Source organism: Cryptomeria japonica, chromosome 10 (assembly GCF_030272615.1).
Source record: "Cryptomeria japonica chromosome 10, Sugi_1.0, whole genome shotgun sequence".
Taxonomy (NCBI): domain Eukaryota; kingdom Viridiplantae; phylum Streptophyta; class Pinopsida; order Cupressales; family Cupressaceae; genus Cryptomeria; species Cryptomeria japonica.
Window position 1 is genome coordinate 774,641,173 of NC_081414.1, and position 72,089 is coordinate 774,713,261.

The 72,089-nt window shown below is 35.1% G+C and overlaps 2 protein-coding genes across 2 annotated transcripts; both read right to left on the bottom strand.

The window, feature by feature from the left end:
• Positions 1-15,801: 15,801 nt before the first annotated feature.
• Positions 15,802-17,226, bottom strand: LOC131859226 (G-type lectin S-receptor-like serine/threonine-protein kinase At1g34300). Its single transcript, XM_059212800.1, has 2 exons — positions 17,176-17,226; positions 15,802-17,034 (listed from the first exon to the last, which is right to left on the bottom strand). Exons 1-2 carry the CDS (start codon positions 17,224-17,226, stop codon positions 15,802-15,804), a joined length of 1,284 nt encoding a protein of 427 aa, XP_059068783.1.
• Positions 17,227-31,307: 14,081 nt separating this feature from the next.
• On the bottom strand, positions 31,308-32,756 carry LOC131058140 (NDR1/HIN1-like protein 6). Its single transcript, XM_057992129.2, has 3 exons — positions 32,123-32,756; positions 31,779-31,853; positions 31,308-31,677 (listed from the first exon to the last, which is right to left on the bottom strand). Exons 1-3 carry the CDS (start codon positions 32,705-32,707, stop codon positions 31,615-31,617), a joined length of 723 nt encoding a protein of 240 aa, XP_057848112.2. The 5' UTR covers positions 32,708-32,756; the 3' UTR covers positions 31,308-31,614.
• Positions 32,757-72,089: the final 39,333 nt, after the last annotated feature.

The window sequence follows — 72,089 nt, forward strand, 5'->3', positions numbered from 1 at the left end:
TCTTCATTGTTAAATGCCTCTTTTACTATTCTCGGTTCAAATTCTGCTATCAAACATGTGTTCTGTCTTAGTTTATTTCTTGTCATCACTAGATCATCCTTATCTCCTATAATCTAACTTGATGCATGATGTCTTCTAACATATTTGGCTAATATACACTTGGTAGGTTTTGTATGATCTTCTTCATCACTCGGTAACTGGACATTATCTTCATTTTCTTCAATAGCTTTCTCGGTAGGACTTCTCGGTTGAACATAAACAAATTCTTCATAATCTTCTAGTTCTTTGGAATTTCCTTCATCATTTCTTTCTGCAATTTCATCAATTTTCACATTTGCACTTTCCACTATTTTGTTAGATGATTTGATCAGACATTTAAATGCTTTACTTCTAGAAGAATAACCAAGAAATGTTCCTTCTTCACTTTTCTGATCAAACTTTCCATTTCTGTCTTCTTTGTGAACATAGCATCTAATTCCAAAGATTTTAAAGTAACTTACATTAGGTTTCTTGTCATACCAGATCTCATATGGTTTCTTCATAGTTCCTTTCTTCAGTTGAACTCGGTTCAGGGTGTAAACTGCAGTGCTGATTGCTTCTCTCCAAAATGTTTGAGGTACCCTCTTTTCTATCATCAGGGTTCTTACACAATCCATAATTGATCTATTTCTTCTCTCGGCTATCCCATTTTACTGAGGTGTACTCGGTGCAGATACTTGCCTCTTTATACCATGATCATTGCAGAATAACTTAAATTCATTAGAAGTGAACTCTCCTCCTCTATCAGATCTAAGACATTTCAACTATCTTCCTGTTTCATTTTCAACTCTTGCCTTGTACCATTTAAACATTTGAAAAGCTTCTGATTTTTCTTTTAAAAACATAACTGACATCATCCTTGAGTAATCATCCACAAATAATATGAAATATTTATCACCATAATAACTTTGAACTTTCATGGGACCACATTCATCAGTGTGTACTAGATCTAAAATTCCTTTAGAAGTGTAGGACTTACTTGTAAAGCTTGATTTTGTCATCTTACCCATCTGACATCCTCGGTACATAGCATTCTTAGGTTTTTCCAGACTCGGTAGACCTCTCACTCGGTGCTTCTTACTTATTTTGATCAGATTATCAAAATTTACATGACAAAACCTTTTATGCCATAACCAAGCATCATCTATCTTTGCATAAAGACACTTGTTCCGAGTTGAGTCAAGAAGAAATTTATTACCTTTTGTTTGTGTCCCAGTAGCAGCTAACTTTCCATGCTTGTCATGAACTTTGACAATTCCTTTCTGAAATTCTATTCGATATCTTGTATTGTTTAACTATGCTACACTCAACAAATTATATTTTAATCCTTCAACCCAATATACATCATCACATTTAGCATTGTTAAGAAGTGTTATAGATCCTTTACCTTTTATCGGACATGGTGCATCATTACCAAATCTTACATAGCCTCCATCATAGTCTTCTAATTTAACAAACTTGTGTTTATCACCTGTCATGTGATGTGAGCATCCACTGTCTATGATCCAAGAGTCATTATTATTTATGTGAGATATTAGGGCTTTTTCTTCATACCTTTCTTCATCAGATCCATCTTTAATAGCCACATAAACAACATCCTCTGTATCAGTTTCATCAAATTTATCATCGTTGGATTCCTCATCTACTACTAGACATTCTTTCTATCTCTCCTTCTGAAGTCTTGGTGTCCTCTGTATTGGTTATCTTTCTGTCTGTTATCTCGGTATTCTCTCTTTTCACTAGATTCTTTGTCAGGACAGTTAGAAGCCATATGTCCTATTTTATCACAATTGAAACATTTTAAAGGTAGCTTTCCTTTATACTTACCTTTTCCTCTCGGTAACCTTCTAGCTAATAATGCTTCAAACTCTTCTTGCTTCTTGATTTCTTCATACAGTTTGTGCACTTCTTCCATGTTCTTACGAAATCTTTCACTTGCTCCACTATGATTCCCTTCAGAGTACTTACTCATTCTATCATTCTAATCATCAGATTTTCCAATATGAAAAGAACTGAATGCAGATTCTACTTTATTTACCGAAGACCCGCTGCTATCAAAATTACTTAACTCAAATGCATGTAGCTTACCAATAGTAGCATCCAAAGAAACTGGCATGTTAGGTACAGAGCTCAATTCATTGATTGCAGAGACTCGAATAGCATAAGCTGGTAGAAGGGTTCTCAACAACTTACTTGTTATGTCCTTTTCTTCATTAGTTCCACCCACTCCTTTAATTTGATTGACAATCTCCTTTAGTCTTGTACTATATTGGTTTATGTTCTCACCTTCATTCATTCTCATGGATTCACGTTGTCCTCTTAGACTATCTACTTTATCTCTTTGAACATGTTCATCACCTCCATACACAGATATGAGCTTAGTCCACATTGCTTTTGCATCATTACAACCTTCTAGATCATTAAACTCTGAGTCAGTTAATGCTGATGTTATTTCAATCATAGCTTGAATATGTTCTTGCTTTGCCTTTATCTCTTCCAAGGTCATAGGGTTGGTGCTCGATGCAATGTAATCATTCTCTAGATAATATGTTGCATATTCTCCAATTCTTGATAAATGCAGCTTCATCCTTTTCTGCCATGTGGAGAAACTTGACTTGTTCAGCTTCGGTGCATCCCTTTTATACATCTTCGGATCTTTGCCTCAAGTACCTTTAAACTTTTTATTCCGGAGTCCAAGGCTCTAATACCAATTGATAGTTCTGATACTAAAGGTAAAGTACGGATGCCAATAGCTAACAAGATGAGAGAGGGGGGTGAGTGAATCATACAAACTTAAACTTCCATAAAATCAATAGATTCAACCTCAGTAACTTATGCTTCAACAACTTAACCAAAAACTGCTAAACATGCAAACTCATGAAAACATAATCATCATAACACTCATAACACCAGATTTAACTTGGAAACCCAAATAGGGAAAAACCACTATGGGATTTCGGACCCACTAAGAAATATACTCTTCTAGAGTATGCTAGGTTAAAAGAAAATCCTGTTAAAGATTACAAACACATTGCTAGATGTGACCCGGTTAAGGGATTTCCCTCAGATCTGTTAGGATCTTCACTTTGTTAGAAGTGACCTTGTCAAAGGATTTCAAACACTCATTTAGAATGTTACCTTGCTAGAGGGTTTACAAATAAGACTGTTAAGTTCACTCGGTTAAGAGATTTTCTGTCACTTACAAAATAACAGTAATAAAATATATCTTCAACTTCACATCTAAAATGCTAAAGCAGATTCTTATTTGCTTAGAACAATCTAGTCATAGGACTTATCTTGTCCCTCTGTTGGGCTCTCTACTCTGTTATTCAAACAGGTCTTCAAGCTTTTGTGCTCGGTAATCACTATGTAGCATTCTTGTGCTTACACTTGCCCGCATTCATTGTTTATTAACAATTCCTTATTTATAAACAATTGCTAACCGCTAAATCTCCTTGACCACATTTCTCATGGTCAATCTTAGCCATCAGATCTTCAAACTTGACCAGGTTCAATGTATCCTTCCAATCTGAAAATGTTTTACCTTGCCTAGGGACTTGCATTCCCTTCTTGGAACTTGCACAAAGTTATTGTGGTTCAATTTATGCTGTAGATCTTCCTGCCGATTTTCCTTTACCATAGATCCTTAAAAAACTTCATGCATGGCATACCAATCATTTATACATCTCCAGCTAATCATTGTCCTTCATTAAATAATGCTTTTATCCATCCAATGTGCACTGTCACAACTCAGTTGTAACTCGGTAAATACTAAACCTTACTTAGTAGACATTTCGCCTTCATTAACTGATATCGATAACCTTAGGGTTTACCGACTAGGTTCTTTACTCGGTGACATAGTATAGTATTAACCTTACAATCAACAACATATGTAGGATATCAAAAGAATCTAAACATCATGATCTCATCATTGTCTAACTCGGTAATAGTTTCCCATTGAATAACTTATTCCTCCTCTTATTCATCACATTCTTTCTGTGTCTTTTATCGACATCTTAATTCTCTTCTAATCAATCTTCTCAAGATATGGCAATATCATACTGAATCAGATAATCGATTTCTTGACATCAATGACAAAATAATTTTATAAAGATAGTTATCATCCTTCTTGAGTTATATCAATAATCTTCAACAACCTTGTCAATATCCTTATTGAATATCAACAATCTTTCTTTCTACTGAAATGCCAACACAATCCACCGGCCATATGAAAAGATATTACATAATATGGGGGCTTGCACATGAAAGAAGGCTTACAACCTAGAGCACACTAATCAACACAAAAGAGTCTCACTGACTACAGTCACTTTGAATAAGAAAACATAAAACTGAACTCATTTAATGCATATGCTATGCCTGATTGAGTTCTGGTTCAAGCTCTAAGTGTTCTGGTTCTGAAAGCCTAAACCCTTACTGGAATAACCTTTGCATTAGAACATCCTCAATTAAATATGTTTCCATCATATCCTATCATATCTCTCAACACATTCTTACATATCACAAAATGATCTAATCAACTGACCTATATACCCTTACAATCCTTCATGACTCATGTTGGCTTACATAGATAATTACAAAATGATTATACATGTCGGCTCATTACATATATACATAAATATCAAAATCAATTGCCAATTGCTAGATCTCCCAATGATGTCGGGTTCCTATGACGATACCCTATTTGTAAGTCATGTCGGCCTTCAATGTAAGTACCCATAGAATCCTTCCTATCGGTGAAGATACCTCTTGGTGTCGGTGAAGTGTCTGTCGGTGAACAACCAAACCAAAGAATGAAGTCGTAACATGTTGTCATCAATGACAACATATGAAACCAATCAAATGAGTGTCAATTACCAACAATCTCCCCCTTTGGCATTGATGGCAACACTCATGTGAAAAATGATAATGGTTTCTATCTGTCGGTTTCACCCTGAGACTGCTACCCCTGAGCTGAATATCCATCTATGATCATGATCTGTAGAAAATACTCCATTTCTTCTGATGTCAAGAATATATTTTTCACCTATACCTCCCCCTTTGACATCAATGCCAAAAAAGAAGTACCAAAAACTGGGACGAAGAATGAAAGTATGTACAAAGAACGTGTCCTAAAACACCTTACTAGAGCTGAATATACTTGAAAATTTCTGGATAGGATTTCTCCAAAAGTTCTAGATAAGTATCCCAACTGGATTTGAATGTGTTGGATATTGATACAATTTCATTAAGCATGTGAGCATAGGACTCTTTCTCTTTAATCTTTGTCGGTGTGAGCCTACCAACCATATCAATGCATTCCTTCTTATGTACACTCAAAGAGTCCAACTGGGGACTCACCAATCCTCTAAGCCCTTTAGCTCTCCTTATGATTTTATCTTTATCCCTTTCAAGAGCTGAAATTTGAGATTCTAATACCAAAATTTGTCCATCAATAGATGTAGTCAAAGAATTGGAACCATCAAAAGAATTGAATATACCGACAATTTTCTCCTGAGAATCCTTAATCCCTTTATCTATATCTGCAGTAAGTAATCCTGTGTTACAACATACTCTATATATATTCTAGTACATTGCCTTAAAACATTATCATTTAACTTCAATTTATTAGTAATCTCTTTCTTCTCTGATTCAATTATCTAATAAAAAGTAGCTCTCTTAGCTTGTGTGAATCTCTCCAATGCATGTCGGTTAAATATCTGTTGTAGTGATTGAAAATATTTAGAAATGTGCTCAATAATTATTTTGAGCTTGCCGGATGGGCTTGCTCCTTTGTCAAAATGGCACTCCGGGAAAAGTCTATGCAAAATTGGGATTGATTGATCAATAATTCCTTTGTCCATTGATCCTTCCTTCATCATCTTTTGTCCAGCCATCATCATGAGCTCAGTAGAACTCATCTTAGTTATGCTCTTTTGCTCTACTTGTGAGGTGTCAATTGACAACAATGATGTGCTCGCTATCGGTTCCCTGCCAGATTCCTCTTTCTTCTCCTCTGATGGTTGATTTACTTTAATAACTTCCTCTTTTGCACCGGTGGCTTCGCCACTTGGTGTAGTATCAGTTATTGCTAGTTCCACATGAACTGTATCCTTAACCTGTACATTCTGATCCAGAGGACTATTGTCCTCAACATTTGTAACCTATACACTAAGAATTTGCTGGTATATCTACATTTGCTGGTATCACCTATGAGTCCTATACATTAGATTCTACCAGGGGCTCTACATCCAATGCCTTATTATCTTTCAAAATTGTAGGTGGGGTACCTACTATACCTTTGCTTTTCCCTTCAACCGGGATGTTAGTAGTGTCTATTTTAGATTTTCGTGAAGTGTAGAAACCAAGGATTTCAACAAAGAATTGAACCCATACCTTGTGAGTCTCACCGATTATTTCATTAACCCTACCTAACATAAGACTAACTATCCTATGCTTACTTCAAAAAATTATTTTATCTACAACTTCAAGTCTCATATCCAACTGATTTGGAGTAATTGATCCACAAGTAGTTAATAATTCTTGAATTTTAAGGCGCTTGTCTTCCTCCATAGCTGATAATCTCCTAGCATCTAGATTGCCATATAGTTGTGCCATTATTTTCTTCTCAATTTCAAACAAATATTTCTTAAATATATCCAAATATAACAAAATTGCTTCCTCAATTTGTCTCTGCTCATCATCATCTAAGTTCTCATAATAGAATTGTACATTTTTCTACATACCATCCTTAGTGATTTCATCTACCAATTCTGCACAAGTCTTGGGTGGGATAATAGTTACATTACTAGATACAATAGAAAGGTCTATGTCATCCATCTTCTTTCTTTTGCCAGTACCAGATGGAGTAGAAGGTGTTTCCTTTAGAGCTCTTTTCTTTGTCGATACCTTGATTGTGACCTTCCTTACCGGTTGCTTCCTTCCTTCCTCCTTAGATTCCTCACCTGTCTTCCTCAATACCCTCTTTAATGCTAAATGTGTGTCATCTTCAGTTATAGAGTCTGATGGAATAGGCTCAATGAAGATTTGAGGCTCTTTCCTCTTCCTTCCTTTTGCCGAAATAGCATCCATTAAGGCCTTGATGTCCCGGGATACTTGTTCAACAAATTTGTTGTCATTTCCTTGCTGTTTCTCCCTCTTCTTACGAATGAAGTCAGTTTGAACCTCTTGGTTCTTCTATTTTTCTGTACCAAAGGATTTTTCAGTCTCATCAATAGGAGCATCAATCAACATCTTGGCATAAGCATCCAGAATCTAATCATCAACCTCATATCCCATTTCCTCTATCCATATCTTTTGGGGTTTAACTGCTTCCATTAAGGTTTCATCCTTTTTAACCATAAAGTATATCTTGATTGAGTATTTCTCAACAATTTGTTTAGGAACCCTCTCTCTAGATTTCACTACCTTTTGATAGCCCCAAACCTTATCATCTTGCTAACTACCCAGAGTAGCAATAGATTGTTTCAGTTATTTGCCTACCGAGATATTAAATGCCCACTGTCTCTTCCCAAAACTGGGAGTTTCATTAATGAAAAATATCATCAAGAAGATAATAAGATTCCCATACTATAATGTCCCCTTTTTCTCTCCTTTGATCTTCCCTAGGTTAATTAACACCTCATCTAACATCCATCCACATAGATCTATCTTTTCATTTTCCCTCATAATCTTATGTGTGACATATATGTAGGAGCTAGAAATAGAGTTGAGACAATTGGATTGAGTTACCTTATACCCAATGATCATGCTACCAAATCTAATGTCTCTATCAGTGATGGTGCTGACCCTCATCGATCGTCAGTCCGAAGTTGCGTCGGTGTGTTTGTTAACTTGATCATTTGAAATCTTTTCTCCAGACGCTGACCAATCTATGGCAAACCGGTGATGGCCCAAATGGTCTCCTTTGTGATCTTATAAGGTATGTCCAATCAAAAGAACTCTCCATGAACTCTTCTCAATACATATCTAATGATCTCATCTTCAAATTCAAGGATATCAAGAATGCCAGTAAACCCTAGACCCTCAATGTACTTATACTCGGGCTTGATATTTTTGGAGTCTCCCATAAACTCACTCATATAAATGTTGTTGATGTTATTGGTACCCAGATCCTCAATGTGGCAGTGAATGTATGCTCTGGCATCTTCCACATAAATAACTCATTCCAAAACATGGGAAAATGTGCCAACCGAATCATCCAAGGTGGCAATATGCGGACATTGCTTGAAAATTGGTCTGGGACAATCCTTAACCTCAATTACAGTTGGATTTTCAATAAAATTAGGTGCAGAAGATGATCTCACTTCCATGATGAAATAATATTTTGATAAGTACTTGAGAAATGGTTGCTAGTGAAACCGTAAATAACTCTTCTAATCATTGGTGGAATTGTTGAAGAAGATATCTGATCGCACTGAATCGTCTTAGAGTCTCTCTTTATATCTCTTAATCCCTCTAAATGAAAGGTGATAAAAAATGAAGTGGATTCAACCTCTTAACCTTTAAGAAACCCTAATCTATCATTGATATGAATGACTTCAGGTGGAACATACCGGATAAACTTTTCCAATGTCTAGAGCATCTTCTAGAGCCTCTTCCAGGGGCTTAACCAATATTTTCATGAAGTTTGCCTACCCCTAAGGCATCTCCCTTAGTTACCAGATGAGATTCATGTCGGTGCTAGAGCAACCTCCTTTGTCGATTGAGTAACTGAAGCATTCCCATCTGTTGATTGATCATCTGACTTCCTAACCCATTTCTTGATATGATCTTGTCGGATTTCATTGACCTTCTCTTTCCCTTTATCATTTGATCCATCATTGCTAACCGATGGATATTTGCTTCTAAAGAACTTAGCTATGTGTCCAATCTTGTTGCATGCATAGCATGGAACATTGTTCTTTTTAATTTCTTTTCTATAACTGGTATAATTGCTTGACCTGCACTGATTAGCCATATGTCCAAATTTTCCACATGCATGAAATTTTACATTCATTCTGCAATCTTTTGTCTTATGACCATACTTATTGCATTTAGAACATTGACCGGGAGTAGAATTATAGTTTTGATTTGCTCTATTTCTACAATGCCTAGCCATATGACCAAATTTATTACAAACAAAGAATCTACCATTAAATTTGTAAGCATTAAGTTGCCTTACCAGTGTCTTTTGGTTTTGATCTTCATTTGCAGTATCAGAGCTTTGACCTTGTTCAAATCCAAGTCCACTGGAATCTCCATTTTGTCTTTGGCTTTTCAATAATTCATCAAGCTGTGCTAAACTAACCTTGAATTTATCCTTGTACTCACTTGCAATAGTCAGATCATCTTTTAGAATTATCATTTGTCTTTCAAGTTCTTGTTCATTTCTTTGGGATTGCACTAATTATGTTATCAACATATCATTTTCATGAGCCAATCGGATGCATTCTTCAGATTTGTCTTTTAGAGATCTCCCAAGGTTTTCTTCATTCATCTTTTGGTCTTCAATCTCCTTTGGCATCCTCATAGTTAGGGCTTTCATTTCATTCCTCATGACCATATTCTCTTGACTCAACTTCTGACATTTTTCATTAAGGGCATCTTTCTCTTCATTATCCTGATTTTGCAGAAGTTCCTTCCTCCTAGCTTGAACAAATGACAACCTCTCCTATAGGAAAAGAATGAATTCCTTGGCATAATTCAATTCATCTTGTAACTTTAAGGTCTTCATCCTTTCAGCATCATAATCTTCAAGTGCTACCTCAATTTGCTTCTCCATACTCATATCCATGGATTCCGGATTTAGGATCTCCCTCAATTTGTTAGACTTCCTCTGAGGTACAAGGCTCTAATACCAATTGTTGGAATCCAAGAACACTGAGAGGGGGGGTGAGTTAGTGTTCTACCAGAATATTCAATTTTAACCTTATCATAACATGCATTCACCAACCGATAAACTAGTACATGTATAATTGAAAGAAGTAAAGAAATCAATAAGCCAATCACACAAATGAATACCATAACATAGAGAATTATACATGGAAAACCTCAAAGAGGAAAAACCACAGCGGGATTTGTGACCCATGATATCAATCCACTGGCCATATGAAAAGATATTACATAATATGGGGGCCCGCACATGCAAGAAGGCTTATAGCCTAGAGCACACTACTCAACACAAAAGAGTTGCACTGACTACAGTCACTTTGAATAAGAAAACATAAAACTGAACTCATTTAATGCATTTGCTATGTTTGATTGAGTTTCGGTTCAAGCTTTGACTGTTCCGGTTCTAAAACCCTAAACCCTTACCAGAATAACCTTCGTATTACAATATCCTCAATTACAAATATTTCCATCATATCATATCATATCTCTCAACACATTCTTACATATCACAAAATGATCTAATCAATTGACCTATATACCCTTACAATCCTTCATGACTCATGTAGGCTTACATAGATAATTATGAAATGATTATACATATCATCTCATTACATATATACATAAATATCAAAATCAATTGCCGATTGTCGGATCTCCCAATGATGTCGGTACCCTTTTTGTAAGTCATGTCAGCCTTCAATGCCGGTACCCATAGAATCCTTCCTACTGGTGAAGATACCTATCGGTGTCGGTGAAGTGTATGTTGGTGAACAACTAAACCAAAGAATCAAGCCGGAACATGTTGCCATCAATGAAAACATATGAAACCAATCAAATGAGTGTCAATTTCTAACAGTTGGTTCCCCAGGATGTGCATCTTGACTTGGGAGATGGTGTCATCATAGAATAAGAAAATAAAATCTCTTTGAGCAATGCTCTTTTTAGTGATAAGGTTGGCCCTGTCCTACCTGAAATAAAGTGGTTGTGTATGTTTATAAGAGAATGAAGATCTTTCAAAAGTTGACTCATTTTTAAAGAAATGGTCCCCACTTATTTAGTTGATAAACTTATTAACATAAATACTTGGTCATTCAATAGCTCTACCTCTTCTTCATATAAAGCCCCTAAAGATGGTATTCAGATCTCTCTTCCTAATACTTTCATGGACAACACAAATATTTTTCCATACATGTTTTCTCCAATAAGTAATATTTTTTCATAGAGGCAAATAAAAATGACATAGTGACTATCAAAGAAGAAAAAATTAGGAAACACAAGGAATGACATATGTGAATCCCTTATGTGCAAATTATATCTCTCAAGAAAATGGTGGTATCTCCCCTATTTTGGTGGAGACAAACATGAAGGCTTTGAACCAATATTTGACAAAATGGCTTAAATCACACACACTAAGCTTTGACTTATAGGCTTAAAAGTGTTAAAGATTCAAATTTAACTGACATTCTCTAGGATTAATATGTTTATTTGTTTGGGTTGTTTAAGGTTGACCGGATATGATAGCTCTAGTATCTCCCCACTCTTATTGTCTTTCTCTCTAAATCCCCTTAGCAACCCATGATTTGAACAATAATTATTCTCACACATAGTCGAAAGAAAGAATTAAAAAAAATAGATAGCATACATGCTAAGAATGTTGATCCTTCCTGTACAATGTTGAGGACTAAATAGATAGACTCTCAAACTCCCAACGAGGAAAATGACACTATTGAAGTTTTTCTTGATTTTAGTAGCCCTCCTAAATCCCCTCTCCCTCCAACATGGATACCAATTGGATGGTTAACAATAGAAACTAGAGAAAACTCGTGGTAAGAAAATTGACACAAGATTAGGATTGAGGTAAGGAATACTTTCTAATATGTAGAGTAGGCAAATAGAAGCAATAAAAGATATTGTATTGAGAAAACAAGGTACCAGTTGGACAATGAAGATCTTGGTTATCTCTAATTTAGTAATGTGTAATTATTTATTAAGTTTAATTACTAAATTACATGTATATATATGGTGAAATTTATGTGCACATATGCAAATTCCTATCTTCTTTATAGCTTTATTTTTAGACAATATTTTAATAATTTTATATTGAAAACTGTTGTGTGTTAAATTTGACACATTTTTGTAGCTTTCACCTATTTCCATTACAAACATTTTATAATACTTTGACCTTTTATTATCTATATCTATAAAAAATTATAAATATTTTATCATTTATTGCACTTGTCATTTACTCATTTTTAAATATCCATTGTCTTTCTAGATCTTCCCACTCAAAATTATCATTTATAAATTTGATCCTTGAAATTTAAACTCAATTTTTTATTAAATTACAGCCATTTTAGTAACCTTTATGAGCTAACTAAACACATAGTAGCGCGATTTATTGACATGTCTTTATATTTGAAGCATTCAATTGCATTTATATTTATCATGTCCAATAAATACCAATATGTATAATTGAAATATAACTTACATTTTAGGAAGGAGAGTGCAAAGATCACTTCCATTGGTTCACTAAAGCAATTTTAGATATGCATGTTTATCATAAAGTGTTTAAAGGACTAGATATTGTTGTTCATTATTATTCATTAGTATACCTGGTCTAAATAGTAGAGAAATTATCTAGAGAAATATATAATGAATAAAGGAATATAAGAATATGAGTGTGCATTGTACTAGATCAAGTTTGTAGGTAAAGATCATATTTATATGCTTTTAGTGTATTTTTTCACTTGTATATTGGAAAATCTCAAAATTATATATTTTTGAAATTTTTAGATAATAGAATATAAAATATCGAATTTTAGAAGTAGTCTTGATAACTCTTTGAATCTCTTTATTTCTTCTATATCACTCTGGTTTTTCATTACTCCACTCAAACCTTTATCCACCACCATCTCAAGAGTGCACTCAAAAGAATATAGCTATTGCCTTGCTTAGTTGAATTGGGGACAATGAAATGCCTTTTCCAATTAACTAGCTTGGAAAACATCATTCAAAAGTTAAACATATATATCTTGATGGTGACAAGATTAATTTCAAATAAATATGGAACAAAGTTCTTATAAGTCCCCTTAATCTTATACATCTTTCTACCAACTTGATTGATCTAAAATGAAAACCTCGAGATATCTAGTGGAGCAAGATGTTCTCTAAGTTTCCTTATTTGTGCATCTCTTTCACATCCTAAAAATAAAAGTGTTAATTTAAATTTAAACTTATATCAATAGATCATTTTAATTTTTAATAAAATAAATTAAAATTTGATATAAAATTTATTTATCATTCATTTTGATTTTCCAAACTTTTCTTTGTATATTTAAAATAAATAATTTTCCAATAAAATAAAAAATCTAAATAAACATTATTAACTAATTACTATAATCAATACATTCATATTGAATAACTTATTTATAATATTTTATTCAAACATGAGAAGCAGGAGTGGGAGAGCTGCAAGGGCTCGGGTTTTTGCAACAGGGGAGGAAGGCGAGAGTGAAGGGGAAGTGGATGCGGATGAAGATGAAGTGTCCTTTGCTTTGAGAGGATTTGTTCTCCTTCTTTGGCCTCCGGTCGGGTGTTATGAGCCTTGTGGCTCTGTTTGTTTCACCTCAGCTCAAGTCCCTCGTTGGTGGAGTCAGTGGTCTTCGATAACCTTCTATGTCTTTTTTCTTGACCGACGGTCTGGGAGGAGGGTTCGTGGTGGGGTCTGCATCTAGGTTTGTGTGGAGAGTGATGCTGACAATTTTGGCATTTGGTTTGGGGTTTTTGAGATGGGCTACGTTGAAGATGGTATTGGTATGGCGGCTGACCTGTTCTTATTTGGCGTGTTGGTGGTTTCTTTGGGGTCCTTTCTTGTGGCCCTATTGGTGGGTGTGGACTGGTTGCTTCTAGTGCCCCTCACTTCCATCCTCTTGTTGGATCTGAAGGTCTATGCTTCGATAGATGCAGATGTTTTTTTTCTACCCCCTAGGTCAGAGCTTTCTTGGTTATCTCTTGGGGTGTCATGAAGGGGTTTCTGTTTCTTATGGAGGCTCTATTGATGGAAAGGTCGGGTATATTTATTCGAAGGCCATTTGTGGTCTTAGACAGAGCCTTTTGTGTCCTTTGGTCTTTATTGTTGATCTCATGAAGGGTTACCATCTCTGCTCCAGTTGTGATTTTGCAAGTATTATTTTTTGGATGGCCCTCTCCCTGTAGCCTTTCTTTACTCTAGTTGGCCTTACAGAGGTGGCTCTATCTTTTTTCGAGGTGGATATGGATGATACTAGAGATAACCTTTCTCCTATTCAGGTGGAGTTTGGTTCTATGGTGGACGCTGGGAGTTGCTGGTGGGTGACTGATGATGAGTTGTTTCTTAGCTATTTAGAAACAGAGGGTGGTCTTTTATTTGGATTTTCTCATTTTTCACCTATTGAGGTGGTGATCTTGGAGGGCAAAATTTGTTCTGCTCTATTTTCTCTCAAGACCAAGGTTATGAGAGCCTTTCAAAAACCCATTGCTACTGGTTGTGGGAACCTTGTAAAACCCACCCTTAAGGTTGAGGGAGCCTTAAAAAACCTTGTTTTTTCTGTTTCTTCTAGGGGCGGGTTGGATGCTAGCAGTTGTCTTGCTATTAGTTATGCCTGAATTTATTGTTGGGGGGTTGTTGATGTCCTGTTATTTAGCTGTAAGGGAGCTAGTGATGATATTTCTGCTATGTGTATGCTACTTTCTATTGGGATCAATCTCAAGGATAAGGTTATGGGAGACTGGATAAAACCCATGATTATGGTTGAGGGATCCTTGTTCCCTATGTTCATGTTTATGTAAAATATTTTGTGGTGGTTTTGGCCTTCTGTTTTGCCACAAGTTATGTAACATTTGATCCATCTTGTTTGTTTGTGGCTAGACTACTATTTGTCATTGATGAATCTTTTTGCAGTGTTCCTTTGTTGGTTCCAGATCCGTGAAAAATCCGAGTGTTTTAGGTCCCTTCAAAATTTGTTGTAAGAGGTTTCGGGTCCCCTAAAAACCTATTTTCCCCCTTAATCAAAACTTATTTATAATATTTTAATAAAAAATAAAATAAAATATCATTAAAGATAACTTATTTATAGTATTCTAATAAAAAATTAAAATAAAATATGATGAAAGATAGATATGACATAAGGAGATTCTTATGAAAACACAAGAGATACCATATGTCCTCAAAACCTTTTAAATTGGGTATTCAAAATAATTTGGTATCAAAAGTTTCTTGCTGCAAGTGACCGATTTAATGAGTCCTACATGTTAAGAATTGATAGTTTTTGAAGGATAGCACAATGAATATAATGAAAGTTCTTAATCTAGAAAATGAAGGAAGGAGTTTTGGTAGCATTCAAATTCTCTTTAATTGTTTTATATATATATATGAATTGAAAATAAAACATAATAAAATTCATGAGACGTTAAATAAATTTTTGAATTTAAATTATATTATAAATTTGACAAAGACCATCTATTTTAGAATAATATTACAAAATCTAGCAGCACCCTTTGAAATATTTTAGAACCAAAAATTACTTAGATTTAACAACATAATTGTAGATTTAATATTTCTTCTTGCTGAAATAATAATCATAAGACCGCCAATTTCTTGAAATTTTGGATTAAAAAATTTCAAGCTTGTCCGTTATTAAAAATCTATAAGATCCCATACTGATCCCATACTTAAAAAGCTTTAAAACATTTTCCCCAACACGCAATAAAAAAACATTTTAAGAAGGCTCCTCCACAAGACTGCAGTCTTACAGTGTGTTATTCGAATGCTTATATATTGTATTACAGTACAGCTTTTTCAATTAGAAAAACTCACTCTCAAATAACACAAAACTAATTTGAAATAAAACTATTACAAAACTTTATTACAAAACTATTAATGATAATTAATATCAGGATCCCTGTGGTAGGGACCTTGGACTCATTCACAATACTTACTGGAGGAAGAGCTTGAATTAGAGGCTGCCCTCGACCGCATACCTTTACAAAAGAAGTGGCTGGAATGCTTACTGATTGATAAGCACTGGTAAAGTTGCTGTACTTCTCCCTGCAAGTGCCTGTACCATCAGCCATGATTGTAGATACGGTGCAGTTCGGATCCTTGAGGCAGTTCTGCCAACAATCTGCATATCCGAAATAATATATCTCAGAATTTGATGATTCTGACTCTGGGGGATAAGATAAGAATTTTGTATGATCCAGTTGAAGCATGCTATGGTTATTAGGGCACTGTGCTATATCCTGCTGCCTCCTGCATCCCTTACTGGCATCATTGGGATCTATCTGATCAAACTCTGCAGATGGGCATTTGCAATAAGGACCTGTATCATTGTAAACGCACACGCCGAAATTTCCACACCATCCATAGACTTGGCACTGGTCTTCCACAGCACTCCATCCCAGCTCCCATATCCCTAGACTAGTGATCCATCCATAGGACCTTAAATTCCCATTTGATTCCAGCTTCATTCTTCGCACCGTGATAGAATTGTCCGTATAATCTACACTCCGAGACACCCATATCTCATCATTTGAAGAATTGGAGAGCTTGAAAATTCCTTGTCCGGTGAGAGATGCTGTGGTAGCTAGTGGAGTACCCACATTCAAGTACGTGATATAGTTGTTCCATTTCAGTGTGAAATTTCCGCTGGGCTGCAAGGTGAATGTATACGGACCCGATCGCAGGCTTTGATTCACAGTGAAGTTTTGATTGACCACCAGAGTATCAGTAGGATTCGCAAAGGTGTCCCAAACTGTGAATGAACCACTGTTTTGCAGGACAAAGTTCCCATCATCTTGCATATCTGCAGATGCCACGCCTAGACTTGATATGTTTGTCTGCCAAAGTATTTGTGTCCCATTGCTTAAAACTAGTTTGCCATCACTCTGTAAAGCGAAGGAACCTCCTTCTCCCACTTCAATTCCGCCATTGAAGCCCGCAGTCCATACCAGAGTTGAATCATTGATGTTAGCAAAGCTGATTCCCACAACAGAGTCCCTTCTTTTCACTGGGGTGAAATCCAAAACTGAAATTCTTGCCCTGGGATTGCCATGATTGTTCTGGGCCTGAAACAGAGGGCTTAAGGCTTGCCCCTAGCTTCACTGTTCCTTCTGCAAACATAGCCTGAATAAATATAGCAACAATACATAATATTGGGATTGCCATAAGTTGGTGCTTACTGGTGGCTAACAGAGTATTGAGTGTACAGTTCCAAGCATCCAATACTTGTTTGATCCACCTCTTTTTATATCTGGCATTGACTATACATGTTTGATCCTCCTCTTTTTATTTCTGACATTAACCGTACATGTTTGATCACCCTCATTTTATCTTTTGGATTAACTTTGACTGAAGATTTGTTCCATTATCAAACAAAACACGAGTCAAGGACACATCCCTGCTGTTGTGACTTGTAAGAAAGCAATAGAAATTCAATCCTCTTCCTATCATGGGATTGACTTGACTGAAGATTTTTGCCACAGTCAAAGCAAAACATATAGTTTATATGAGTTTTTGAATTTAAAACACTAATAAATTAATAATTGTATGTCTTTATTAGTTGAAAAATTGTGACATTCACTCTGCTTAAAATATTTAATAATTATCTCTATACAATAATTCTCCCTTAAATCACTAGAATAATGGACAGAATCCCGATCGGATCTACGACTGTTAGTTGATGATGTGGATGATTAATAAAAATATATTAAAGTTGGTCAAATACAAATATATTAAAGTCAGTCAAATTAAACATAAGACAAATTATATATTATCGTTAACCTATAGAATTTTAAATTGACTTGCCCTCTATCTACATTAATATATAAATTGTGTTATTTTATTTTAATATTATTTATAATTTTTTTTTTCAAGATTTTAAAATATATATAATATTGTAATTATTTAGATTATCTATTATTTCAAACAAGCATCTTTTATTGGGCTATAATCAAAATGTTTCATATTAAACAAAGGTTTTTTAGCTATATTCTCTTTAAATGTTGGACTATCGAACAAAATATCTCATATACAATCAAAATTCTTCTTATTTACATTATAGCTTAAATCTAGCTATACCAATATAAAAACACTATTCATTTTCCTCCTCAAAACTATTGAACATCCATTTAACCATAGGTTCCCCACAAAAACCCATTACTTATTTCAATATTTCTGCGAACTTTTTGTCCTTGAAATTCATTTGGTTCTTCACGGTGGGGATATCAATAAGTATAGATGGTTTCTAAACAACAATATAAAAACCTTTAGTCAAGTGGGCTCTTCATCCATTAGAAAGTTAAGAATAGGTAGCAACAAACAACAATGATCATTTAAGCCTTCTAAAACATTTTTTTTGACTAGTGGTTTAATCTTTAAATGAATAATTTCCTTCTCTTCTAGGTCCAACAACACCACCACAAATATGAGAGAGATGTTGGAACTCAACTAATACCTATGCTATAAATAAGATATTCCTCACCCAATATCCATTAAATGGTGTAGATATCATCAACTTGGAGTGGGGTTTAAATGGGAATGGCTATCCAACCCCTAGAATACACCAAACATCTATTATAATGTATTTATAATGTAGAAAGGATAATGATATCTTGATGCATTCTAGAGACTAGACAGCCGTTTTGATTTAAACACTTTCTTTGAAGCAACGTTACAACCTAGGCGTGCGATGTTAATAAAGTTTCCAAAAAGTTTCTTCAAAATTTCTAAAACCTTTTCAACAAAATGTTAGGTAGGTGAAGCCCAATGGTCACATGACTCTTCACATTCCCATATCTACATTTCATACCTAAATAAATGTATAAATAGATGCACGCATAGTCATGTACTGGATATCGATTAATAGAGAGAGTTCCCTGCTTTCCGATGGATGTAGCCAGTTATGGTGAACCACGTAATTCGTTGTGTATTGTGTATTGTGTATTGTGTTTATACTTTCTTTGTTTTTCATTTTAGTTCGGTTGTTGAATTTTTTTCTTTGCTCATTTATAATTAACAATTGGTATCAGAGTCATGGTTGGTTTGAGCAAAGATGGATGAAGCTAATTCTATCATCAACAAATTTCTTTGCAATTTAGATACCATAGAGAGTGGCGCTGTGTATGTGGAAGTTAAAAAGAGACCTTGTGTACATTGGTGGGATGGATGGAAAAGAGAGGAGGATTCAGTTGAATAAGGGGAGCATACTCGACTTGTTTATTTCCCTACTCTTGATGCAACCATGGCATATATTGGTCAAATATTTGATGACCAAAAAATTGATGTCATCCTTGTTCTTGGAAAAAAGAGACAACCTGGGAAGATAGTTTGCAGGCTTATTCCCTCGCATAAAAGGCTCATGAGGTTAATCAAGTGAACAGGCAGGTGAAGAGTTGCAAGGTGTAGGAGACCTATGAGTTTGAGTCTCTACGATGGCGACCTGGATTTCATGCCCCTTCACAAGGGAAGCCATGAAGATGAGGAAACCTTGAGTCAAGTAGAGGAAAGTGAGAAGGAAGATAATTTCTTTGAGGAAGATGACAAAGGAGAGAGATTAGAGATCGAATCTAAATTTGAAGCTGAAGAGGCAGAATTACTCAAAACCTTCAGTCATGGCTTTAGTACAAGTCGTGAAGATTATAGGACTCCTGTGACATATGGAAGAGGTCCAGTGCCAGTGGACCAATAATATTACAAACCCTCTCCTTTGGATGGTAGGGACTTGATGCTTGGTGACTAGCAATATGTTCGACGCCAAATTCCAGGAGAACAAAAATATTATGAAAAGGGCTAGTGTTTGGTGACTGGCAAGATTATAGACCACCTCTGGTAGGAGAGTTGCTAGTTGCACTAGGCGGTGACTCTTCATCTTCTACGGATGACATCAAAGGAATCCTCAGATCAATTGGACTTGATTGTACTGACGAGAGTATAGAGCTTCTGTTGGGTCAATTTCAAGAGAGACTATCGATTATATTTCCCAAGGAAGATGACAAGTTTTTAGATGTTTTATCAAGGGGGACCACAGATGAAGCAGTCACCGGTGAGGAGGGACCTCAAGGAGATTAGTCTAGACCGGTCAACAAGAGTAAACACAATGGAAACACATAGATATGATGGAGGCAATGTAGAACAGATAGTTTTATTGCCTAAAATTTGATTACATGCAACCGGTAACAACCAAGTTACAAGATACTGGCACACAAGCCTAGTAGAATAGATCACAACTGGGACCTTGAATCAAAATATCTATCTTATAGGCATAGTATATCTATCTGATACTCTGATTGTATTCTAAAGCATGATTATATATATATATATATATATATATATATATATATATATATATATATATATATATATATATATATATATATATATATATATATATATATATATATATATATATATATCGATCCAAAGAATATAGTCAGCCCAAAAGGGATGAAAACCCAAAGAACAAGACCTAACATGCAAAATGAAAAAGGTTGACCTCTGCCAAGAGATTCCTCCAGAAAATCCAAAGGATAAAATGTAGAAGGTCGGCCACATGCCAAGGAACATCAAAATCAATGCACAAGGCTCTGCAAGCTTCGGAATGGGTTCTGGTAGATCACTGGAATAGGTCTCAGGCAATTGGTAATAAAGGAACAATCGGTAACAAGAAACTGTCATGGAAATCAGTGGTGATATCTTGCCAGAAAGTGATCCAAATGAGATGTGGTTTGAAAGAAAGAAAGATGATCAAGTCTTCAAGTATAATTCAACTCCACAAGACCCGGTGAACCAAAATTAGGACACACAAAAAGGAAAACTGAAAATGCAAATAGAAAACAAAACAAAAAGGAAAATGTTTTTGGTAGAAGCAAGATTGTTGTGAACTAGGGATGCTCCTGTATCAAACATTCGGGGTTAATAAAAAAGTGAGCCTCTCACTTTACTAGGGTTAGAGGGAAACCAAGGCGGTCTACCTCTTCCTGAGAAATCCAAGATGAATCTTCAACTAGTCTGCTCTTCCACTTCACAAGATATTCTTTGTAGTGATTGTTTTGGGTACTATGCTCAATCCTACTGTCCAAAATCTCTTCAATCTAATCTGGTTCCTTCCAGGGAAATTGTTTCTCAAGGTCTGCAACACTGTCCTCATTGAATTTGAGTTCACAGTATTCATTAAGATCTGCAATGTTGAATATAGGTGATATACTTAGATTATCTGGTAGCTCCACTTCATATGCATTTCCAGAACTGAACTTTCTCAAAATCTTACTGGGTCCAAACTTCTTCATCTGCAACTTGTTATAAGTTCCACCTAGGAATCTCTCTTTTCTCAAGTATGCCATCACTTCATCACCAACTTCAAATTCCTTATGTCTCCTCTTCTCATCTTCCTTCTCCTTATATTTGTTGTTCATGTCTTCCAAATGTTGTTTAACCTAAATATGCAATGCTTCCATGTGATCTGCAAAATCTTCTTCTTTTGAACTCTTTTGGTCTTCACTGCTAATGTCTCTCAATTCTTCTATTCCTCTAGGCTACACTCCGATAACAATCTCAAAATGTGTTTTCCATTACTTCTATTCATTGAATTGTTATAGGCAAACTCTTCTTGTGCAAGGATCAAATCCCAACTTCTGGTTTTATCTCCCACTAAACATCTTAACAAGTTTCCCAAAATCCAGTTAACTACTTCAGTTTGTCCATCGGTCTGTGGATGAAAAATAGAACTGAACTTAAAATCTATCTTCATCTTCTTCCAAAGTGTTCTCCAAAAATAGCCAACAAACTTAGTGTCTCTGTCTAAAATTGTGCTCTTAGGTAATCCATGTAATCTCACCACTTTCTTGATAAATATGTGTGCTACATGCAATGCATCTAATGTCTTCTTACAAGGTATGAAATGAGCCATCTTTGAAAATCCATCCACTACCACAAATATAGAATCATTCTCTCTCGGTGTCTTAGGCAATCCAAGCACAAAATCCATGCTTATATCCTCCCAAGGTCTTATCAGTACTGTCAAAGGTTTATACAATCCCACATTCTAACTACTACCTTTTGCAACTTGACAAACTCTACAACTCTGCACATATCTCTTAACATCCTTATGAATCTGGGGCCAAAAGTACTGCTCACTCTCCAATGCAACTATTTTATCAATGCCAAAATGTCTAGCTAAATCTCCACTATGTTTATCTTTTAATAGGTTCTCTCTCATGGAACTCTTAGGTATGCATAACTGAACTCCCCTGAATAACATCCCATCTTGAATGAAATAATCCAACCATTTGTTCCTATCAACCATAACCAGCTCTCTACATGCTTTCCAAGGTTCTGCAAAATCCAGGTCTTCATCATACAAGGTCTTCAATTCTTCAAAACCGAATACTGTCACTCTCATCTCTGTCAGAAAATTCCTTCTCCTACTCAATGCATCACCAACTTTGTTAGATTTCCCAATTCTATGCTTCAACACAAAGGTGTAACTCTATAAAAATTCTACCCATCTCATATGTCTCTAATTCAGCTTACTCTGACTATTAAATACTATAAAGCTTGATGATCTGTATGCAACACAAACTCCTTAGGCAACAAGTAGTGTCTCCATTTCTTCAAGGCTTGAACTATGGCATAAAATTAGTGATCATACACTGAATATCTCTTCTAGGCATCATTCAATTTCTCATTGAAATATGATATTGCTCTCCCTTCTTGACTCAAAACTGCTCCTATTGTTGTTCCACTTTCATCACAATCCACTTGAAATTGCATTGAAATCTGGTAAAGCTAACATAGGTTGCTCAATCACTTTCTGCTTCAACAATTCAAAACTTTTGTTTTGCTCCGGTGGTCCACTTGAATTCCTTTCGATCTCATCTCATGGTCTCAGTCATAGGGATACAAAGTGAACTAAATTTTTTGATAAACTTCTACTAAAAACAAGCCAATCCATGAAATGATCTTACCTCTCCAATGCTTTTCGATGTAGGCCACTCAACAATGGCTTTCACTTTCTCAAGGTCCATCTTTAAACCATCCTCAGATATCACAAATCCTAAACAGACTAACTTGTCCTTCATGAAAGTACACTTCTTGATATTGATCAACAACTTTTCTTCTCTCAACCTCTGTAAAACTTGTCTTAACTACAACAAATGCTCCTCTTTTGTTCTACTAAAAATCAAAATGTCATCCAAATACACAATAACAAGCTTACCCAAGAATTTATTTAATACCTCATTCATCAGCCTCATGAAAGTGCTCAGTGGATTAGTCAATCCAAAAGGCATCACCAACCATTCAGATAGTCCTTCATTTGTCATAAATGTTGTCACTCATCACCTTCTTTCATCCTGATTTGATGGTATCCACTCTTCAAATCTATCTTTGTAAAGTATTTTTCTCCACTCAAACAATTTATTATGTCATCCATCCTTGGCAAAGGAAATCGATATTTTACTGTGATCTTGTTTATTGTTGTTGAATCAATACACGTCCTTCATTCTCCATTCTTCTTAGGTGTTAATACTATTTGTACTACACAAGGGCTCAAACTCTCTCTGATCAAACCTTTCTTCAATAGCTCCTGCACTTGTCTATTCAGTTCTTCACTTGCTATCGGTGTCAACCGGTGTGCATCTTTGTTGCGCAAACTAGCTCTAGGAACCAAGTCCATGCAATGACTAACACTTCTAACAGGTGGTGATCCATCAAGTACATTATCTGAAATGGTGTCCTCATTAACTATCAGTAAATATCTTATTCTGTTGGGTGTTCTCCTTCTGGTTCTGGTCTCTCAGTCTTCTTAGGAATTAAGGCAAAAGACACATTTCCATGTCTTAGTCCATCCATGAATTTCCTTCCATCTACTAAATAGATTCTAGCATTTGTACAAACTTCACTCTTCAAAGGTTCCTCCAAAGGTAACAAGGTTTGCTTCATCGCATTGGCCACAATAGTGTATGTATTCTTCCTCCCATCATGTATTGCTTGTCTATCAAACTACCAAGGTCTTCCCAATAAAAGATGACGAATATCCATAAACATAATATCACACAAAACTTCATCATAATAATTTCCAATGTTTAATTTTACCAAACACTGTTCATATTGGAGTTCAAGAAAAATCAACTCTACAACTCCCAAAGATCACCTGCATGCAAACTTGTCATAGAAGGAGAGAAGAAAAAACGCTATGGAGGCCAAAATTTAGAGATCCAAAAAAAAGGAGTCATATTGATTGTGCAACAAGAATGCGATTCAATAATTACAGTTGTTATGAAAATACAAAGAGAGAATCCTTATAAAAGGATACTCGAAACCCTAAAGGAGAAAACCCTAAAGAATTATAATATTCCTAAGCTTAGCTTAAGCATAAAGTATAATAGACTAATAATTAAATAAATAATTATTAGCTAATAAAAGATAACTCTAACACCCCCCTTAAGATGAACTTAGGAAGTAGCTAGAAAACAACTAAGGACTAAAAAAGCATGTAAAAAATGCATGAAAGCAACAATGGGTCCCGACAACTAGGTTTGATGAGGTATCTAGGTACAATAAAATCTCTGTAAAGTGGAGAAAAAGGAGAAACACCCTATGGGAATAAAACTCTTCTCCAAGAAGAGATGAAAGCTCAAGTGAAGGACTAAGAAGTCTCCAAACAAGAGTGTTCTAGAAGATTGTAACAAAAAGAAGAGAATGAAGAACACCACTGAAGCATGAAATAGTGGCAAACACTGTCGAAGAGTAACTGCTGATTTGAAGAACCTCCAGTACAATAGAACATGACCAAGTAGAGAAGACTGTAATCTGCATGAGTGCCCTCAAATGACACTACTCAAATCAGATGACAAACAAAGGCAAACAACTGAACTCAACGATACAGATGAAATGAAACACCAAATCCTAAAGAGCTGATCAATCAAACTGAGGAAGCATTAGAACCAATAGGACAAACCTCTCCATAATGCTCAAAAAGGGAGAGGGAAAGGTACACTGAAAATAATGGCCAACAAGAACCGCATGACGAAGAACTAGGAACATTGAAGGTGCAGAGAAAATACATAGTGTCGTGGAAGGAACACTCACTTGACACATATCATGAGGCTAATATCATGGAAGGAACACTCACTTGACAAAGGTAGATGGAAAACATAAGGTAAACATCAACCCCCCCATGGCACTTTATAAGTAGTGCATGTACAATAAGGCACAAGATGTGCAAGATCCCAAGTATACAATGCATGGTGGTACTTTATCTTAGTGAGTTTGCATAAATAAAATGCTAAAATGATAAGAAGAGTCAGAAGAATGGAAATAGAAAGAACAGTCAAAGATGAGACATCCTACTCAAAGAAAGAGATCCCAGGACCTGAAACATCTAAGATATTCACCAAAGTGCTGAAAAGAAAAAAATGAATAAAATATACCTGAAGCAGAATCTAGAAAAAAAAACTCATATGAATGAAAATAACACAAAACAATCTTTCCAAAGATATAATTTTTTTGAAAAATGGAGTTCGGATGCTCAAGTTATGTCTCCCGGAGTGCAAAAATGAACCTTTGACTTTGATAGAAAAAAATGCCATGAAAAAAGAAAAATCAAAATCTCAAACCTCTAGATATGGATAGAGCTCGGAAAGAGCTTTCCGACGATATAATATTTGTCAAAAAATACCTCCGTATAACGAAGTTACGGCCAGAAAAAGAAAAAAAACCCCTCTTTTAGGGCATAAAAAGAGGAAAAAAAATCCATTTTTTTGGACCAAAATTTTCTGACACATTTGTAGGTACAGTTGTACGGATTTTTGTTCTTCAAAAAATGTGCCAATAATAAATCATGCCCCAGATGCCCCTATCACCAAAAATAAGCAAATTATATATCAAAATTCATGGAATCAGCCTTCTGAATCCAACTATGAGGTCCTTTTGGCACCAAAATGTACAAAAATCAGCTACCCCCAAAAATTTAAAAAAAACTGCACAAACCCCCGAATACACAGATCTGAAGAAAAAGACCCAAAATCTCTCATGAAGAGAACAGGGGCATGCAGATCAGGAGCTCTAATATCATATTGGAGTTGAGGAAAAATAAACTCTATAACTCCCAAAGATCACCTGCATGCAAACCTGTCACAGAAGGAGAGAAGCAAAAAAGCTATGGAGGCCAGAATTCAGAGATCCAAAAAGCGAACTCATATTGATTGTGCAACAAGAATGCAATTCAATAATGACAGTTGTTATGAAAATACAAAGAGAGGATCCTTATAAGAGGATACTCGAAACCCTAAAGGAGAAAACCCTAAAGAATTATAAGATTCCTAAGTTTAGCTTAAGCATAGAGTATAATATACTAATAATTAAATAAATAATTATTAGCTATTTTAAAGATAACTCTAACAGTTCACTTACTAAAAACTTATGCTCATCCTGAATCCATGCTATCTAATAAGGCTTGGGGTGTTTCAATGTCTCCAATTTTAACTTATTCACCATCTCTTATAAAACAAGATTATTTGAACTATCACTATCAATAACAACTTTACAACACTTACCGGATACCTTACATCTGGTCTTGAACAAGTTCTTCCTCTGCAAGGGTTCTTCATCTCCTCTTGTATGACAAAAATCTCTCCTCATCATCAACAGTTCTCCATCTTCCGGTTTATTGTCTGATCTTGTGGATTTTTCTTCCACTACTCCTATTCTTCCAGTAGCCTCTATCTTCTTACATTCAAATGCATGGTGTCCTTCTCCTCCACACTTAAAGCAAGTTCATCTAATGTCCTCTTATCTTGTCTTCAAAAGTTCTCATTCCGATAACCATCCGGTTCTCTCCTCTGGTAGAAATTTCTATCATCATTCTGGTATGAATTACCTTCTTTGCTCACTTCCTTGTCCTTGTTTTGATATGTACCGGTTCCTCTTCCTTCGGTATATCCTCTTCCTCTGGTAAACCTTCCACCTCTACCTCTTTGTCTCTTCTCATGTCTTTTGTTCAATTTCTCTTCAGCCTTTAGTGTATACTGGTAAGCCTTTTCAACACTCTCCAATTTAATCATACTGAGTTCATCTTAGATAGACATCCGCAATCCATTCAAATATCTTGCAATTTGTTCAACTTCATCATCAACATGTTTGGATTTGATGTTCAATTTGTAAAATGCTTCGGTGTACTCCTTCACACTAGATTCCTTTTGTCTTAGGTTCTATAATTTCTAGAACAAATCCACTTGATAATTCATCGAAACAAACTTTGATTTTAACTTAGCAATCATCTGATCCCATGTCTTAATCTTTTCTTTACCTCTTCTTTATCTATCAACTTGCAAATGCTCCCACCAAAGAGATGCATGACCTTTCAATCGGGTACAAGCATATCTCACCTTCCTCTCTTCTGCAGTGTTTTCAAAATCAAAATACTTCTCCATCTCCAAGATCGAATCCATCAATTCATCTGAATCTAACTTCCCATCATATTCCAGTGGGGTAAATTGAAGTTTAGTGTTCGCCCTACTCAAAACTCTTCAATATGTTGACCTCTTCTCTGGGTTGTCTCCACTACTTCTAACTGGGCTGCTATTCCTCGCAACATCTCCATCAAAGCAGGGTCTGCATTCCCACACACTCCAGCATTCCTAGTTCCTCTGTGCGCCATTGATTCATGCTAGTCCTCTGCAATTTTAGATCGGGTCCATAATCCACCACCCTACAACAAAATTCAGGACATGTAACCTTCGGAATGAAACTTCGCTCTGATACCACTTGAAGCAGTCACCGGTGAGGAGGGACCTCAAGGAGATCAGTCCAGACCAGTCAACAAGAGTAAACACAATGGAAACACACATATATGATGGAGGTAATGCAAAATAGATAGTTTTATTGCATGATATTTGATTACATCCAACCGGTAACAACTGGGTTCCAACATACCGACACACAGGCCTAGTAGAATAGGTCACAACCGAAACCTTGAATCGAAAGATCTATCTTCTAGGCACAGTCTATCTATCTGATACTCTAATTGATTCTAATTGATTGCATTATAAAGCATGATTATATATATATATATATATATATATCCAAAGGATCCAGTCAACCCAAAAGGGATCAAACCTAAAGAACAAGACCTAACATGCAAAATGAACAAGGTCAGCCTCCACCAAAATATTCCTCCGGAAAATCCAAAGGATGAAATGTAGAAGGTCAGCCACACGCCAAGGAACATCGAAATCAATGCTCAAGGCTCCACAAGCTTCAGAATGGGTTCTAGTAGATCACCAGAATACGTCTCAGGCAACCGGTAACAAAGGAACAACCAGTAACAAGAAACTGTCATGGAAACCGGTGGTGATATCTTGCCAGAAAGTAATCCAAAGGAGATGTGGTTTGAAAGAAAGAAAGATGATCAATTCTTCAAGTAGAATCCAACTCCACATGATCCAATGAGCCAAAACCGAGACACACAGAAAGGAAAACTGAAACTGCAAACAGAAAACAAAACAAAAAGGAAAATGTTTTTGGTAGATGCAAGATTGCTGTGAACTGGGGATGCTCCTGCATCAACAGGTGATCATGATAGAGGAATGTATTTTAAGTAGGAATAAAGTGTTGTTCTTGATTATCACTTAATGAGTGAAGTGTTAGGAGAAGATGTTTTTTACTCTAATTTGGTTTGGAGAAGACTCATTCAAAGTGTTTTGGAATAGAGTTTGGTGATGCTCAAATCTTCGATGGGTTTAGTTGTAATGTGAATTTTGAATTGGTAACGTGGGGGCTTCATAGTACACGGCTGTGCCAGTTGGACTTCAAGGGGAGATTGTTGGGATTGTGAAACGGTCACATGACTATTCACATTCCCCATCTCTTCATTTCATTTCTGAATAAATGTATAAATAGATGTGCATAGTCATGTATTGGATATCGATAAATGGAGAGAATTCCCTGCTTTCTGGTAGATGTAGCCAGTTATGATGGAAAACGTAGTGTATTATGTTTATATTCTATTTGTTTTTCATTTTAGTTTAGTTATTGAATGTTTCTCTGCTTGTTTATAATAAACACAAGTCCATTTTGTACATTACCTATGATCATTGAAAATTTGCATGTCATGAGGCTGTTAACTTCATTGAGTTTATTTCAAACAGGTCATTCACCTCGCCTATGCTTCCAAATCTTGTGTGCATGTCTGCTCGGCGGAGCAAATTTTCATTCCTTTACGCTTTGATGGCTCTCCATACATGGCTTCAAAGCTCCCACTTCAATACAGATTTGAAGATGCTGGTAGGGGTCGTGGAATCTTTTCACATCTTCCCCTTCCATTTCCTTGTCTGTGCTTCCACATTTTGCACGCTTGTCCTCTAGGACAGTAGCATCTATACATTTCATAAAATTCCTTTATACCTCGTGCTTTGATGGAAGTCCATCGCCTGTTCCAAAGCTCCCATTTCAGTGCAGGCAGGAAAGATGTGAGAAAGGCCGATTTCAAAACCCCTTGTTATAACCGTTTAATTATTTTTATAGCGTTTGAGATAAAGTAGTTGATGAACAGTTTTTCCTGCATGTTTGGAGCTAGATGGCTACTTATGAACTTCAAGATCACCGTGGGGATGTGAGTTGGTAAGTAAAGGTTTAATGTCGATAACATTTTCTTTCCTTCCTTTCGGCTGCTTGCTAACTTTTGAACCGTCATAAAGGAAAGGGCTACCGAAGTAAACAACGAAACTCCTTTTATTCTTTTTGGGTCGGTGTTTGAGAATACGTTAACACTTTCATTTCGGCGTAGCCTGGAAGGTAACCAAGTTCCATAAAGTATCCAATACGAAGCTTAAATGGGCCTGTGGAAGAAAGTTGTCAACAACACAAGGCAACGTCTATTCAGTGATCGAATTGTATCACTGACCGTATTTTTTTAATTAATTAAATTAAAAATTAAAAAACAATTATATTTTAATTTTAGTTTAATTAATCGATTGTTGGATAGACAATTTGCAAGATCATCAGTTAATATAATTAAATTTCTTTTGTTCACCGTTTAACAATTGATTCATAATATGGATCGGTCATTCGGAAGGAATTATGAACTTAAATTTAATGATCCAAAAGAGACAACTAGTTGTGAGAAATAAGTACACAATTTATTAGTTTAGCCTCTTTCAACACTATCTTTCGCTCGGTTTTTGACAAAGAGAATTTCCAACTTCTATGAAAATATCAAAAGAACTAAGGTCCCCTTAGAAATCCTTCTTTAATAGTGAATTGCCAATATGAATTAGTGCTCGGAGATCTTGAGGAGAGTTTGCCAATGTGAACAAGATTTCTGACAACACTTTTAATCACTTTTGAATTTACAAGACATTGTCAGTGAGCTCCATAGTATCAAAATGTTAATAGGAGTCACAAGCTGGTTTCTAATGTTTTCATTGACATTTAGAGAAAAATATACAATTTTTTAATTTTCCAATGTCAATTATATGCAATGTCGAATTCTAATATGAGGTTTGAAAATTTGAAGTGTTTAATAAGAAATCTGAAAATCTTATGAATTTTCATCATAAGCCCATCAATTTAAATAATGAAGATTAATGCACAACTTTTCAATTGGATCATTATTTTCTTGTGAAAGCTTGTAATAATTGTTGATAATACCATTGTGACAAAAAACCTTAAATTTAGTTTCATTTAGATTAAATAAATCTTTTGTTTTAGTCAATTTCATGAATCAATCAATGAAAATTTGAAGTTTTAAAATCTCTCAAACCAAAAGTATTCTTCACCTAAAAACTTGTTACAACACTTGAAGTGCAAGTAAAAATTATTGCATAAAAATATTTTACATCATTTTTTTATATATTTTCAAATTTAATCTTGACCATCATAGTCAAAATTACCATCAACATGGTGCTTGTAAATGATTTGATGAAACTTACATGCCTTCTATTAGCTCACTACCCTATCTTAGAAGTAATTCTATATTACCAAATATTGAGAAAATTCCTCTCTTAAACCTGATTACTTCTTGCATAAAGAATAATTAATCTCCTTGAAATGAAGATGCCATCATTACAAGTTAAAAAATAATTCCTACAAATCAAAACCTCTCAAATGATTGAGACAAGCTTAAAGAACATGATCCATCACAACCACCTACCTAGTTTTATAACTCTTGCGACATAATTATCCATTTATCTATTTGAAGATGTCTTATTTAGATTGCAAAGTATAATTCCATTCTACCTTTTTTATATAGTAATATAATAAACACTTATATAGAGTTTATATAACAGATGAATCAACTCGTCTAAACAAAATCAGTCATAATCATGAAATTATGAGCCCATTATAAGCATGCTTTTACATTAAAAATAATTGATTTACATCTTTCCTTCTGACTGTAACTCTTCAAAAAAATTCGTATACAGACATTCACATTTGTTTACATTCCTAACTGGTTAGTTTAACTGCTTTCGGCTTTTATGTTAGCTGTCCTCTCTATCAAAACCATTGGCCAATACATCTTTGGCGCAATATTTCATGTATATTACATCGTTCTCAATATTTGTACAATCTAAATTGCAGTCTTACATCTGCAACTTCACTGAAATCATGCTTACACCATTTACTGCGATGTATACCAGTAATTTTACATGTCATACGTACACAAGTATTGAGCACATTTGGTTAACCGTCACCGGAGAAGAGAAAATGTCTACCTGTAAAACAATTCAAAAGAATCAAATAGTTTATTAAAAATTCTCAATTTAACTATATTCTCTGTACACTAAATATATATATATAATAATAATATGTTTACCTCATCCGCGCCTCTGGTTTTGTCCCTCACAAGATTTTGCTGAGACCTCACTTTAAGCTCGCAATCCACCAACACCTGCAAAAATTTCACACACCCCACATGAATTATTCAAAATTCCCACGAAGATATTTGATATCTATACATTCCACTCACATTGAATAACATATCTGTAGATAAATTTGGAAGGAATGAATTCACATTAGATTAGTTAAGGCTCAAGCTTGCTATCATAATATAATGATTAAATAGAAATTTAAATCTTATTATCATAACAACAACACCACTTAACAAACATACTATGAAAAAACCTTAATAAATTTAAATAATTGAAATTTGAAGCATACCTTAATTTTTGGTAAATTTATTCCTATGAATGTTAATCCAGCTTCAACATCCCCAATTATACGCATCTCAAGCCTACGATTTACAGTGATATCTCTCATAAGCTCCACAGTGGGATTCTCCTGAATATTAATTCTTTTCACCACAAACTGGGCCTGAAGAGTTGTATTGCAATGTGAAGGTTGATAGAAAGCTGGGATGGTAGCGAAGCCCAAGGGTATTCCCCCGTACATTACAAAAAAATTTGCAGGCTTGTATTTGAGTCCCACCTTGTTGGGATTCATGGCGGTGAAAATCATGGTGATGTTCATGGTGAGATAGATTGCCATGTCTGAAAGGGTCGGAGGTTCGATGTTCAGGGACTCCATTTGAGCATACTGTAAGGCAAATTCAGGCTTCTTGGGCTTCAGGACAAAGAAGGCTAGAATGGCAATGACTGATATAATGATCAAGATTTCAAGGAGTACTGTTAGAACGCAGCAGGTGCATCGCTTACAAGAAATGCGAGCGACATAGTTGTTATTTGACTCTTGTTCGCTAAATGACCCTGCATAAGAACGATTGTATGGAGAAGATTTTGAATCCATTGATTGTGCCTCTTGTTTCTTTTTAGGGTTTTTTTTTCCTCTTTCTGAACTTTGCATAGCATTCATTAGAAAGTTATTATATTCTCGGATATTTATGGGCAGATTTTGTTTGATATGCAAGTCTTAAAATGCTTTACTTGGAAAAATAAGCAACTGGTTCTCCTCTAGGTTTTCTTTTCGTTTCCGACCAAAAAAAATCATGGTTTGCAACGTTGGCAAAGCGTTTGAGTGATCTACCAGTATTTCGTTTAAGGCTTTATTCCTTTCGTATAACGATTGGCAAAGGCAATGTTTGAGTCAAAATCACACAGATTGGAATTTGGTGGAAAGGCAATTCTGCATTTGTTTATCTAAAAGTAATTTACTTTTCAAATTGAAGTTGGATTATCAGATACGTTGAGGAATTCCTTTACGTTGCCCAATTTGTTCTTTAAGAACTAATGCTAAAATTATTAGTGCTGAAAAAGGATTTCGTAAGGTATGGATTAAGTGCAAGGAAATTCTAGCATTGTAGTTTAATTGATTGAATATGATGATATGTTTTTTTTTTTGAAGTATTATGTCGAATTTGATTTTTAGATGATTTTGATGGATTGAACTCTTTATTCATAACAATTTAGTCAAAATTGACATTAAGTTTTGATATATGCTTATTCATCATATTGTAAGGTGCTTTTAAAAAGTGCAAATATGTTCATAACTATGCAATCTAGTCGTTTTCATTAAAAAAACTTAAAATAAATACCTTTGTAAGAGAAAATAACTTTTTATTAAAGTGTGTTATTGAAATTAATTTTATCTGCAGTCATTCTACAATAGTATCTAGGAGTTTGTCCTTGGACATGTAGTGGTGCGGTTTAAATACTTTGTTGGTGAAGTGACCACCAAGGTTCAAATCCTTGTTGGGCCATTTAGCTCACATGCCTTGTTCTTGGTATAGTGTAAATGCAAATAAAACCTATGATTGACATTTACATATCAATAATAAATATAGCATTAAAAATATTGTGTTTATTATTAAATATTATTATTTATGTTCAATGGAAGATAATAACTTTACATTGAATTTGATTTTATCTTAGACTAAAAAATGATCTTCCTTATCTATATTCTACTTTAAATTGAGAATATTATGTCAACTTGGTGGTTGTTTGAGTCTATGGGTCTAAGATACTCTAATTCTTAGCATCTCAAAATGTTTGTTGTTTTTGTAGTATATTTTCTCCCATGAAGGGAATCTATAAGAAACACAATACTTTTAGAGTCCATGATAGTTCTTAAAATTTGTATATTAAATTTCTCCATAGTTTTAGAGTTAATGTTTTAGATCACCTTTTGTGAATTTTTAGTTGGATAATAAAAAAAATTATTGGTAATCTCCAACTATTGATTTAAATCTAGTATAGTGTACAATCATATTTTATATCACTTCATTTATTGTTGGCTACTCTACTATAAAGACCAATAATATTTCAAAATAATTTTAGAGGGTCCAAGGGGTTGAGCTTAGTTGGTTAAAGCATTGAGTTCTCAATGTGGAGACCCAAGTTCAACTCCCATGAGGGACATCTTTGTGGAATTCTAAGTTGTGACTGTTGGTCTTCCATTGGTTGTATTTGTCACATTGTTTAAAAGTGGATTTCTAAGTTGTGACCCTTGGTCTTCCAATTGTTGTTTCTAGTTTGGTGCTCAAAAGGAGCTAAGTTTATTGGTTCACTAGATACATGTTCTCCTAAGCCAAACCCTAGAAAAGGTTGTCTTTCATAATCATGTGAATAATTGAGAACAAAAATAATCAAATATATAGATTCTTTAATATGATTATATAATTTCTATTTATTTTAGACTACTAATTTAAGTACTATGCTTATTTCATCAATGAAAATGATATTCAAATGATTACTAGATTTTTGGATATGATACAATAGCATAGCATGTGAAATCAGTAAAATTGAATACCTTAAAATATGATGGCATAGCAATAAATCACATAAAATTGTGTTTAACTTTCAATGAAATTGAATACCTTAAAATATGATGGCATAACAATAAATCACACAAAAAAGTGTTTAGTTAACTCTCGAAAAGAAATAAATAGGTAATAGTTGGCCAGAACTGAACTTTAAAGTTTGAAACCTTAAATATCAAATCCATAGCTAAAAAATAAACCTAGGAAAAAAAGGATACTAGAGTCAATGTGATAATGTAACATCTAAAAATATGTATCTAGACATATAGATGAGTAATTTTGGTGATTGTATAAAAATATGTGTGAAAGTGGGTATAAATATATAAGGATGAATGTAATGGGAATACATACTAACATGAGGAAAGCATCTTAACTTGGAATAAGAGCTCACTATTTTTTAATGTGTAATATCATTAAGGTATTAGTTTAAAATGGTAGCAAAACTAAATGGGATTTGGATAGGTATATAAAATTTATAATTATATTTTCTCCCACTTTGACTCATGCATTTGAATCCTAATTTGATTATATATCTTAAAGTGTGCATCCAAATATAAAATGATATTTAAGACCATATAAACTAATGAGCCTCATTAAATGTCATTGTATAAGTCCATCATTCAGAATCAGTCATCCGTATTAACTTGGACAATAGAGAAAAATGTGCAGTGAGTAGCTTCTACACACAAGTAAAAGAAGGAAAATAGAAGTTCAAATTTACTATCATTGTCATGACCACCATTTTTATTTTTTATGAATTTTATTTAAATTATTTATCCAATTTTATGTCTAAATAAACATTATGAGTAAGCTAATATTGGATTGATTCCTTTATCTTCAAAGTGAAAACAAACTTCCTACTTGATTTATTATTCATTGACAAACTAGGAAGAAAAATAGCCCCCAAGAATATGACATTGCTAATTTGATTCATGTTCTTAAACCTTGTATATTATTGATTAAGTCATGATGAGTATTGTCTCTTCTACTTGTCATGTTTATGTAGTTTGTTATAATGATTATATCTTTTAAGTAATGTGATTTTTTGTGTATATATGTTAGCAAGAAATCTAGGGGGCATAGATCAAAGAATAAAGCCCTAATGAATTTCTTAGTATTGTAGTCTTGTGTCTTGTACCTTGTATTTAGTCTTGTTAAGGGAATAGAGAATTAGATTTGGACAAGGGATTTACTACTTAGGATATTATAAAGAATACATTATACACATCATAATGTTACCCAAAAGTATTTGTATTATTATTATTATTTCAGTACATCACATTCATCCTTATAACTCCTCATATCCTTCTATGTGTTCATGTGATACATATTCATATCTATCTCTTATAAATTATTCTTTATATTCTATCTCTCTCCTACTAGTGATTATATCTTATGTACATGTTTATATCTAGGTTATGGGACATGACCCATACATAGTGTCCCTAGTCTACATGCTATCTTACAAATGCTAGACTCTATAGGCTTGATTTGGAGAGATGTAGTATCTTCTCTGGAACTATTTTTTCCCTACCAACATCATCCCCCATTTCAAAACAATATCTTGTCCTCGAGTCAACCCTATTTAGCTAGAATAATATCCTATATATCTCCTTAAGGCTCTCAAAATTATTGTCTAGTTGATTCTTTACAAATTCGAGTTATTGGATGTGTACTTGAATTTTCAATAGGATTTTTTTTCTTCTTGGATTGTTGCAAGTATTTGGATTTTTTGAGCCAAGTATTGTGCCCCCTAAAGAATATCAATAATATAGGCCAACTGGAGATTGACAATTTCTCTCAACTAATGAAAATGGTGCCAAATTTTACACTTTTGATCTTGTAGTTATTTACACTAGCCATGTAATTCTTCTATATGTACCTAGACTTGGCCATCTAAAATGTTTAGAGAATAATAGTTAGTAGATATTTGGATTATACAAAGCTATTGTTGATAAATTTTTTATTTAATTGGTGATACCACATTTAGCCATTGGTGGTATTCTTTGTTACATTTATTTGATTCTCTAATGTAGAGTGGGTGACAACACATATCTTCCTTTCTTCATCATTTTTTTTTCATTTGAATATCTATTGATATTGTTTATCTCATGGTATATTTCTCTAATATGGAATCCTTAATTAATTCATCCATTAAAATCTTTAATTGGAATAGTAGTGGTTGTGATGACTCCCTTTCAATAATGAGGGAACTTACTTTGTATCTCCACTAATAAAATTTATAATTGTTTAGAGATGTCCACGTGATGCTTCAATAGTTCTTCCTTGTCCATTTAGTTCAATATATTCCACAAGTGAAACTTATGCAAAAGAGATATTCTCCCTATGTCAACTTGTGATCCAACCAAAGGCAACTAGAATAGTTGTACAGAGCCCACCAATTGTATCTATTGCTATTTGGCCAAAAAATACTTTTTGGACTCTATTGACTAGAAAATAGGATATGGACACCAATCTAGGGATATAAATGTGTGATCTATAAATAGTTCTCTAGAATGTATAACCTAGAAGATAAGATGTTAGTTAGGGATACTATGTAAGGTTTGTGTCCCTATTTGGATAGAGAAATATAGGATAGAGAAATTTTCACTAGAGAGAGAGAGAGATAAGAAGATAAAAGACATAATAGATATACAAGGAATTTAATTGATATATTGATATGAATACAGTTACATATGATTGTGGATCCTATATATGCATGTGTTATTTCCTTTAGATTAGTTACTATAATAAATCCAGATTAATATATAAACTACCCCAGTAGGACTTAGTTTGGGATTTTCAAACTACAACTGTAGAAATTCCTAGGGAACAAAACTCTAGCATGTCTCCCTTGTATTTCTTGCTAACATTGGTTTCATTGCTAGGACCTTGGATAGGTTCTATCATATTTTTTTTGAGAAAAAAAATTCAAATTCTTAACTTACTACTAAATCAAAAGAAAGAAAAAATAAAATATGACTGAAAAATTCTCTGCCTCCTTCACATCTACCCTACAAGAGGGGGTTAGGTGCCAAGGGGATGCAAAATGGAAAGGGGGAAAATGTCTAGAGAAGACCTATTAAAGGATGTGACTATTGACCTAACAAAATAAATAACCACCATGGGATACAGTATAGGAGTAATGAAACACAAAATCCTACACACCCATGTCAAAAGGTGATAGTAAGAACTTAAGAGAGATTAAAGAGAAAATTAAAGAAAGAAAAGTAAAGACGATGTCATCCCTAATGGAACAGAAAGAATACTAAGAAAACAATGGAAAGAGAGGAAAGACTGAGAATAAGGAATGAGTGTGCTAAAGAGGGTTTTGTTGAGCCCTCCACTATGGGTTCTACCACAAGAAGAGAGAAAGGAAATAGAACTAGATAAGAAGAGAACCTAGAGGACATAGATTCATAATTTGGGAAAATGAAAGAATTGGTAAGCGAAATACAAAGAGCCATTGAAGGGTGTGAAAGAAGAAGTAAATTATTATTAGGGTCTAGTAGTAACTTAACATGGCTCTTACCCAACCACAAACCTCTGAGAAGAATTTTCCCAATATCATAGTTCAACTAGAAGATAGGTTCAAGGAGTTCTTGCAAACTCCAAAAAAAAAACCATCGCTAATTGATGAATATTTGAAACAATTAGTTAAGTTAAGAATGAGAAGATTGAGGGGAGATGGACATAGCCCCTAGAGCAAGACCCATCCCTAGCTGGATTAAAAAGTAGGAAAAGTGAAATAGAAATACCATAGCATAAAGAGAAGTAATAATAAAATAAAATAAAAAAGAAAGAGAAAAAAAAATAAAGTATCAAGAAAGAGATCATGTGGAGAGAGATCTAAGGTGAGGAATGTTGAAATGTGGTGACTGATCAGCAAAGTACTGTACACTCAGCACATATCCTCGCTAGGGTTCGGGGCCAGGTTGGGCCCCAAGCAGGGGTTCGGGGGCGGCAACCCCCGAGAATTTTTTTTTTTTGCCGTTTTTTGTTGATGAAAACTGACATTGTAATAAAACTCTAAAAAGGCCGACTTTGTTGGTTGCCCTAAAAACTCATGTTATAATCAGCTGGGATGCTTAAGGCATTGTAAGGTTGATGTACTTTTTTTGCTAGATAATAAGAAAGATTGGACAGCTGTGTATGGTGGACGTAACCCATTCTGGGTGAACCACGTTAAATCTCTGTGTTATCTGTGTCCTATTTTATCTCTTTATCTTTTGTATTTAAATCTGCATATAATTGTTAGTTCATATTTGCTTCGGATCTGCTTGAAACCCTAACAATTGGTATTAGAGCGAGGTTTTCAGTAAATTAGCAGGACTTTCAGATTTGAGTGGGAGCAATGGAGGATTCCAAATTCAAGGTCGAAAAGTTTAATGGCCAGAATTATTAGTTATGGAAAATGCAGATGGAGGATTACCTGTATCAAAAGGATTTGTGGTGGCCATTGGAAGGAAAGCCAAAAAAACTGACCACAATATTAGATGAAGAGTGGGACATTTTAGATAGAAAGGCACTGGGATCCATTCGATTGTGCCTTGCGCCATCTATAGCATTCAATATAACAGAAGAAAAAATGACTGTAGATTTGATGGCAACATTGGCTAAGTTGTATGAGAAACCCTCGACTTCGAATAAGGTATTTCTTATGAAGCGTTTGTTCAATTTGAAAATGAGCGAGGGAGGATCTGTAGCGAAGCACTTAAATGAATTTAATACAATTACCAGTCAATTGTCTTTGATAAAAATTACCTTTGCAGAAGAGGTTAGGGCTCTCTTGATTTTATGTTCTTTGCCAGAAAGTTGGAATAGCTTGGTTATGGCTGTAAGTAACTCTGTCTCTAGTAAAAATACTTTGGTATTTGATGATATTGTTGCTGTTATCCTAAGCAAGGAAATGCGAAGGAAAAGCACAGGTGATACTCCAACATCATCGGGTAGTGTTTTGAATGTGGAGAACAGAGGAAGATCAAAGGAAAGAGGAAAAGGCCCTGGGAATGAGAAGTCACGAGGGAAGTCAAAGAAAGGACGCTCTCAATCTAGAGGAATGAAAGATTGCTGGTACTACAGAAAGCTTGGTCATCTAAAGAAAGACTGTTGGTCTCAGAAAAACAAAGGAGACAAAAATGAAAATGACAGTAAGGAAGCTAATATTGCAAGTAATACTTTACAAGATGCTTTAATCTTATGTTTGGATAATGTTAATGATTCCTGGGTAATAGATTCTGGGGCTTCATTTCATGCCACACCCTATAGAAAATATTTTCTAGATTATGTTCAAGGTGATTTTGGACAGGTATATTTGGGTGATGATGAGCCCTGTCAAATTGTTGGAAAAGGAAAGATAAAGATCAAGTTGCAGAATGGTAATGACTGGTTTCTACAGGAGGTAAGACACGTTCCTAATTTAAGAAGAAATTTAATTTCTACAGGGCAACTAGGTAGTGAAGGTTGCATAGTTACCTTATCAGACAGTATGTGGAAGGTCACTAAAGTATCATTAGTAGTAGCTAAAGGTATGAAGGTAGGCACATTATATCTGTGTACTGGTAACACTTACTCTACCTTAGCTGCTACAGATAAAGTTACTGCAGGGACAACAACAATAAATGTTGCAAGAACATATTCGATAATGTGGCACCATAGGCTTGGGCACATGAGTGAGAAAGGGATGAAAATCCTTCACTCCAAAAATCTATTGCCAGGACTGAAGAAGATTGATTTAGAGTTCTGTGAAAACTGTGTTTATGGTAAACAGAAAAGAGTCAGATTTCTCAAGGTTGGGAAAGAGAAGAAGAGTGAGAAGTTAGAGCTTGTACATTCAGATGTATGGGTACGAGCTCAGGTATCATCTCTTGGTGGCTCTTGTTATTATGTTATTTTTATTGATGACTCAACCAGAAAAACATGGGTATATTTCCTAAAACAAAAATTAGATGTTTTTGTAACTTTTAAGAAATGGAAAGCTTTGGTTGAGAATGAGACAGGAAAAAAGTTGAAGTGTCTCAGATCGGATAATGGAGGTGAGTATTGCAGCAAAGCATTTGAAGATTACTGTTCCTTAAATGGGATTCGAAAGCAGCAGACAGGTCTAGGAACTCCACAGGAAAATGGTGTGTCAGAGAGAATGAATAGGACTATCATGGAACATGCAAGGAGCATGAGATTGCATGCTGGATTGCCCTTACATTTTTGGGCAGATGCTATACATACTGTTGTCTATTTGATAAATAAAGGACCTTCAACCCCTTTGGATGGTGGTATTCCAGAGGAGGCATGGACTGGTAAAAAGGTAAATTATTCTTTTCTAAAAACTTTTGGTTGCGAAGCTTTTGTCCATGTTGATAAAGAAAACAGAACCAAGCTTGATGCTAAATCTCAGAAATGTACCTTCATTGGATATGGGATAGATGAATATGGCTATCGGTTATGGGATTTTGAAAATAAGAAAATAATTAGAAGTAGAGATGTTATATTCAATGAGAAGGTTATGTATAAAGAATAGATGCAGGAAAAGAAGCATGAATAGGACAAACAAGAATATGTGGTGTTGGATGAGATTCTTGAAAATGAAATGCCACAGGTACCTGATGCTCAGCAACAACAAATTATCCCACAAACTCCTGCAAGTGTTAGACATTCTACGAGGACAAGTAGACCCCCTGAAAGATTTTCTCCTTCTTTGTATTCTATTTTATTAACGGATTCTAGTGAACTAGAAGAATATGAAGAAGCAATGCATGTGGATGCCAAACAACAGTGGCAGCTAGGCATGAAAGAGGAGATGGACTCCTTGATGAAAAATAAGACTTGGGACTTAGTCCCTTTACCTGCAAAAAAATGAGCCTTGCCTAACAAATGGGTTTATCGGCTGAAGGAGGAGGAAGGAGGTCAGAAAAGATATAAGGCCAGACTTGTGGTAAAAGGTTTTGCACAGAAAAAGGGTATAGATTATGATGAAATATTTTCTCCAGTTATAAAAATGACTTCAATTAGAACTATACTTAGTCTTGTGGCTGCAAATGATTTACATCTTGAACAATTAGATGTCAAAACAGCTTTTCTCCATGGAGATTTGGAGAAGGAAATTTACATGTTGCAACCACAGGGATATGAGGTCAAAGGTAAGGAGAACTTGGTGTGCAGGTTGAAGAAAAGTCTGTATGGCCTAAAGCAAGCACCCCAACAATGGTATTTAAAATTTGATAGTTTCATGACTGAACACGGTTATCATAGATGTCATTCTGATCATTGTGTATATTTTAAGAGATTTCATAATGGCAGTTATATTATCCTGTTGCTTTATGTTGATGACATGCTTGTTGCTGGGTCTAACATGGAACATATAAATGATCTTAAACAGAAATTAGCCAGGTCATTTGCTATGAAGGATTTGGGTGTAGCTAAGCAAATTCTCGGTATGAGGATTACACGGGATAGGAAAAATAGAACCTTGAATTTGTCTCAAGTGAGTATATAAAGAAGGTGTTGAAAAGATTTAACATGCAGGATACAAAAGTAGTTAGTACACCTTTGGCTAGTCATTTCAAATTGACTAAGGAGATGTGCCCAAAGACATAGGAAGAGGTTAATAAAATGTCTAACATCCCATATTCATCAGTTGTTGGTAGTCTGATGTATGCAATGGTATGCACAAGGCCAGATATTGCACATGCAGTGGGAGTTGTGAGCAGGTTTATGAGTAATCTGGGTATGGAATATTGAAATGCTGTGAAATGGATTCTTCGATATTTGAAAGGAACTACTACGAAGGCATTATGTTTCAAATGATCTAATGCTGCTCTAAGTGGATTTTTTGACTCTGATCTGGCAGGTGATATTGATTCACGGAGGAGTACTATAGGGTATGTTTTTACTATAGGGGGAACTGTAGTCAGTTGGGTTTCTAGGCTGCAAAAGGTTGTTGCACTTTCAACCACTGAAGCTGAGTATGTTGCTGCTATAGAAGCCAGCAAGGAGATGATTTGGTTGCAATGTTTTCTGGAGGAATTGGGTCAGACACAAGAGGATAGCCCATTGTATATTGATAGCCAGAGTGCCATTCATCTTGTGAGGAACTCTGCTTTTCATTCAAGGACAAAGCACATTCAGCTCAAATACCACTTCATCCGGACTGTTTTGGAGGAGGGTCAGTTACGGCTTGAGAAGATTCACACAAGTGAGAATCCTACCGATATGTTCACAAAGGTAGTTCCACAGGAGAAGCTGATTTCTTCATCAGTTTCTGTTGGTCTTCTTGATTGATAATTGTGGAATTTATACCAGTCAAGTCCTAGTGTTTTATCCAGCGGATGTTGCATGTACAGTGGTGTCATGTAGTATCAGTCTCCAAGTGGGAGATTGTTGAAATGTGGCGACTGATCTTTTTTTTGCCATTTTTTGTTGATGAAAACTAACATTGTAATAAAACCCTAAAAAGGCCGACTTTGTTGGTTGCCCTAAAAACTCATGTTATAATCGACTGGGATGCTTAAGGCATTGTAAGGTTGATGTACTTTTTTTGCTAGATAATAAGAAAGATTGGACGGCTGTGTATGGTGGACGTAACCCATTCTGGGTGAACCACGTTAAATCTCTATGTTATCTGTGTCCTGCTTTATCTCTTTATCTTTTGTATTTAAATCTGAATATAATTGTTAGTTCATATTTGCTTCGGATCTGCTTGAAACCGTAACAAGGAATGCTTTGACATAATGTTGGAAAGAGATAAGGGTAGAGAAGAAAAGCCCAAGAGTGATAACAATAGTAGAGGAAAGAAATCAGTGTACACAAGAAACCAATCAGTAAACTAGCAAGTAGCTATCAAGAACCCTACAATCCCAAAATAACCTCTAGTATAATGGAAATATTCATTAAGATTTCAATATTTGGAACCAATTCTATTGATGTAATAGAGTGCTACTTAATTTTAGAATCTATATGGGAGAAGATTAGAAAATTTGTAGGCAAGGAAATATTGTTGGACTTTATGGGGATCATACGAAGAGATGAATTACAATGGTATGTTAAAAACTACTCCTAGCCTATGGCCACATGGAATGAATTTAAGTCAAAATTATTTATTTTGGGACACTAGTAATCCCCACTAAAAGTGTCACATAAATGAGAAGCCTAACACAAGGCACAACATCTAATAAAGAAAATGACAAATAGTTTTAAAAGGTCTATAGATAAAAGGAGGAACCTTTTGCAGAAAAGAAAAAGATTTAATGGTTCATTTTTGGATTGAACCAAGATAGAAGATTTGGACTGGGTGAACCCACAATAGTGGGTTACACTTTTTGCCAACTTTGACACTGCAATATTCATTTTTAGAAAAAACTTCACATTCAAACACCTATTACTGCTAAACCATAAGGAATTTGTAGATGATGTGAACTAGTTATTTGTGTCATTTTGTGTGTAGATTCTAAAAATATTTTTTTAAAATTTTTTTGAACTAATTTGCTTCCATTTTTCTATCTCCCTCAAAAACTAGTTTTTTTAATTTAAAAAAAGACATTTTTAAAGATTGATACTCACTTGGTTAGGCATAATTTTTTTCTAAAATAGATATGAATGTGAATCTTTTGAATTTAGTTTTGTAAAATTTATATCTAATGTTTGCAATTGGTTTCATAATATTATCTTCAATATTTCATATTTTATTAAGTTTTGAAGTTGAGTTACTTGTAATTTTGACATATATCCATTTGGTCGTTCATAACTTCTTGTGTATGTAACGAAATTATTTTTTTTCTTTTTTGCTGGAAAGTGGACTTCAATACCTAGTGCATAGATATTTTTCAGAATTTTTTTTCTCTTGTTTACTATTTTTCCATAAGCGTTGAACTCAAAAGTTGTTGTTTGGTGTGAAACCTATGTTTAGTTAACCTAAAAAAAAAAAATTAATAAACTCAATATATATTAAAATAATAATCATTGGAAAGTTCGCTTCGAGTAATACTATCATGCATTTGGGTTTGTCAAAATTCATCCATTTGAGCCTCCAATTTGAGCTTCGAAGGCCAAAAATTTGCAGAAACCAAGAGAGTTTGGGGGGGAGATCTCTAGCAGGCACGTTCGATAGAACATATGTTCTATCGAAAGGGATTCTATCAAACCCATGTTCTATCGAAAGGGGTTCAATCGAACCCATGTTCTGTTGAACCCCTCTAAGCATAATGACCGTGTTCTTTTTAAAAAACCATTAAAACAAGGGTTTGATTGAATCCCCTTTTTTAATAATTTTATATTCATTTGAGCATATTTAAAATAATCCATTCAATGAAATAAAAAAATTTTAGTCCGATCGAACATGGCATTTGATCAAAAGTGGTAAAAATTAAGTTTTGGACAAACAAGTGCAATTTCTTTGTCCAAAAAAGTGTAACCCACTATTGTGGGTTCACCCGACTAGATGGAAGAGAATTTCAAAAGTACAATGACCTAATCACAATGGCCTGCTAAATAGAGGCCCGATCCTAAAGGCTACTAGTGAAGGACCAAAATCTATAAACTTATAGAATTTATAAGAGAAAATAAAGAAATTGGTAATATAGAAAGAAATCATGACCTCTAAACCTAATTAGATATGGTGCACATATTGTAACAGAGAAGGGCATGTCTAGAACAATTGTCCTAAAGATAGGGTATTAAGGACACTAGCAACTACATGAACTATCAAAGCTAACTTCATGTATTGTGTCTACTATCAAAAGTGGGATCTACACCTTATCCAAAATTGTCCTATGAATAGACCTCCAATCTGGAATGGAGGGAATACATGTTGCTTAAATCATAACTATACATAGGAGGAGAGAGATGAAGCAAGATACTGGATTCCCCTTTGGTAAGATAACTAGAATGTATGTGCAATGAATAACCAAGGGCACCTAGAGGACAACCAAAATTTGGACTATTTTGGAGGCCAAGGACAAGCCAAGGAAAGAGAAGGATAAATACATTTTGTTATGAAGACATAATTTATTCCCTTGCCAAAAAGATAAGGACTTTTATACTAACTAATATAATAATCAACCATCATAGAGTAATCAAGAGATCCAGGGTGATTTGGAGGGTACCATAGTAGGGTGTAATAGGCTATCATAGAATAGATGTGTGGACCTGAGATACATAATAAGAAGATAAATCTAGAGAGTAGTTGATAAAATAAAGAATGAAGAAAAAGAATACTATGAAGAAGAAATCTAATGCAATGACCAAATAAGGCACAAGGTACTGATACCAATTAACACAAGAATACATCCTTAGTTGAAGAAGGATTTGAGGACTACTACAGTCAAAAATAAGAAGATGAAGAGGAAGAACTAGCATTATTTTAGCTAGATAAGAAGGAGCATGACAGGATAACAGAACAAACAAATAATCTATATAGCAGCAGCCACAAGAAGAACTGGCATGTTTCATCAAATAAGATGTAATGATACTAAAGGACTTAGCTGTCATTGCTAGAGGAAAACATCTAGTGACCAAGTTGAAGTAGTGGGGTAAATATTGGAATAAACAAAAACAAGTAAATCAAATTTTAGAATAGTATAACTAGAAGAACAATCCCTTGATAATAAATGTACAATTAAATGGTCACAAGGTCAAATACAATATTGTAGATCTCATAGAGGACTTCAATATCCTACCTTCTACAACATGGGAGAGATTAGGAAGGATGAAATTGATTAAACTTCCCATGAATATTAGTTTGGTGGATAATTCTGGGATGGATACCCTAGATACATGGAAGAATGTAGAAGTTAATGTCAAAGGGATTAAATAAAATGTTAATTTTGAGCTAGTACATATGAAGGAGCTCTTCTATACATTTTGAGATCTACATGATCTATGATGGTTCATAAATGCAAATGGTATCATAAACTCCACAACTAAGGAAATCTCATTTGCAAACAATGAAAAAATAATTCACATACCCCTCATTATTGAAGATATATCATATATAGAACTACTACACAAGAACCCAGACCAACCCCTATGTTAGATATCACAAGCATCCACATCAAAACACACATTTTTTTAGTTTCATCGTGTATCAAGCCTTTTAATTTTAATTAGATTTCAAGACTGGTCACAAGTCTTCACAACTTAGGGGTACCTATCAATTCTAAGAAATCTTTCATGGTTTAAAGGCTTCATTTACTTGTCAAACCAAGGGACGTATAACTTGAAATGTGTCAGTATTGTATGTGCATTATGAATTTTCCCTATGTTGCTATCCTTTGCTAATTGCAAAAACTATAGTAAAGGATAGTACAAGAGAACAAATATTGAAAACAACTATAACTAATAAAAAAAATTCAAAGAATGAATAGGTACAATGAAAACAAAATTTTATAATATAACAATTCCAACCTAGAATAAGTAAAGAAAACATCCATTAACTACTACTTACATTATCCAATCTGATTTCACTAATAACTACTACAAAAAAATAGAGTGAATGATAAAAATATTATCTAATTTGAATTTGAAAGAACTATCTAAATTAAATGCATAAAATGGGACTGATTAAACGAAACTAAAGTAAGAGTAATTTTACCTCAAGTGGCCCTCCTTTGGTAAGTACTCATTATGAGATTATAGAATCACACAACTAATTCACAAATTAATTGTATTTCATTCATTACAGGCTTACATGCCTCACTCACAAAATAGAGATACTTCAATAATCATAGTGTCGTTCACGTTTTCAAACTATCCTTGGACTCATTTATACATTCAAGCCTACGATGTATTCCTCTAAGTAAGTATTGCTCGATCCCTAAATCTAAGGAGATATTTATTGAAGAGATAAATCCTAAAACATAAAATTTTGAAGAGACCTATTAGGACTAAAATATATAACAAATTCAAGGTATTAAAATATCGATAGATTATTAAATATCACACCATCAGGTGGTTAAGAACATTATGGAAGAGGACCACACATGAGTGACACTCCTGGATAGCCTAGAACACGTAGGATAACTTTTGATTGGTTCAAAGTTGCCTCTACCTTTGGTTGCAGGAACTCACACAATGTTTGCCTACAATAATAGTTCTTTTAATCTGAGTGAAGTCCTACATATCAAGTTAGTACACACAATATTAAAAAACCCTAATAAGCATCCATTCTCATCCATAACCCATAATTATAAGCATATATATTTATTACATTTAGATCCATATAGACATATTAAGAGTTATCATACGAAAGCTTAATAGTATGATAATTAAATGTATGACTAGAATTTTTACTATTTATGCCATAAAAACTAATTAAAATTTGTGGTGCAACTTATTAGAAGTGAACAAAAAAAGGACCTATCATCCCCCCAACTTAATTTCTTGCGTGTCCCAAAGAAAGCCCCAATAACTGATTTTGTGCAAGAGTCATTTCCCTAAAATTAGAATGAGTAGCAACACCTAAATTTTGTGTTGATGAATTCTAATAGGACCCATTGGATCGTGCAATCCAATACCATCTTGGTTCTTTTGCCTCCTTATTTTATTTCTCAATCCCTCTCCAATCTGATACAAGCTACAAAAGTAGTGGGGGATAGAAAATAAGTTGCATCCACTTCATTTTTTGTGTTTCGGCTATATCTATGTACTTCTTGGTTCTTCAGGTGGCTACATGGTAATCGTATAAGGAATGGGGCTTTTTCTTCAACACGTATGAGAGTTCTTATCAATGTTGTGCAATAAATTATAGTATGTACCTATCTAGTGCATGAATTATGTTTTCATATGTCACATTAAATTCTTCCCTAGATACTAATTTATTTGTTGTTGAACAACAGGTCTACTAGTGAATAACACTGTTATTTGTGATATTATCTGCATCATTAGATTCTACCCTAAGAGACAACGTAGTTATTCTTTCAACTTCTTTATTTAAGTAACCATGTTCCTTCCCCTATTTTCCTTGAATATTTCATATAAGAACATAAGGCCCTCAATTAAATGTCCCCAACATACAAGAGGGGATCCAATTAGTGTTGTATGGAATAGTAAGGTTGTGCAAATAAAACTCACATAATTTACAGTTTTGTAATTCTGGGGTGAATGACTAAAAAGAAAAGAATTATTTTGGATAAGCAAGAGAAAAAGGAAAATTTAGATACAACTACATAAACTAAAAAGTAAGAAACTAATCTTTAAGGAAAAATGTATATACCCTTGTTGGGGGTCTATAATTGATGATTTCAGGAACCATGGCAGCCATGGTATCCACCTTACCTTTCAATCTTGCAACCTCACTCTCTTTCTCTTGCAATTTGTTTTCCATAGTTTCCTACAATTGTTCTTTTATTTCAGCAATTCCTTCTCATGTAGTTATAATTGTTTAACTTGTTTCCATAATTTCAATGAAATAGAGGGCCAAGATGGTGTAGAATAGATGTGAGGCACTTAGGTATTGATAGAAAATTTCACTAATGGTTTCATTTACTTCTGCAGAGTCTTGACTCAAAATTTTCTGAATTACATCCTCTATCTCTTTGGTGACCATCTCTACCAACCTATCTAGGTTAGTATCCACATGTGTTGCAGTTTCTTCTACCTCAATCTCATCCTCTTCCACATCATGAATCTTAATTTCTTCATCATCCTCTGCCTGCCCTTCTAAATCTTCTATTTTTCTATCACATTTTTCTATTCAATTTCTTCTATTACTACTTCATGTTCTCTTGTAGGTTGTGATATCTCCATTGAAAATTTTGTACCTTCTTCTTCTAGCCAATCTAGAATAGGTTTTCCTAATCACCCCAGACTGGTATTAGAAGAGACTCTCCATTGGGTGACCTTCTTTTAAACAAAAATTCTCACTCACTACTAGTTTAGAGTCAATTTCTAGAACCAGATTAGTTATTTCCTTTCCCTTAGTGCCTCCTTTCTTCTTCTTTAGCCTATGAGACTTCCTTTTTTCCTTATCACTAGTTTATCGTTTCCCCTTTTTCTTTTCTTCCCTACTAGCTATAGATAGTATTTGTTCAATAATTTGAAAGGCAATAGGTGGAGATTTTTTTGAAATGGTGTTGGAAGAAAGAGCTTATTTTGGGGATTTAGTAGCAAAAATATGAGTTTGCTTCCTAGGTTCCATGGAAAGAGGAGGAGTTTCTAATCTTCTTCTTTCCTTTGTAATAGCAGCAGGCATTTCTTCTTATTCTTGTTAGAAGTATGGTTGTCCTTGCACCAAAAGATTGACTTGTTAATTCTCGATACAACCACTAGACTTATAGAATCCATAGGAGGCAGTTAAGACATGTCACAAACATGAGAGCTATGCTACACAACACAAGGAGACCAAGGGCACACACCTTGCGACAATCGGCACAAGCGACGGGGTTCAAACCTATGACCTAGGCTCTGATACCACTTGTTAGAAGTGCAGTAGTTGTTGCACCAAAAGATCGACCTGTTAATGCCCGATACAACCACTAGACTTGTAAAATCCATAGAAGGCAGTTAATCCATGTCACAAACATGAGCATTATGTTGCATAGCACAAGGAGACCAAGCGCACACACCTTGCAACATTTCCTCTTGTCGAGGCTATAGGTTCCTCATCAATTTTAACTTTCTTACTTTCTTAGGGATTTAATTTTGTTTATGAGGGAGTAGATTTTTCCTCAAACCCTTTCCTTTTAACAAAATAAGACTTCTTCTTCTCTTTGTCTGATGTAGCAATAGGGGTTTTTACCTTAGGGATCCGTTTCTTACCTTTTGATGGAGTTTTTCCTCTTTTCTTAGCCCATTTTTTTAGAGCATCTCTCAATGTCCTTTTTCTTGTGTTCAATCATAGATTTTTAGGCCAATTTTTGGCTCTTGGTTTTTGCTATAGGGGGAGTCATTTTGGGTTCCTCATTGCAATTAGATTCTTCCTAGTTTGAATTGACTAGTTATTTACTCCTTTCACCCTTTTCCTATCCTCTAAATCTTAATTTTCTACCCCTAAGACCCAAATTCAAATGTTTAACCTTCTTAACTTTCAAAAATTCATCCCAAATCATATCAAGAAAGTAAATACCCAAAATTATTTTGACAAGAAGAGTTACCAAGTGGTGATAGGATAACAAAGTGTCCTTACCTTTCTGCACTTCAACTATCACTCTTGTTAGAAAATGGGTCATGTTAATGTAGTTAGGAACATTTACCAATTGACAATGATGTAGATGACTAAGTAATTTAAAATGATGCAAGTAAATCAATGGCATCCTCCCCTCATAAGAAAAATATCTAATAATTAATTCGGCTACTTCTACCCACTTGGGTAGTAAAGAAACCATATTTGTACCTTGGCAAGAGGTATCTAGAGGCGGGTCTCCCGCCTTTGTAAATTTCACTCTAACTAAAACAACATCATGGTACTCTAGATAATCCTCTCCATAAATTGAAAGTCTTGTTACCTCTACAATGGTCTTCATATTAGCATCTACAAGTATTCCTTTAATAGAAGCTATATTATATTGTAGGGTTCATGCAAATTTGAGTGTTATCTAAGTGTTAAATTCTCTCAACTTATGAAAATACTTGAGTCATTCTACATTTTCTAACTCTTCCCTACAATAATAGGAATTCTTAACCAAAGTGTGTACTAAAGATTTTCAAATTCTTCATCAATCTTCTCAAATTGATCAACGAAAACCGTAGTTAGAGATTCATCCACATCATGAGAATTATGAAAAGAATGAGGATAAATGATATCATTTGTTGGATTAGAGGAACCACCAACATTCTCATGAAATAAGCTATACAAATTAGGCTCCATATCCTTAGTAATTAAACCTTGGGAAGCCTTAATTCTACAACTTATTCTCACAGGAATATTGTAGGTAGGACTAATGATAGTAAAAATCATGCACAAAGGAGGGAAATTTGAATTTCAGATTTCAAAATTATGATTTAACAATACAAAATTGATGAACCAATTAATTAGGCAATTTGATTTGTGAATTAAAGAATCTAGATCATAGCATAGCATATCATAAAGATCATATCTGAAAATGAATTTGAAAAATTATGCAACCCACAAATAATTTTAGAATTATAAATTAGTTTTTTGTAAATTCACCCAGTAAATTTAGGTAATTCAATTGAAAATTAGATCTAGAAGGGAAATTTTAAATTGCATGAATAATCAGATCTGAAATAATTAATCCAAATTAGACCACCCACAAGCTCAATTTTAGAATTTAAAATTAAGGTTTTTGTGAATTTAACCTCTCAATTTTTGAAATTCAATTGAAAATTAAACTTGTAAATATAAATTTGAATTTGAATTACATAAACACTCAGATTTGAGAACATCAATCAGAAAATTAAAGTGCAAGATTTTGGGTTAACCAAAATGTGATAGTAAAAATATTAGGGTTTCACCCAATGATGAAGTAAAACTACTAATATTTTGCTTAGGTACCACTACATTAAAGAGGGGTGAACCCAACTAGATCTAGCCTCAAACCAGCAAGGATAGGGTTGAGAATTATATTGGATTAGCTAGATTGGAAATTGATACCCTCTTTTAAGTTGAATTGTGAAAATTTTGAAATTAGGGTAAATGTGTTGAAATTGAATTAAAAATGTCATAAATAGTAAGCTAGAGTCATCGGATCAAGCCACGAACTTGGATCTTATAAGTCAAATGTAAATGTTCAAATTTATTCCCAAAAGGAGCTCCTAAAATATCAGGACTAGGTTGCATGTTGCTCTTGTCCTTTGCACTTTTTGTCCTCTAAAGGGAAAGTTGATCGTCTCTATAAATAAAGCTAATTTTGAAAATCACAGCTCTATACCTATTCCTTTTAATGGAGTTTTATTTGCTTCCACAAAGAAAATGTCGAGGTTCATGAAGTCTTCATAAACATAGAACATGAATATCAATTCCAATGCTTGAAAGAAGACAGATTGCTTGCTCACTTGAATTTGAAAGGAAACTTGCAGCCATCTTTATGACAATTTCCACATAACCCATTTATTATTTCAATCAAATCAACACATAGAAGCCATATGAAAAGAATATAGAACATACCCATGATAATGTGAAACAAGATATATCTTGGGAAAACCCTCATGAGGGAAAAACCCAACCTCCAAAAGCATCATCCACCATGTATTATCAGTAATGCATCCATTACAATACAATTATGAAAAGCCTTTGAAAACCCAGCCACAACCAAGCACTCCATGTGACCAAGCATGAATCCACACATCTCATGTTATGCTTCTTTCATCACAAATGCTAACCTAGCTAACCCAAACAACTACCGTTTTTCATTCTTTTATAGAGACAAGCAACCACAAAACCACCAAGTGGTATTACATCAAAACCATGTGACAATAAAATATAATATTTTTCCTACCTACCCTTGACCCACATTTAATATTGTGTACTTTGTCACAATTACATTCCCCAATATTAAATAAATACAATATAATAATACCAATGTGTCAATACAACTCATCAAGTGGTTACAAGAATATTTGAAGGGAATCTCTACATGTTGCATGTCCATCTAGGTGCTCCTAGGTGCAACAATACAATATGATATTCTAATATAATTTCATGTCCACCTCACACAATAATATAATAATACAATAAAACATTATCATGCAAGGTGTACAACACTATTTTCCCAACATTCTCCCACTTGTTGGGATAAGTGCACCAAGATGGTGAACAAAAAGGGGGTATAAGTGGCCACTTTTTTTTTTCTTTTCTGAAAACAAGTAAACTTGAACTTCAAAGAGATATTTGACAGTCATGCACTAAAAACTAGGAGTTGAGAAAAGAATAAGAATTGTAGTTCTCTGAATCTATTTTCTAAACTACTAAAGTTTTTTAAAATTGGATAATATTAGGAGGGTCAAACCTCTTGCACACAAAAAATTGTTCCTTATTTTTTCAAAAAAACATAACATAGTTATTTTTGTGTGCTACACAAAATATATAGTTATATTTAGTATTTTACAAAACTCTTTGGTAGGATGATAGGTAAGAGTGAGATCTAGAAGTTGTGTATTCTTTTGTAATTTTCCATTGAGTAATTTTTTTAAAATATTTTTTGAAGTGACCGCATCCTGAAAATTTGATACTTGTTCGTGCATTGGGCATAACTTGCATCAAAATAATAAAAAATGCAAACTTCTTTTTTTTTAAGTATATAGAATCTAGTGTAGAACAATAATATGTAATTTATTTTGAATTTGATCAAGTATATCAAAAGTTATTAAAAAAATGGTAGACATATGTCTGTGAGGACTGTCAAAGCATTGGTAAAGAAAATTAAAGTTTACTATGCTAATGTTGTCCAAAAATAGAAAAATTTATGTGGTCAGAAAATTGAGAAGATGTGTGAGATTATAGTGGTAATTTAAAAAGATACCCACTTGATTATTTATAAACCTGATGATGACGAAGTCGATAAATCATGTTGGAAGATGAAAAAACGTGTAAAGGGACAAAAATGGGGGGAAATTGGGCTTGCAAGCCTTAGGGTCATTTTCCAACCCTCTTACCAAGCCAAAACCCACATAGGTTTTGAAAAAAAAAAAAGTACTATTCACAATTCTATATAACCCACACGGGTTTTGAAAAACAAAAAGTACTATTCATGGTTCTACATAACCCTTACGGGTTATGTAGAACTAAACCATTATTTTGTGTTTCAGAAAACCCGTACGGGTTATGAAGACATAATAATGTATGCTTGTAAGCTTAGCATTTTCTACTTATATCTATAGACATACATATATAATGTGTTTATGTATGTGTATATGCATGTCTATAGTTATATATACATATGCTTATATAGATATATGTATATATGTTTGTATACATGCATGTCCCTCTTCTTTTCCTCTCTCTTGTCTTCCTTCCCGCATCACCATCTTTGTCTATTCTGAGCCCTAATTATCCTCCTTGAGTTCTATGTCATCTCTCTCCCCCTCAAACTTCTCTCTTTGTCGAGTCTCTCACCCTTTTCTCCTTCTCGTTCTCTCTCTACCTCATGTCTCTCACCCTCTCCTCCTCCTTCTCTCTCTCCCTATCACACTCTCTCTCTCTTTCTCTCTCTCTCTCTCTCTCTCTCTCTCTCTCTCTCTCTCTCTCACACACACACACACACATTATCCTATCCTATTCTCACCCTCTCCCCCTTCTCTCTCTTTGTCTACCCCTCCCTCTCCCTCTCCCCCCTCTCATTATCTTATCTCATTCTCTCTCTCCCCCTCCCCCTCTCTTAATCCTATTCTCTCTCTCTCTCTCTCTCTCTCTCTCTCTCTCTCTCTCTCTCTCTCTCTCTCTCTCCTTCTCCCAATCTCCCTCTCTCTCCCTCTCCCCCTCTCCTTTTCCCAATCTCCTCCTTCCCCTCTCTCTCTCTCTCTCTCTCTCTCTCTCTCTCTCTCTCTCTCTCTCTCTTTTTATCATATTCTCCCCATCTCCTCCCTCCCTCTCCCTCTCTCCCAATCTCCTCACTTTGTTCCCCTCTCTCTCCCTTGCCCTCTCCTTATCCTATTCTCTCCCTCTCTTCCTATCTCCTATTCTCTCTCTTACCCCCTCTCCCCCTACTCTCTCTCTCAAACACTCTCTCACTCTCTCTCCTTTCTCCAATCTCCCTCTCTACCTCTCCCCCTCTCCTTTTCTCTCTCTCTCTCTCTCTCTCTCTCTCTCTCTCCCTCTCTCCCTCTCCCCCTCTCCTTTTCCCAAAATCCCTCTCTCCCTCTCCCCCTCTCCTTTTCCTAATCTCCTCTCTCTCTCTCTCTCTCTCTCTCCCTCTCTCTCTCTCTCTCCAAATCTCCCTCTCTCTTCCTCTTCCCCTCCTTTTCTCTCTCTCTCTCTCTCTCTCTCTCTCTCTCTCTCTCTCTCTCTCTCTCCCTATCTCTCTCCCTCTCTTCCTATCCCCTTCTCTCTTTGTCTCTCTGTCTCTAACTCTCTCTCCCTCCCCCTCTCCTTATCCTATTTCATCCCTCTCTTCCTACCCCCTACTCTCTCTGTCTTCCTCTCCCTCTCTTAATCCTATTCTCACCCTCTCTCCTTTCTCTTTCTTTCCCTCTCTCTCTCTCTCCCCACTTCCTATTTGGTTCCTAGTTCTCCATAACCCGTATGGGCTATGTAGAACTAAGGCCAAAACTTCTAGTTCTACATAACTCGTGGGTTTATAAAAAATATAATGTTCCTCAAAACCAGTATGGGTTTTGAGGAACTTTTGATTTTTTTATTATAAAACATATGGGTTTTGAGGAACTTTTTGTTTGTTTAATTATTTTTGGCTAGGCTTGGTGTTACCAAACCTAGCACATTTTTGAATTTTCAGAACACGCACAGGTTATGAAAAATTTCATTTTTTTGTTGCATGTGGCCACTTTTCTATTCACCATCGTGGTGCACTTACCCATTGTATACATTGCATAAAGGCCAAGATGCAATCTGTCACATGAACAAGAGACTGATCTCTCCATGCACATATACTATCATGGAATCCAAATGCTCCATGTGCTCCATCAAGATACCTGTAACAAGAGACAAAGTGACCATCATCTCATACATGAATGTTGACACCCTCCATCATGCCACTTCCATTGGACATGAAAACGCCATCCAAAGAGAAAGCCACACAATCTGTCGAAACAAATGGTAAGTCCTGCACCAATTGATATCCGAACACAAACACTAATCCAAAGGTATCCAATGCAAAGGTAGTTGTTTACATAGCTCAAATAAAACCCACAAAAAGTGCTAACACATAAGATATACATGCCTCCAAGTCATGCAAACCAAGTGAATAACATCATCAACATATGCAACTTGTTACATGTAACCATAAGCCCCAAGTTCAATACTTATCACATATGTACACCAAGGAACTCCCATTGCATAGGTATTGCCAATATCATAAATGAATCCACTAATAGCATATCATAGAAGTGTAGCCATGTAGTATCAAGAACATCCACATCAATATGAACATCATGTAAACCAGTAACCTGCAAGTAACCCTTTCACACCATGTCTCCAACATTATCCCATGTTCTTCACACCAAAAAAAGAAAGAGATAAAGGAACCTCTATGCCATTTCCCACATGACAACATATGAACACAAAACTAGTGAACACATAGCTCCAAATAACCTCCAGCCAATGTAATGTGAATACGAACATCTAGGAAGATAACTGAAACAAAGAGACAAACACTGCAAATCAAATCTTGTAGTATGTCCTTGTACACACATCTCTAAATGCTAACTCTATCAAGTATGATATCCTCCATAAAACCCCATAAGAGAATAGCATAACAATACCCAAACATTGTTCAATCCCTTGGACTAAACCAACATATATAACATGTAATCAACATGGATGTAAGCCTCTCATAACCAAGAAGATCAAACTAAATATCTATTCTGAAGGCTAGAGAATACGCCCAATAAACCATCTCCCAAACTAATATCAATGATTATCACCATCATAATAATAACTCAAATTCACAAGGAGATAACCAATGCCATACATCTCTCAAATGAACCCTCCAGAACTAAACATCTCCATAGCTCAAGATCCATTTCTATGAAAGATAAGCATAAACATAATGCACCTGAAAGGAAATAATGGGCAATATCTCTCACATAGTAAAGCACTAAGTAGATCAAGAGTGGGAATGAGAATTCTCACAAAGATATCCAAGTCATCAATCAATCACTCTAAGAAAAATCTCCTCTCAAGTCCATACTAGGTGAATCCTCCCCGGTCTTCCTGTTGAAATAACCAATCGTCCCAACACATATCTCTAATCACAAGAGAATGCTAGCTTCACCAATAGCTCCATGTATCCATGAGAACTTGTGACCATCTCCAATCAACATGAAGATAACCATCTCCTGGTAGTGTACCTACAAATGTGAAAGACCCTTCTGCAGTAACAGGATCTAAGGCATCCTCCAAACATCTGCACACTAAGAAAATTATCCACCATCCAATGTTGAATACATATCACTACCAACACCTCCCATTGAACTGTGATACTAAGTCACACATGGCATCATGATAATCATCCCCTACATGAAGAACATCTAGGTCTATGCACATCCAACTAAAATATCAACAATATCAAGTAAACCATGAACTCCATCTGAAGAAGATACATGCAACCACCAACAAACCACCAATCAGGAATCAATCCTACACCATGAACTCATCACTATCAAAAGCTCCCATTGAAAGTGTAATCAAATAAATAACCAAGCTATCATGACATTGTGATCAAATACATGCTACAAGTCCCATACCAACTACCCAAATACTTTAACATCATCCATCCTCTCATCTCAAAACAACCATACCAATGCACAAATGACCATAGACAAGGTCAACTAACAAGTATGCACCACAATGAGTCAAACCTCGTGGATATAGACAGTCCACATCTGAGTCATCCCATTGTAAGTGAATGGGTATTTAATCCACAGCCTGCATAACTCGTAGATCCAATCACTGAACATGCAAACTCATCATCACATTAGTAAATTGCAAACTAAGATATCAAAGAGAATAATCATGTAGACCACATGACTCAAACACCAAATTAACATCTGATCTGATTTTCCAAATATGTCCACAACCAAGTACCATAGTCAAGGAACCAAATAAGCATCAAGGAGATAACCAACAACCTCCTAACATCAAACCAAATCACCATAAACATGACTATGTTGTGTCAATGAAAAACATGTACCTACATACCCATGACACCATAATCATAATCAAGATTGTGTCTGCACTCAACTATCACCCACATGAAACTCCAAGTCTCAAATCATGTCCAACCATGTCCTCAAATCGAGAATAACCTATGTACATGTCACCATCAAAGTCTAATTCTGAAAAACACATTTAAACCTATACCAAGAGAACCAAATCTGATAATCAGCTATAGCATCATAAATATCTCATAAAAACATGTACTCCCTCAAGATTTCACCTCATGACTCGTTCAAATGCACGCACACTTACACCTTGAATCTCAAGCACCTACAAGTGATCAAACAAGTACACACCTATCAAAACTCATCAAACTAATAAAATAACAACACCACATTGTATTCAACTAAATATTCTCTCCAACGCCTATTCAAAATCCAAAATCTGATACTGTATGCAAAAGTTATGACTAAAACCGTGAAAAGGAGAACATATGGCTTCTAGGAACCAAAAACATGTCAAAATGGAAAAATAAGGGAAATAAACTAGTAGCAAACTATAGTTCTCATAATCAGCTTTCCAAAGAGTATAAGAAGTTGAAAATGTGACATCTTGGGTGAAATTTATGCTCCATTGAATAAAATCAATCAATTTCCTTATATGGCAATAATTTGTGGATTTTAAACATTTCCTTTTGAAATGCCTTAGCCATTTTTATTTTTTTCAAAAAATTCATTTTTCAAATTTTCAATATTGGACCCGAAATCATTGTACAATCTGGTTTAATAATAATGTCGGATTTAATATGTCACTGATTTCAGAAACTGTAAACCGATGATTAAAAAGTTGAATGCCCAAGGGGCGAGGCTGCACACATGATGGGGCCACTTGTGGTGGGGACCACCATTGGGGATCCACCTTGTTGGTACTTTTGGTGGTGGAAACCCCAATCACCGGTGGTGGGAGCCCCCGGTGGTAGTACTATCACAGTGTTGCAGACTAGTTGCATCTTTTCATGGGGAGTGTGGGGGTGCGGGTACGTCCCCCCCACACAAATATAATTTTAATTTTTTTTATTCGTCTTTTTTTTAAAAACTGACCCCATTGTATTTTTTTTTCATTTTTATTGCAGGTATGAAATAATTTTCGATGGGACAATATATATATTTTTTTAATTCTATAGACTGGGACCCAGAATTTGACACTCGTCGGGGCTTCTAAAAAACAAATTTTGCAATCTATTCAACTGTCACTGAAATAGGTCAAATTATATATTTTTTTCTCCTAGCCAACCTGAATCCATCCATGAGGTCCATTTTTTGTCATGGGGACAAATCTGAAAGCTCAGCCCTAAAACCCCCATTCAAAGCATTTTTCAATGATGTCCTAGATTGACCAACTTCATCAAACCCCAAATCTGCAAACAACCCATCATAACAGCAAACTCAAATAGCATAGATCTGCAATAATAACCTACAAAACCATATATCTTGTCTTGTCTTTTCATTCTTTCATGCATTCATAGATTCCAACTAGGGTTATAAACACCATTAAACCAATAGCTTTGATACCACTTGAAAGGAAACTTGCAACCATCTTTATGACAATTTCACTAGTACATTTGGCCTCAAATTCCGATGGTAGTTTGTCAAGATTTTGACTAATATTCATCAGACTGCCAACAAGCAACACCATCGAAAACTTATAGTTGAACATTTTGATGGTGCTCAAGACCGTCAAAATTTCAACAGAGTCAAAGACTCTTTCGACAATGGCCATGATTGTGCCTAGTCGCTGGTAAAACTTGATAAGTCATCGGAATTCTAACACCTTGCATGTAATGTTCTAATGGCTAGGGCATTAGAATAAATTGGAATTCTAATGGCCCCCTCACTGCTTAGTCATCGGTAAAACTCGATAAGTTGTCGGAATTCCAACGGCAACCAGGGCATCCACATTGTCGACGAGGATGTTGTATGTGCGACGGTTTAGGCGTCTGAATTTAGACAACCTCATCACTATGTAGCTGTCAGAATTTTAATGACAACGAGGATGTTGAATGTGTGATGGTTCAAGCATCTGAAATGTATAATTTGACAACATTTTATGCATTGTTGCATTACAACATTTTAGTCACACCTTGACAACTTTTTCCTTTTGACATTAATGACCATGAAACATTACTTAGATACTTTGAACACCTTAGAATGGACTCAAAACAACATATTAAACCTTTATTACCCTTCCATGGCTACATTTACACTATTTGACCAATCAGGACCTGAATAGGACTATTTGACAATTTTTGACAAAATGGCACAGTTAGCCTTACACATTGATTTCAAGTTTGACAAGCTTGTTTATTTTTCATTACTCATGATGAGTATGTAGCTTCTTAATATTAGTACCATTTAGTTCTCCATTTTATTTAAGCAACAAGAGAGTATGGATGTCTTTAAGTATGGATGTCCAGAAGTGGAAGAGAAATGGAAGAAGTCCATGAGAACTTCACAAGTTTGAAAATCAAACCATCGATGTAGCCTACACCAAAGAAAGCACCCTAGCAAAGCCAAAGGTCATCGAGAAGTGATTAACTATCTCTAAAAGAGGATAGGAGTTATCCTGATACCCGATAGACACATCGGGAGGATATACACCGACCGAGTCATTACTAAAGTATCATTGGCATGACTTTCACTATCAGAACATGCTAATTCTTGTCTTGTCGATAGTCGATAAGGCTATCAGTAAGACTTACACTGATAGGGAGAGAAGCCTTAGTCATCAGTACAACTTAAAGAGATCGGGGTGTAAGATTTCAAGGTATCTCGATGCCCAATGGAAACAATAGAGCAGGAGATTCATCGAGGAAAAAGTAACTATCGACAGAGACTGTTCAAGGTTATGTCGATACTCGATGGAGGGCTCGGGAAGACACACACTGATAAAAAACAAAGTGACTTAAAGAATGAAATATTGCCGATGGCACCAAGGGAGTAATTTTTTGGGAAAGTATATACCAATGAGCCATTACAGATACAATTCAAAACTGAAACCAAAGTAGCCTGTATTTAATGCATGCAATTGAGTAGATTGATGGCTCACACGAGGCAAATTAAGAACCAAATGCAAGTTGCGTCTTAGTAAAAAACACACAAGGTGAGAATTATTGCTCACAATTCATCATGCATCATGAAGGCTGCAAGTTCATCAAGAAGAAAGAGGAGTTCTAAGGGCTCCGAATCCACATCTAAAAAATCCAAAACAGCAAAAGTCCCTCCTGCACGGAAACTGAATCAAGTTATCATTGATCAATTGCAGTCCCCAGGCTCAAAATCAAGAAGGTCGAAATAGCATTTTCCCAAAAAAGACCAGCTTGAGGACAAGTTTAAAGTTGGAGATGTGTGGACAAAGGTGAGAGGTTATAAACTTTTTCTATTTCATTTTCTGAGAAAGGACAGAGAAGTGCTAAATTGTAACCCGTGGATAACCAACTTAGGTAAACTAGTTGTTCCAAATGTTTTCGTAAATATCATATTAATGGAATTCTTGGTCAAAAATTACAATTCTGTGAAGAGATGCATTCAGTTTCTAAATGGCAAAGTGTTTATCAGATTTAGTTGTGGCACCATAGATGAAGTTTTTAGCTTAGACCGTAACTGTGATGTACCCTTGTCATTTGAAGAACTAGAGGAGGAATTTGTTAAAATGGATACTACTTATAAAGGGTGGAACTTAGCTTTCCATAGGGTTCCTAAGGGACTTCTAACCGAAGAGGATGGTCCCCCATTCAACATGGACATTTTCTGACACTACTTACAGTACACCTATATGTCATGTGGACAGGTTGGAGGTATAGAGGTCCCTGATGTAGCTAATATTGGGTCGTTGGTGTTAGCAGCAAATGTATAGATGTATGAGCCAAGACCCTTTGATTATGCTACTTATGTTGTAGAAAAATTACATGAAGTTTTCTTGAACCTCAGAGATAATAGGGAGCCCACTTTCAAGTTTTACTCATTGTTAATGCATTTGATTTGATTTTATGGAAGATTTAGGGGTATGGTGGCCAATGAATTTAAAATTGAACACAGTGGACAGAGCAGGTAAACAACAACCAGTACATATGTGGACATCAGTTTTGGATTCACAATATGTGAAATCAAACTACATCAAGTTTGAAGAGCTAATAGTAAAGCCATTATACCAGATGTATGGTGTCCCGTGTGAAGGATCTATTTCCATTGAAGTTAAAAGATTTCTTAGACCTGTTTCTTTTGATGAAAGAGGTATTGTCAATCACAACTGGGGCAATTGGTTTGTTCACACGGATTTTACTTGCTTCAGGATTTATGGTTTCGAAGGAACCCCAGATCTATTGCCAAAATTTGTACCAAACAGAATTGCTTATCTGGAGATTGTGAGATAGTTAAGTGTTTCGAATGCCAATAATTTTGGAGGTATGCATAAGCAGACTTTTCTATCTGGGACTCTTAGTTTTGGGGATTTTACCATTGTATCAACAAAGGCTTATGAAGCCATTGATAGGAAACTAATTGAAGAATACAATTTGTTCAGATGTGTTGCTAGGGTCAATTATAACCCTAAGGGATATATTCACAATTGCAAGAAAAGTCAAAATTTGGGAGATTATATTCATGTTTACTTGGAAGCAGAGGACATGTTTAGGAACATGGAGGAGGAAAAGGCCTAGGTGGCCATTGATGAATTAAACAAGAAATTGGGAGAAAATAAAAAGAGATTGCAAGAAATGGAAATTGAAGAAGAGAGTGAAGGAGAGTTTGAAGAAGTTGAGGTGGTATCTAGGCATCAAGCACTAGACACAGCAGAAGAGCCAGACTTGCAAGAGCAAATTTTTGTGAGGCTGTACATCCATAGTGATGGAAGATACGATGAGTATTCTGCCTTTGTGTCTGATGATGTTTTTATTAAGTCAAAAGAATTTAAATCCTTTTTTATATAATTTCAAAGGGAAAAAATTGAGAGACTCTATTCCAAATGTAACCCTTGAAAAGGAATCAGAATTCTTGGGGAAACTAAAGGAAGAAATCAGTTTACAATTGACCACTATAACCCCTCAAAGGGAAAGACAACTTCTTAGTGAAGCAAGAATCATTATCTTTCCAAGATGGGACATGAGTGAATCATTTATTTTTGATAGCATGTTACATTTTGAGAATAAGGATTTTAAATTGGGTGTTTAGGGGGTAAATGATGTGTATGTCGGCTCTAGATTTGACCAAAATGAAAAGGCTTTTCTTTTATGGGCTCTTTACCCTCCAAATAAGAGGCCAAAAATCATTGGTGTGGATAAAGCCTTTGGTCACATGATGAAATTGAAATTTGGTGAAGTAGATCCCATTGTTACTACTGATATGGGTATTGATATTTTAAAATTTAATAAAGCACAATTGGTGAAAGTGATCAAATAAAGAGATCAGTACAAGGGATTATATGAAGAATTCCTAAAAAGAGGAGGATAGCTTGTGCAACAAATCCATGATGGGTCTCAGTGGAAAAATAAATGTGAGGAAGTGCAACTAGAAAATAAAAAGTTGAAAAGGCAAATGCAGAGTGTGAGGGATTACATAGCCTTTGTTTTATTGACTAAGAGATTTGAAAAATTGCAGGGTTTCCTTGAAGATTTCTGGTTTGTTTATTAAAAGAATATGGATAATGCAATATCTCACAACTGGATTTATAACATAATAGGAAATTTGTTGCATGATAAGACAATGGACAATACAGATGCTGAAGTCATTAAAGGAATACAAAAGTTGTTGAAAAAGCATGAAGACTTTGACACAAAATTGCAAAAAGAATTTAATGAATGTAAGGAAATAGTACAGCATGGTTTTCCAAAAATTGAAGATCAGAATGGACAGTTTTAGGATAAGGATAAGTGGATTGTGGAGTGCCAAAGTCGTTTCAATGCTTCCCTTAACATTGCCCAGTCTGATGTACTTGACATGACAGACACAATCGAGTAGATGGAAAACTTCATCACTTTGGAGATTGTGGTCAGAGATATTATCTACTATGCAGATACCTACAAATCAGAAGGATATTTGAAGCACATTCAGAAGTGTGATCAGATCCTTGGAGACTAGCCATAGATATCAAAAGATATTTAAAGATGCGACTTTGTATTTTATAGTTTTAGTTTGTTAAGGCAGTTTTTAGGTAATTAGTTTCTAGTTAGTTTTTTGTTAATTTTAGTTTAATGAAAGGGTATGCCCTTTCATTTTTCAAACCGAATCCTCATCTATATGTGGAGGATTTTTTAGGAGAGACGGATATCACAAGTTAATAGTTTTTTTTATCAAGACAGTCTCTATGCATTTTCTTATGAAATTGTTATCTGGAAGTACCAAGTTGATGGAGGATATGCATTGAAATCAACTGGTTTAAGTATTTTATTTTCAATATAAAGATTCAAGTGTTTCTCATTCATGATGGTATCTGTCTTTTCAATGGATTGATCAGTTCCTTGGATAAATCTATTTAGATAGATTGTTTCATTGAGCAATCTTATGTTGTTGTAATTAAGATTGATTTTCAATTTGAAGGATTGGTTGGCAAAGTTCGAATTGTCTTATTGGTCTTTCAAAGTAAAGTTAAATTTAGTAAGACTAATTGGATGTCACATTTTAATTGCAATTCATATGGAAGCCTTTGAGATGATGTTCTTGTTACATTAACAAGTTATTAAAATTATCTCTAAGGTTAAACGTGGGATTTTTCATTTGAAATGATATGAAACCAGTAAGGAATCGAGGCACTAGTCTTTTATTGATTTTATATATTTGATTCAAGTATTTCCAAAGCAAGTTTCATTAAGGAATCATATTTCTAATTCATACAATCACTACTTTATAAACATTCATTTACAAGCAAGCAAACAGATTGATTCTAGTATAGTAAATAGGGTTTACTTATTTTCTAATTTTTATACAATACTTTTAGCCTTTATCTAACATAATCAATAATGGGAAGAATTTTCAATAACTAGGGATGAAAAACATTCATTTTCAAGAAAGCAAGAAGATTGATTCTTGTATAGTAAATAGGGTTTACTTATTTTTTAATTTCTATACAATACTTTTAGCCTTTATCTAACATAATCGATAATTCGAATAATTTTCAATAACTAGGAACTGCTAGGAACTGCAGCATTAGGAAAGTAAAGAAAAACTGATAAATGAGAACATATCAGTAGGATGACAAGCTCAAATTTATGAGACACACACTCTGAAATGAACTTTTTTGCAACCAACTTTACATGATTTAAACACACAACCTGCAACTCCATAGGAATTTAATGGCATGCGAAAATCTACAGGAATTTTGCCATCTCCAATAGTTTGATACCCTTCAAATGATTTAATTCAATCCTTCATTTTCACTTGCTAGACAACCCAATTTGCAGAGGCAAAGGAAGAGGAAGAGGAAGAGGAAAAAGAGGAAAAGGAAACATCGAACCCGATTTGCAAAGGTGGAGGGAGAGGAAGAGGCAAAAGAAACAAAGGAATTGGCAGAGGCAGAGGAAGTTGAGAGTTAATTCAATCTGTCACGCATGGTTTTCAAATGAACCCGCACTTTTTCTTTTTCTTTAATAATGCCTCTGGTCATTGTAATTCTGACTAACACGAGCGTTGTCAGAAAACTTCATCGGCGTCGTTGTCGGCATTTCAACGTTATCGGGCTTTTTTTTTTAAAAAATCACATTTGATCACAAAAAGCCTTGTCTGTCAGAAACCTCTGTCAAAATTTGAAGCCAAATGTATTAGTGTTTCTACATAACCCATTTAAAATTTCAATCAAATCAACACATAGAAGCCATATGCAAAGAATAGACAACATACCCATGAAAATGTGACACAAGATATATCCTGGGAAAATCATCATGAGGGAAAAACCCAGCCTCCAAAAGCATCATCCACCATGTATTATCAGTAATGCGTCCATTACAATACAACTATGGAAAGTCTTCGAAAACCTATCCATAACCAAGCACTCGATGTGACCAAGAATAAATCCACACATCCCATGCCATGCTTCTTTCTTCACAAACGCTAACCTGGCTAACCCAAACAACTACCCTTGTGGTGCTTTTATAGAGACAAGCAACAACAAAGTGGTATTACATCAAAACCATGTGCCCAAAACCATGTGACAATAAAATATAATTATTTTCCTACCTACCCTTGACCCACATTTAATATTGGGTACTTCATCACAATTACATTCTCCCATATTAAATAAATACAATATAATAATACCAATGTGTCAATACAACTCATCAAGTGGTTACAAAAGTATTCCAATAGAATCTCTACATGTTGTGCGTCCATCTAGGTCCTTTTAGGTGCAACAATACAATATGATATTACAATATAATTCCATGTCCACCTCACACAATAATAAAATAATACAACAATGAAACATTATTATGCAAAGTGTACAACACCATTTTCTCAACAAAATTTGAATGAATGCTTAATAGGTGTGATTGAATTCATGAATGTGTATATCAAAATGAGAGGACCTCCTTTTATACATGCTTGTCAAAAAATAGCTTAATTTTTTGACATGAGCCGACACGGGATCCAAGTTCCTGCCCAAATGATGTTACCATTTTGGGGCCTCAAAATGGGCCCTGATTGGGAGTACTAGAGTGCTAGTGCCCTGGTCTTGACCAATCAGGGATCAAGAAATGGCGGGGCAAAAAGTGTGCATGTTGAGAAAGATGAACTTATTGCATGGTGTGAGCAGAATAAGGGCTCTAATCAGGCCTTGAGACACAAACGCCAAGGTGAGGGCCCAAAATGAGGACAAAATTGTAATGAAGTACAATATAGGACACTACACATATATACAAATACATACATATATACATAAATACATATACATACATACATACATATATATACACATGCATACATATAAATATAGACATAATCATACACACACATGTATATGTATATGTATATGCATATATATATGTATACATATCTATGTATATGTACATACATATATATACACATGCATACATATAAATATAGACATACTCATACACACACATGTATATGTATATGTATATGCATATATATATGTATACATATCTATATATGTATATATATATGTATATGTATATATATCTATATATGTATGTATGTGTATATATATGTATATGTATATGTATATAGATATATATGTGTATATATTATTGTCACAAAAGTTTGCACCCTTGTTGAACACTGATGCTCAACAACCTTGTGAAACATGGAAACAACCTCCAACTGTGGGACCTTGCGCATGAGGTTGAGTCTCCGAAGAAGATCGACTTCCTTTTCAATCAAAGTGCAGTGGTGAACTAACCCAAGACTTGTAAAAAACTATTCTAATGATTTTGAGGGGGAAAAGGGGAGAAGGAATGTTGAAAGGGAAATTAGAGGTGATGCACCTAGATTGAATATATGTTTCTTTCCTTTTCTGTGAAATGCACAAGACATCAATAAATCACTTGAAAGTATACACAAATCTCTATCTTAACAAATATCTCCAAAGAAAGTGGGGAGGTTAGAACCTAGCTAGATGTTGAGAGGTGTATATGGTGAAAATGGATAACAATAATAACAATATTGAAAGGCTAAATGAATTCAACCACAAAACCCTAGCCTAACAACAACAAAGATCCACCATAACATATGAAGATTACCTAAGACAATGCAAATCAAATGAAATCACAAAGATTATACCATCACATGTCCAATAGGGTTTGGATCTCCATTCTTCCTATCTCCATTGATCTTTCTTGATATATTTGCTCTCAGATTTTATATGCACAAGAGCTCAACAAAGAACGGAATGTGGTTGCAAGTAGGATTGTAGTGTAGTCAATTGCATAAGTTGATTCCTTAGGCTCAGTGATTAGAATGCTTGATTAGGGTTTGATAATGAAGGAAGAATCTCCTTATATAGAAGACACTATATGAAATGGAGGGATAAGATTGAGAGGTGTAAAAGGAGGTCGGCTATGATTAGAGGGTAGGTAAAAGAAATAATAAAATAATGAAGGGGGTAGGTAGTGTAGGAATTAAGAGATGAATGACATGTGTCATGGGTAGAAAAAGCTAATGAATTAATTAAATAAATAAAGATTTATTTAATTAATAGAAGAAGTGGGATAATTAAATAAATAAAAATATTTATTTAATTTAGGAAAAGGATAATTTAAATAAATAAATGTATTTATGTAAATGAGAAATAAGGCTAGAAGAGGATAAATGAATTAATTAAATAAATAAAGATTTATCTAATTAATAGAAGAATTAAGCTTAGATAATTAAATAAATAAAATATTTATTTAATTAGACATGACAATTTTGGGTGTCTACATTTTGCCCCTCTTCGAGACAATGCGGCTTGTCGCATTGTTTCAAAGAAGATAATATGAACTGATACAGAGTTTCCCCAGGATGGGAATGATATGCCCCCTCGAGAGATTGGATGAAAATGTCTGAAAATATTGCAGACAATCTCTCGATAAGAAAGAAAGCCTAGAATGGACTGACCGAATAAAGTGACAGAGTCACGGGATAATGAAGATTGACTCAGGAAATGAAGGCTAGGGCTAGGCTATAAGATAGACCACGGGGGAAAATACATCCTCATTGTCATCTAGACGTCCACGAGAACATATTGCAGAGCGAAAATAGAGCAGTAGCAGTCAGCAGCAATGGCCTTCATTCACAGATTCGACCGCGTTCGCCGATTTCAGAGGCCAGCAGAGGCAGGAGAGCCAGTAAGTACCACCAAACCTCCTCGTACTTTGACGCATTTAATTTTTGTCATTAACGCATGCTAGATAGGGTCATAAATGCGCTTAGACTAGGGTCCAAAAAATGTCAAAAAACGTCCAAGCGCGTCTGCGTTGGTGCCAGGCGCGTCTGTGCTCACAAGGCGCGTCTGTGTTTGTGTCAGGCGCATCTGTGTTGGAACCCGCATCTGTGTCAATTGCGGCCGCGTCTGCGATGTGCAGGCGCATTTGTGCCAAGAAGGCACGTCTGTGCAGCCCAGGCGTGTCTGTGTAGAGCATAGGCATGTTTGTGTTAATTAGGCGCGTCTATGTTTTTCAAGCGCGTCTGTGCAGTCTGAAAGCGCGTTTATGTCAGGGAAGCACGTTTATGTCTTCAAGGTCAAATCAGCAGTTCTGTGTTGATCATACGTTGTCGATTGGATAAGCTGCTGAGAGGATACACTCAAGTAGGTCCTCTAGGAAGACTAGGATAGATCAAGGCACTTTGTGATGAACAGTGAGTACCAAGATATAGTACTTTGTGATGAACAGAGAGTACTAGAGTATGAGCAACACTTTGTGATGAATAGGGAGTGCAAATGTGAGTAACACTTTGTGATGAACAGTGAGTGTCATACACGTAGTACTTTGTGATGAACAGGGAGTACCACTAGGATAGAAGCAACACTTTGTGATGAATAGTGAGTGTCACTAGGATAGATAGCCATATGCATTTACATAAAAAGTAGCATTTTGTGATAAACAGTGAATGCCACGATGACTGACATGATTGATTTGCTTGATTGCAGGAGTATTTGCTGATGCTAGAGTCACGAGAGAGATTCCCATCGACTCAGAGGTTGCAACCTGAGTTGACAACCGAGGATTGAGCTGTGATTGAGGCTATAGGATTGAGACATATTTTGTATGTGCCTGAGTTCTGGGCGAACATGGGATTGCTGACTGCACTGGCAGAGAGGTGGCACTCTGAGACTTGCACTTTTCATTTTCCAATGGGGGAGATGACAGTCACCCTAGAGGATGTATACAGGATTCTGAGGATACCGATTGATGGGGAGCTGATTCCGTATGATCGAGATGGAGATAGGGAGGCCCTAAGACGAGTGTTTTAGGATCTAGGACTGTAGATGAGGGTGGGACATGTGGCATGGGATACCATGACATGGACAGGAGTAGCACTACCAATAGTGTTGGCAGGAGTTATCAGTGGGTTCCTTTGTATCAGTTTTGTACCATTTTTGTATTGTAGACACCTGCGGGTGCTTTTGTAGCCATATGATTTTGACATCATTGTATCATGACACTTTATATATATATGAGATGATTCATCTTTGCGGAAGCTATATGCACGTGTACCTATGTGATGAGATGTTCTTATGTGATGTTTGCTTTATGCTATGGATGCAAATATGTATATCATGCAATGCAATATTTTTTGTTCTTTTATGTTTTAACATGTTATGCATGATGCAAATGTAAATGTATGTAATGCAGATGAATATGATAATGCAAATGTAAATTGTGCTAACAGTTGTTGTGTGCAGGATGTGATGCAGTTGTGATACCTATATATGTATGTATGAAATGCTTATATGTGGTAATGCAGGTGCAACTACATGAAATGCAAATGTTTTTGGTGTGTCATTATACTCAGTCATGTGATAGCAGGCTACGCGGACTCGAGAAGGACGATGGAAGTCCATCAAGAAAGGGGGATGAAAGACAGAAGATATGAAAGTGAAAGAGCTTCTTGTGCGTTATCATCATTGAGCTTTATTATGGCAAGTAGGTTATGACAATCGAGGCATATGTTGGACCCAGAAAGTCATTGTACCCATTTGCATGGAGATAAGATAGTCACAAACAAGGAATGCCCCAGTTCACACTAGACTCACAGTGTCCTCATATCCTTGGACAAGTCATAGCATTACTAAGAGACAATCCACAGTCAGCAAATACAAATAGGTGATGATACCCCATCCTCGCCTTTCTAGTCAAAGACATCCTGGAGATAGAATCTCTAGTCAGAGACATCCCGGAAAAGCTAAAAGACATGTCACCAACCAAGATGAAATCAAAAGAAAACCAAGACTCGACACCAACATCCACTGTAGTCCTCAAGTTTAGTGTCTCTTGTCACTTGTATAAGTCTTATTTGATTGTGGTCACAATGTTTACTTTCACAGGAAGGATAGATAGCACTAAACCATAATGTTGTCTGAGTCTGTTGAAAGATTTGATTTGTTGAAGCCCATTGTTGTTGCTGTGTCTCATCTAAAACTAACTGAATCCATGAAACTAATACTTTATTGCAGAGAAGATGGAACCTTATTGTGGATTGGCGATGCAGATGTTGCTTTATTGTGGATTGTGCACGAATAGACTGAAGAAAGCTGGAAGAAACTGTACTCCTTGAAACATGTGATGTTCTCAGTTCCACACCCATCACTAGACGTAGGATTTGCCTTAGCCACAGATAGGATCTGATTTATTATAGATGGAAAGGAAGGGAAAAGGGAGGTTTATTATGAATGGCTAACCAATCTTGGGTAGACCAATAACAAGCCATGATGGGAATGGGTAAGTTTATTATGAATGAATAGGATCTGAGTGTGTGCAAAGTGAAGTGATGAAAGTGAATCCTAAAGGAGGGAGGAGCAATGTCTCTACACATGGCGCTGATGACCCAGTTTTCACCATGGTACTTGCCCAGGGCACCACTGAAGTGGTTTTCAACGTTGGACAAAATTATTTCTCTTTACTTTTTTTGATTTTTCAATGTTTTTTGTGTCACAAGGCACCTGTTTGCTAGGTTTTCACCAAGTAACGATTTTTTTGTTTTATAATTTTT

What these genes read in the sequence shown, in the direction of transcription:
- LOC131859226 (XM_059212800.1), bottom strand. Translation starts at nt 17,226, where the DNA reads ATGCCAGATATAAAAAGAGGTGGATCAAACAAGTATTGGATGCTTGGA. An exon ending in AGTATTGGATGCTTGGAACT is followed by an intron (nt 17,035 to 17,175) that starts GTACACTCAATA and finishes CCTCTGTTTCAG; the next exon opens with GCCCAGAACAATCATGGCAA.
- LOC131058140 (XM_057992129.2), bottom strand. Translation starts at nt 32,707, where the DNA reads ATGGATTCAAAATCTTCTCCATACAATCGTTCTTATGCAGGGTCATTT. An exon ending in TAAATTTACCAAAAATTAAG is followed by an intron (nt 31,854 to 32,122) that starts GTATGCTTCAAA and finishes AAATTTTTGCAG; the next exon opens with GTGTTGGTGGATTGCGAGCT. An exon ending in AAACCAGAGGCGCGGATGAG is followed by an intron (nt 31,678 to 31,778) that starts GTAAACATATTA and finishes ATTGTTTTACAG; the next exon opens with GTAGACATTTTCTCTTCTCC.